We start from the raw sequence: 72089 nt of genomic DNA, 5'->3' as shown, positions 1-72089 counted from the left end.
AAATAATTTTAGATGACTTTATTCAATTCCGTGTAGAAATTGAAAATAGGATTTAGTAAGGCCCTGAATAGATACCCTTTCGTCCAGTAAGGCGCAAACTAGGGAAATTTGTCAGGACCTGTCTAATTTCGTCACACTTGAAATATCAGGTGATGATGTGGAAAATTAGAGAGATTTTAACTAAATCGCCTTGTCAGGCCCTGAGTAAAAAATCAAAATGTGTGAATTGGTGCATGCTGACTAGATGCATGCTAGTCAGGGCCTGATTCAATTATTTACGATATTACTTACGATATTTTTTATTCCTAATGCACAAAAGTGTCGATTTCAGATAGCAGACGACAGGGAGTAAAAGTCATTCACTTGTTCGACTTGTATGAAAATGGCGGCCGTTTTCTCCCATGGGCAAGAAAAACGCATGGGATTTTCTGATTTTCTTGCCCATAGGAGAACACGACCGCCATTTTCATACGGTGGAAGAAATGAATGACTTTCCTCCCTGTCGTCTGCTATCAGAAAACGCCATTTTTGTGCATGTGGGATAAAAATAATTGAATTACTTCCTTTAAATTTCTGACTTTCAACATTGCCCAAAACGACTTGGGCACTCCGCAGTTTGACCGCTAACACACTGGTCTAAATCTTGACACAATTGTGTCAAGACTGGCCAGTCACTAAACTGAGCATAAGTAACTTAAAAGTACTTTTTTAGTCATTTACTTATATATATGTCGTAGGCAAATAGAAGAATCCGTCACTTTAGCTAATCGCCTAAGTAGGCACACTGAGAAAACTGGATATTAAAACTCTTAATATACTAGATATTAAGAAAATATGCTAATGCATATCATCCAGATGTTATGGTTTAATATCTCAGATGTTAAAAAGTATAATCTGTGAATGTGAGGTTATGTTTGAACAAGTCTTTTTCCAATATCTTAGATATTAAATTTGAACATCTAAGAAGTTTACATAGTTCACTGTCACAGATATTGACTATTAATATCTAGATAATAAGGCTTAATATCCATTTTTCTCAGTTTACAGTTTGCCTATACCGGCGCCAAATAGACGAATGGACTTAAAAAATGATTGAATTCGTCTATTTGCCTGAATAGCTTAGGCATTTGGCTAACTGACTAGGCAGTTGTCTACTTGCCTAAAACTGTTTAGGAAAATAGGAGAAAATAACTTTTAGCAACAAATCGTGAAGAGGAAATTGAAAGAAAATAAATTTAATACTTGAAATAACAGTTTAAGATGTACATGAAATTTTTAAAACATTTATAATGTTTTAATAAAACTTGCATTGTCATACAAGCGTCTTGTAATATGATTCTCTGCTAATTAATATAAAAAATTTTGTATTTTTAATTTAAAATTTAAAAATTCTGGTCAAAATCGGAATAAAAACTTAAAAGTTGTAATTATATAATAAATTTTCATCGAGTCTAGATTTTGAACAGAAAACTGTCCAGTTACTTGCCAGTAACTGGCTAGTATCTAGAAAAACTCCCCAGTGACTGGTCAATACTGAATTGAAATTTCTACCTAGGCTGTTTGATAAAAATGAATTAATAAAATTTCTAAAAAGTGAAAGTATTGTTCACTTATTAAAAGTTCGAATCACTAAAAAGTTTGTAAATTTTTGCAATTGTTCTTTACCATAATTTAAGGAAATAAAAAATAAGGATATACTACCTGCATCTAGCGCACGTTCCTTATGGGATAAGGATGTACGGTTCGTCAGAAGGCGGGAAAAGTTGTTAGAATCTTGAGTACCACTACTTACAAGTAGTCAAGCGCTTTGAGAGGGCGTGTTGAACTGGCAAGAGAAATGAGGGAAAGGGAGTTGAAGAGAGATGGCAAGAGTGTGATTATTAAGAGGAAACGAGACTGAGAGAGAGAGAGAGAGAGAGAGAGAGAGAGAGAGAGAGAGAGAGATGCGCGCGTGTTCTCTGTGAGAGTCTGGCGCGTGCCGGCGCGTGCCCCAAGCTTCGTTCTCATTCCATTGGCGTACCTTTACCTTTCATCATCATTAACCGAAAAGAAAGAATTTATGATTTTCTTAATAAAAATAATCATAATCCTCTTGGAATATCTAATTTTATCCACAGGTATTTAGTTCCCATTTTTCAAAGTGAAGCGGAGAAGATTGTTGTATATTTTGATTCAGCAAACACAAACTTTCTTTTCAAAAAACAACAAAAAACTTGAGCCAAAAACAAATTTTTTTTTAAACATTTGAAAAGTATAAGTAGAATAAAAATCATATATAAAAAATTTAACAAATATGATGTGATACACACTTACACGCAGAAAAAATATAAGGTAATTTTTACTGTTTAAAAAGAAAAAACAAATATAGGTACAATTTGTTTCATTTAAATAAAAATTATTTTATTGAAGAAAATATTTATTTTGTAATAGGCAAGTAATTGATTATTTAAGTCAAACAAATTCTTTTCATTGTAACAACTACATATATGAGAAAAATTTATTTCGGAAATATATAATAATATATATAATATAATAAATAAAAGTAAATTGCAGAGATGTGCAGAAATTCCAGTCAATGTACACGGAGAAAAAAGGATAATAAAATTTACACTGACAAGTGTTAAACTTGAAAAAATTGACAATCCTCTGTTTAACACTTAACATGAGGAGTGTCATCTTTTTCATGTTTTACACTCCTCGGTAGAAATTTGTCGTAGTATCTTTAATGGCACTGGGCAGTTCTACTGAAAAATTTCGAGGCACTTTACAGTTAAACTGGTTAAAAACTATAAAGTGATGTCACGCAAATTTCTTCAAGTTTCTGTCCAGTCAAATTTTACATGACCCACTTTTACTGTTTGTATATCTATTGTTCGGTATAATAAATTATCTGTAAAATTATTTTTAAATAACTACATAATCAAAACAAATTTTTAAACATTACTGATTCCTGTACACGTGTAATTTTCTACATTAAACAACATTCACTTTTTTCCCTTGAATTAAGCACAACACAGAAACAAATATTATTATTTTATCACACTACAAACTTATAAGTAAACCCCATGAAGTAGTATAAGGAGACCGAACGACCATGCAAATTTTGTATTGAAAGTGGGACAGATTTTGGTACCCGAATAGTGGGTGAAAAATACCGAAAGGAACACCAGCGCTGCATGTGGTTAAATTGTTGACTATGAGAAGCACAAAACATAACCTATATTATTTGTTTATATTTCACTAATTCATGTGTGTTATATATGTTTTCATGTGTTCCTCATATTTTTTATATATTATATCAAAGTAAAATAATTATAGTGTTATTTTCAGTGTTATAATTCTATCAATTGTGAATGAACTGTGTTTTCCATTTTTCCCATGCGCAGCGCTAGTGTTCCTTTCGGTATTTTTCACCTACTAAGCGGGTACCGAAATCTGACCCATTTATAATGTATTTCGTTCGGTCTCCTTATGGCCAGTAGTCTTTTACTAGCCAGTAGGCTAGTGCCATAAATTGTAGATAGTTCTGTTATACAGATCGGAGAGCTATACATACCCAGATAACAATCATGCGTCGCACTTCGGGCACAGGACATGCGAGTCACGCGGTGCGTGCATAATGAGACGCATTTAGCTGTCACTTGTTCTGATTTTGGTGCACTTTAGGCACATGACGTGTGAGTCACACCGTGCTTGCTCAATGAGACACATTTTGCTGTCGCTCGTGCTAATTTTGTAGCACGCGTGAGGGCATAAACGTAATACTTCGAAATGAGGGGTTGATAGTAAAAGTGATAATTGGGAGCAAAAGTGGGATAAGTGACTTGGGAGGAAATACGGGCTAAAATGATGTAATTTATAGATAAATTAATTATAATTAATGATCAAAAAATATTTAAAAAAGTAAAGAGAAACTTTAATATTTTGCAAGTCATTTGTATAATAAACTTATTGATAAATATTTTAATTGTTTTAAACCATTTTTGCTACCAAGTCAGTTATCCCACTTTTTCTCCCAATGTTTTTTTAAACCATTTTCACTATCAGTCCCTCAAATAATCTTATATTACATATAATCAATCAAATTTATGTATTTATGAAAATTACTTTAATGATAACTTGTAGAAATTTTTAAAATTAAAGTATTTAATAATTTACAATTTAAAATTTAATATATAATTTATATTTTATTAATTTATATAATTTCCATATGATTCATTCATGCCAACTAATTTTAAAAAATTATAATTTCTTGCAGGAATGATTTTAAAGATATTAGGATCATCGAACAAAAAGAATTTTTTAAATATTTTTTATATTTATTATAAAATAAGCATCTCCCAAGCAAAAATTGACAATTTACTGCCCAGTACTGGCGGAGTACTGGCCGCCATTGTTGAACCAGTACTGGCATTTGATCGAAATGATAACGCTTTTCAGTACTGGTTTGATATTACTAGCGCAGTACTGGCGCACTACTGGTTCAGTACTGCTTTAGTTCCCGTGTAGAAAAATTTTTTGGCGCTGGCCTAAATCAGACCAGACCATCTATTTTCCAATATAGTGGAAAATTTATTTAAATTCAATGTTAATATAATAAAAAAAATTAATTTATATTTACAAACATATAATAATCCCCAACTTTTAACTTTTAATCAAATTAATGTTTACAACGCAGAATAAACGCAAACCTTTAACAAAATAAAATTTGACACTGCGAGGAATCGAACCCACGACCTACGGACTTCTAGCCTAACACTCTAACCACTACCCTATCGAGGCTATAAGACAATAAATTTTAATTTCCGACACTTTTTACACTTACAGTTAATAAAGAGCGTTTAACTGTGTAATTTAGTTAAATTATTATTTAATTGAACTAAATTCAGAAAAATCAAATTAGTAAATTACCTAATAAATTTCCATAAATTACCTCTAAAATATCAATAAATTACCATAAATTACCGACGTTAAATTTTTTAGGTCTAATTTGTGTTTTACATATTTTAATAAATTATCGCCAAAATGTTTATAAATTATCGCATAAATTTCCATAAATTACTGCAAAAAATTTTCATAAATTACCATAAATTACCAACGTTAAATTTTGTAGTTAAAAATTTATCGTCAAAATTTTTATAAATTATCTCATAAATTTCCATAAATTACCGCGAAAATTTCCATAAATTACCGATGTTAATTTTTTTAGTTCTCGTTTGTATTTTACATAGTTTTACAAACTATCGTCAAAATGTTTATAGATTACCGCAAAATTTCCATAAATGACAGAAATCCAAAATTTTAATGATAATTTTTGCTTTACATATATTTACGAATTATTGCGAAAATTTCTATAAATTTCCACAAATTACAGCAAAAATTTCCATAAATGGCTAAAATAAAAATTTTTAATTTTAACTTATGTGGAACATATTTTTATGAATTATTGCAAAAATTTCCATAAATTACTGTATAAATTTCCATTAATCAGTTCCTAACTGACTATTGTCAGTTTACCGTGTTAGCAATACTGGCACAGTACTGGCATAGTACTGGGATACCAGTCTTAAAGGGCAGTACTGGCGTAGTACAGAAATTTTAGTGAAGCCAGTACTGAACCAGTACTGTCAAGCCAACTGCTGGCATGCCAGTACTGGTGCAATACTGCGCCAGTTGTGAATACTGGCATTTGACAGAAATTTTTGCTTGGACTAAAGTATATGAAGTCGTAAAAACTGTCAAATTTTCATCTATTAGAAAATATTAAAGAAAACACATAATTTACTATAAAAACGTAAAAAATTATTAGAATTTATTATGAATGAATTATTTTATTATTATAAATTAATAGAAACAATTATTAATAAGAAATTTTAAATAAAAAATTATTTTAAAGTTCACCTGGCAAATAACCTATTTTTTGAAAATTTCATTCGCTAAATGTGAGAAAGAGAAATCATTTAATTGAACAAAACCTTATGAAATATATAGAAACTTTTAATAACTTTTAGTTTTTCTTATTACTTTCTTCCTTTTCTCTTCACAAATGTTAAAAAATAAGCAATTAAAACTGGCACTTTGCTTATTTTCACGATTTTGATTTCGATGATCCTAATATTTTTAAACTCATTCCTGCAAAAAATTATAATTTTTTAAAATTAGTCGTCAACGACTTTAGTCGAAATAGAATGGAATGACTCATATACTCTCTAAATCTGAATATGTGAAAATTCACATATTTGTACGTTATAAGTCGTCTTCTTGATCAATAAGTGCATATACACTTATAATAAGTGAAATTTCACTCAGAATAAGTGAAAAATTCACTTATTTATAAGTGTATAATTTATTGATCGAGAGGACGACTTATAACGTACAATAAGTGAAATTTCACATATTCAGATTTAGAGAGTATATAATATTTATTATAGATTTTAATTTATAATTTAATTTAAATAATAATAAATTACTAAATGTTTTGAAATTACTATAAAAAAAATGTTTACTTAAGGAAAATAAAATTTTACTGTAGAACGTTATTTTTATTTATTTATCTAAAGTTGAAAATAAAGGCAGAAAAATATTTGACTTTATAATTTTTTAATATTCGCGGTCTCATCGATGCGCAGGGTGCGCAGCCAATTTTCCCAATATGGCTGAAAATGTACTTCTTGCTGTCCGTCTCGAGCGTCTCGAGTCACATGACGTCCAGTTTTATCGTTTGGTGAATATCGTGATTGTTTGTTATTTATAAAAAGTGCGTGTGCGAATCACAGTTTTGTTTCTTTTATGTTTTATAAATATGTGTGCTTGTTTAAACTCGTTTTTTAATTAAAAAATTAAAAAATATAATGGTCATATCGAATAAGGGCATTTAAAGTTGATTTATTTCAGATAGAAAGGCTCTTAGACGCAGTCCAAGTTGTTAATTTATTATATCCCTGGTTAAAAAACCGGACAGATTTCGGACTAATCCGAAATTTGTCCGAAACAATGCGGTTTATGGTCAGGTTTTTGTCACCCGAAATTAATCCGGAAAAATCCGAACTCTATACGGTTTGTGAACAACTAGTGAAACTGGAGTTGGTCCGATGAAGTCCGAAATTAATCAGTTAATTTTAACTAGTGAATCCGGAATTAGTCCGAAACAGTCAAAAATTAGTCCAGACAATTTAGTGAATGTTAATAAAAAAATAATTATACAAGTTACACATATTAATTATTATTACTTTATGCTACATTTAACATATTTTTCGATATACATATCGCAATTTTATTTACATTAACTTAAAATTTCTAACGCTTCGGATTATTTTGTATTTATTTTAGATGAGTTTTTTGACGGACATAATTTCGTATTGTTGCATAATAATTACGGACTTAATTCATATAGACATTTAAGGTTACTCCAGACTGATTTAGGATTCACAATTTCACTTGGATTGATGTTAGATTAACGCGGATCATTTTCGTACAATTATCGGACTAATCCACACTAATGTACCAGGATTTAATCCGGATTAGTCCGAAATTTTTATCAGGGATATAATATGATTCGGGTGGCCATCTATTACCGGATTCTTAGCATACATATTTCGGGATGTTTCGTATTTGTTTCGGAATATGATTTTACCACACTAATTCCGAATTAAAGCGGACTAATGTCGGATTCTTTGTGTACAGATTTCGGATTATTTCGTATTTGTTTCGAATTATACCTTTTAGTTGGATTAAATCCGGATTGTTGCAGACAATTTTCGGATTTTTAGCATACAGATTTCGGATTTTTTCGTACTTGTTTCGGAATAGGATTTTGCCACACTTAATTTCAAATTGTTGCAGACTAATACCGGATTTCTTGCTTACAGAGTTCGGATTGCTCCGGATATTTTGCGGATTAAGTTTTTTAACTAGATTAAACTCGGACTGTTGCGGACTGATTCCGTATTCTTTACATATTGATATCGGATAATTCCGTACTTATTTCAGAAGAATTCATCACCTGTCAAAAATTTGGATTGTTGTGGACTAATTACGGACTGAATTCGTATACATTTAGGATTACTCCCGACTATTTTCGGATTCAGGTTTTCGTTCGGATTGACTATCAGACTAGCGCGGATCAATTTTGGACCTTTTTCGTACAATTTTCGGTCTAATCAGTACTAATCTGTCCGTATTTCATCCGGAATTAGTCCGAAATTTTTACCAAGGATTATACAGTTGACTTTTGTTGAATTCGTGTTGAAAAGTTTACATTTATTACGAATTATGATCTCAGCTAATGTTTATTATAAGTGGGTCAAATTTTCTCAAAAAAATCAAAGTTGGTCATGGGTCTTTCAATTTTTGTGAAACTTGGTATAAAGGTAGTGTTTTATGACAGAAGATTTTAGGAAAAAAAGATTTTTCAAAATTTTCAAAATTGTGGATTTTACCGGGCATGAAACATTAAAGCACATTTTTTTTGAAAAACGAATAACTTTTATCCATTTAGTTAGATTTTGTTTATATTTTAGGTAATAATAGTTGATTATCTAACAATTTAAAGTGCAATATTAAAGAAAAAAATCCAAAATTTGCCCGGAAAAAAGTCAAAAAAATTTTTGATTTCATTTTTTCGGGCATAAGCACCCCTTCGATTTTTTTGTAACTATAATATTTGGATTCGTTATCTTCTCCAGAATTTTTTGCAAAAAAAAATCCCTGGAGACTTTAAAACTAACCGAAATATCGAATTTTTTGTCTCGAGGTGCACATATATCGATCTCGCGTAAACACGCCTGAGATGTGCACCAAACGTTCTTAAGCGTGAATTTTCGCATTCTTATATTTTTTGTTAATTTTGAGTAAAAAAGGAAGGTTTAAAAATCAAGTTTTGCAATTACAAATTTGTTTTTAAACAATTTTGAATCTCAAAATGTGTATGTAATATATAAGGGGCAAATTTTCTCAAGTGTACCAATGTCAAAATTGCAAGTTGTTAGATCGGGCTAATATTTTCACAGTATTTAGAGCTATGAATCAGTACTTAAAACCACCAAGTAATTATGAAATTTTATAAAAAAAATGTAGGGGGAGGGGGTTTAAGATTTTGGATAAGTATAAACAGTGAGTTTTATAAAAAATCGTAGCTTTTATATAATAAAGAAAAAGAATTGTGACCTATATGTTTTTGGTAGGTTTTTTTCTGCTCTATCAAATAGTAAGAATTTTTTTTAAAAATTCAAAATTTAACCCTTCTTTTAAAAATTAAAAATTTTTTTTAACTATACTTCCCGGCTTAATATTTTTTGACATTTTCTAAAGTACATTTTTTTAATTTTTACATTTTTGATGTAAGAAGAGATGATTATTTTTTATCTAAATAACTTTTTATTATTTTAATATCAATATCAAGCGTGATACACGCATAAGGTGTTGAATATTTTATTTAAACAATCGTTGCAAATAACTGAAATATATTTTTTTAAAGTAGAATTATATAAACATTTGATTTAAAAAAAACTAACACTTTATTTTTATAAATATTTATTTGTAAAACGTCAATTTAATCAAAATACTTCATATTGTAAAATATTTCAATTTTTATTAATTAATTAATTAATAATTCAAAAAAAAAACTTCATTTTTTTTATTTTATAAATTGAAAGTACACATCATAAGCTTTCTTCTGGTACAAGAAAAAAAAGGGCTTTTTTAGAAAAAAATCAAAAAAATTTTTAATTTTCAAAAAAGGGTTAAATTTAGAATTTTTTAAAAAAATTCTCACCATTTGATAGAGCAGAAAAAACATATAGGTCACAATTTTTTTTCTTTATGATATAAAAGCTACGATTTTTTATAAATTTTTTATAAAAAAATATTTATTAATATTTTATATTTTTTTTATTTTTTATAAATTTTTTATAATTTTTTATAAAATCTTCAACCCCCTCCCCCTACATTTTTTTAATAAAATTTCATAATTACTTGGTGGTTTTAAGTACTGATTCATAGTTCTAAATACTGTGAAAATATTAGCCCGATCTAACAACTTGCAATTTTGACATTGGTACACTTGAGAAAATTTGCCCCTTATACAGTACGAAAACCTACCACGTCAGTCATATCCCATGAGTGGGAGTGAGACAGACTTATGCGATTCCCATACTTTCCTATGACTGACGGATAGCTTTTCTTACTGTATATTACATACACATTTTGAGATTCAAATTTGTTTAAAAACAAATTTGTAATTGCAAAACTTAATTTTTAAACCTTCCTTTTTTACTAAAAATTAACAAAAAAGTATAAGAATGCGAAAATTCACGCTTAAGAACGTTTGGTGCACATCTCAGGCGTGTTTACGCGAGATCGAAATCTGTGCACCTCGAGACAAAAAATTCGATATTTCGGTTAGTTTTAAAGTCTCCAGGGATTTTTTTTTGCAAAAAATTCTGGAGAAGATAACGAATCCAAATATTATAGTTACAAAAAAATAAAAGGGGTGCTTATGCCCGAAAAAATGATATTAAATTTTTTTTGAGTTTTTTTCCGGGCAAATTTTGGATTTTTTTTCTTTAATATTGCACTTTGAATTGTTAGATAATCAACTATTATAACCTAAAATATAAACAAAATCTAACTAAATAAATAAAAGTTATTCGTTTTTCAAAAAAATGTGCTTTAATGTTTCATGCCCGGTAAAATCCACAATTTTGAAAAATCTTTTTTTCCTAAAATCTTCTGTGATAAAACACTACTTTTATACCAAGTTTCACAAAAATTGAAAGACCCATGACCAACTTTGATTTTTTTGAGAAAATTTGACCCAGGTTATTATAGGAGATTATGTATGTTCAAGACTAAAGAGAAAAAAGGTTCATTATTAATGCCATGTTTATATTATTGAAATAAAAAATTTTAAAGAAACATTTTTAAATTTAACCTTAGTATTTTGTATTTAATTTTTTACAATATATTTATCATAAATCTTTTATTATTAAATTAAAATTTTAATATTAAATAATTGTTTAAATTTGTTATTTAATTGCCAACAGTAAAATAAAAAAACAAAATTTAAAAAATAAAAACTGTAAACTATAAAACCAAAATATTTCGAAAATGCCAATACACAACTGTACAGAACTTCTATACAGTAATAATCAAATTCAACTTTACATTTTCTTTAACAATGTTATGCAGTAGCTGTCTAGCAATTAGACAGTTGAACTAGAATAAACGTCCGTGAGAAAAACTGTACAGTAACTTGAGTAAATCTAGCCATGCCACGACAAATTTCTACTAGGGATCAGGGTAATTTTAACCCTAGAAGGAGTAACTGGGGTGTCTGGACACCCCAAGCAAAATTCAAAGTATTCCCATGGCTTAACCAATAATTTTTTTACGCTCAAAACCGATTGATAATTTAGTTTGAACCTCTATCTTTTGACACCTGTATGTGCCGCCAAAAGTTTTGCTCTAGGAAGAGCTCTATCTCCTGTTAAAATACGTCTGGGGTGTCTGGACATCCCAGTTACTCCCTAACGTTAGAAAAATTGTCAAGATAAGTAAATTCAATTTTTTTTTAAAAATCGTTTTTAATCAGTTAAAATTATCTGATAAAGTATAAATTGATAGGATATGCATGAAAAAGTTGTATTTTATAAAAAAGAAACATTTTTATACAAAAATTCTATTTTTATGAAAAATAGACATTCTGTATTTGTAACAACTTATGAAATTTGAGCTACGATTTATTAAAAATTTCTGTGCTCTCTCTACAGTCAGAAATTAAATTCTAATACAGAAAAATGTAGTATATGGTGGATATCACGTCAAAAGTCCACCCAAAAAAAAAATGTCCAATTATTCCCAAATTTTTTTTATGATATGCCCTATAGGTTGGTAATTTGACGGATAAATTTTTATGAATTTTATAAAAAATTGTCCGAGGGGGAGGGGGTAGAAGTTCTGAACTTTAGCGTGACACGCTCCACTTTGATTATTTCTTATAATTAGAGGAAAATTTTTTTAAAATAATTAGGATATGGGTTTTTTAGATTTTTTCATGGGCTTTTGAATGGCACAGTCTATTTTCAAAAATTTTTTTATTTAGACACGAATTTTGAAAAAATAAAAATAAATTTTCACTTTACGCATCTTTGGATCCATTTTTTCTTTTTCCTTTTATTTTTAAAAGAAAGCTGAGCTTTTTTCTGATGAAATACTTGTTTTCCAAAAAACTGGTTTTTTTTTGTTTTCAAGAAATGAATTTTTGAATATTGCGCATCACGACGTCGCGCCGCAATTTAATTTATAAAACATTACATTAAACTATTTTCTGCATTTTACAGGGTTGAGACTGACATTAGAATAATATAATGCCTGTATTATAGTTTTTTTTATTTTTTTTAATTAAAAGAAAAATTTAATTTTTTAAAATTTTTAACAAAATTTAAAAAAAAAATTTTTTTAGAATTTTATTTCTAATTTAATGTTTACATTTTTTTTATTTTCATTTCTTCCCATTTTCTTTAGTTTTTGATGTTGAAAAATTTTCTCCAATTTTTAAATATTTCAAAATACTGATTTCGTTACATTTTCAAAACTGGTATTTTATTTTTTCTTTTTGTTGGCTTTTTTACTTTAGCTGTTCTCGATTTTGTCTCTGTACTTTTTGTTTTAGTGCCCTTATTTTTCTAATCTTTTACTCGACAGGATATTCCTACAAATGACGAAAAATTGTTTCTTAAAATAACTTCGTTGGCTTTAAATTATGTGGAGTTTCCAGCATCAAAAGATTCAAAAAGTATGGGCACTAAAACAAAAAATGCAGAGACAAAGTTGAGAACAGCTAAAGTAAAAAAAAGCCAACAAAAAAATAAAATACAGGCATTAAATTAAAAATAAAATTGAAAAAAAATTTTGTTAAAAATTTAAAAAAATTAAATATTTTTTTTCATTTAAAAAAATAAAAAAAATTATAATGCAGGCATTATAAATATTTTTTTTCATTTAAAAAAATAAAAAAAAACTATAATGCAGGCATTATATTGTTCTAATGTCAGTCTCAACCCTGTAAAATGCAGAAAATAGTTCAATGGAACGTTTTATAAATTAAATTGCGGCGCGACGACGTGATGGGCTATATTCAAAAATTCATTTCTCGAAAACAAAAAAAACGGTTTTTTGGAAAACAAGTATTTCATCAGAAAAAAGCTCAGCTTCTATTTAAAAATAAAAGGAAAAAGAAAAAATGGACCCAAAGATGCGAAAAATGAAAATTTATTTTTATTTTTTCAAAATTTGTGTCAAAATAAAAAAATTTTTGAAAATAGACTGTGCCATTCGAAAGCCCATGAAAAAATCTAAAAAACCCATATCCTAATTTTTTTAAAAAATTTTTCCTCTAATTATAAGAAATAATCGAATTGGAGCGTGTCACGCTAAAGTTCAGAACTTCTACCCCCTCCCCCTCGGACAATTTTTTATAAAATTCAAAAATATTTATCCGACAAGTTACTAACCTATAGGGCATATCATAAAAAAAATTTGGGAATAATTGGACAACATTTTTTTTTGGGTGGACTTTTGACGTGATATCCACCATATGACAGTCAAATTTAAATGATAAATTCTATATTGTTAATAATATTTTAACATATATTAGAGGTATTAAGAATTGTTAATTAAAACTTTGATTAAATATTTATTTACAGAATCATTTCATAAGTTATTAATTTTAATGTTAATATATTCAGATATATTAAGTTTTTAAAATTTTTAATTTATAACATCATTTTTAGTAAATATTATTTGTTTAAGTCCATTTTATAGTTCATTTTTATGATTTTCACTATTCGTCAATTGTCTTTAATTTCTTTCACTTCAGATGTTCAAATAATTATGTTTTTTGAAAGTAATACAAAAACTAATTTTATCCCCTAAAAGTGTATCTATTTAACTTTAAAAACCTAAATTAGTTTTTAAATTAGTCAAATTTTTAAGAAACTACAACGTTTTTGTGAAAAAAGTCAATTTTGCAATTTTTTGGTGTTTTTTTTTTTGGTTTTTATGGTTTTTTTCAAACATTTTTTAATTTATCAAAATATGAATAATAGTATTGTATTCCTTCCTGAAAAACCAATCAATTCATTATAAGAAATTTTTTTTACGTTAAATATAAACCTCATAAAACAAGTTTAAAGCGTGGGGTGTCGGGACACCCCAGTTACTCCTTAGAGGGTGAGTAAATTAACGTACTCCTTCTAGGGTTAATTATCCTTTTTTCTCCGTGTATAGTTTGTATACTGTGAGCCAAATTTTGATATAGCGATTCTGTAATAATATAGAATTTAGTAAATTGCAAAATTAGGAAAAATCTGCAACTTTCCAGGTGCATTCAGTAAAAAGTTGGTAAATAACAACAATAATTTATTTAAAAATTCTTTAAATAATAATTAAATTTTTATTCTTTATCTGTAGTCAAATAGAGTTAAGTATACTGGTGTATTCCACGTCAGTTCAACACAAAAAATTTTATTAGGTTTTGGGATTCGGTTGAAATTGGATAGATTATATACTCTGGTGGTAATAAATAAAATCCCCAAGCGATTTTAAAAAATTTCAAAAATTGGCGGACATATTGGATTTTTAATTTTTTTGTACTTTTTTTTGAAAAATATATATCTCTGCTTGTTCTTAACGGATTTTAGTTTATGACCCCTTAAATTGTTCGTATTGAAATATACTTTTATTTAAAAAATTAAAATTAAGAAAATTATTTAAATTTTTTGTTTAAAAAATTAATTTAATTTTTTGAAAGGCCATAGAAAAAATATGCTACCTTCAATTTTGATCATTTTTTTACCATTTGTAGCCATAAATGTGTTGAACTTGTCCTAAAATTTTCATCGTGGGACAGCCAGTAGTTTTTGAGAAAAAAAAACGTAAATCCTCGCATAGCGCTGTAGCGCTCAGTTTTAATGCCGCACGATTGTAAATGGAATTTTAATGACAGTACGAGTTTTTATTAAACCTAGAACTAAAATATGATTTTTTTATAGACTTACGAAAAACTGGGGTGGTTTGGTACCCCAGATTTGAAACAATTGTAAAAGGTTACCTTTTTTGTAATTTTTTTAATTTGTCAACAATGTGGCTAATTTAAAAAAATTAAACGGATTTTAAAAGGTAAATAGAGACAATTTTATTTTGATTAAGGCGACTTGAAAATTTAAATATTATTTACAATATATACAAATGTTAAATGATTTTAAAATAGAATCAAAATCATTTATTCCAAAGGAGGTTTCTATTTTTTACGGGGGAGTTTCCGAGGTCTTACAGTTTTTCTCTATTTACCTTTTAAAATCCGTTTAATTTTTTTAAATTAGCCACATTGTTGACAAATTAAAAAAATTACAAAAAAGGTAACCTTTTACAATTGTTTCAAATCTGGGGTACCAAACCACCCCAGTTTTTCGTTAGTCTATAAAAAAATCATATTTTAGTTCTAGGGTTAATAAAAACTCGTACTTTCATTAAAATTCCATTTACAATCGTGCGGCATTAAAACTGAGCGCTACAGCGCTATGCGAGGATTTACGTTTTATTTTTTTTTCTCAAAAACTACTGGCTGTCCCACGATGAAAATTTCAGGACAAGTTCAACACATTTATGGCTACAAATGGTAAAAAAATTATCAAAATTGAAGGTAGCATATTTTTTCTATGGCTTTTCAAAAAATTAAATTAATTTTTGAAACAAAAAATTTAAATAATTTTTTTAATTTTAATTTTTTAAATAAAAGTATATTTCAATACGAACAATTTAAGAGGTCATAAACTAAAATCCGTTAAGAACAAGCAGAGATATATATTTTTCAAAAAAAAGTACAAAAAAATTAAAAATCCAATATGTCCGCCAATTTTTGAAATTTTTTAAAATCGCTTGGGGATTTTATTTATTACCACCAGAGGATATAATCTACCCAATTTCAACCGAATCCCAAAACCTAATAAAATTTTTTGTGTTGAACTGACGTGGAATACACCTACTATTGAAAATCCCCATATGGGAAATCACATGGGAAACCACATGGGATCCTATGTCAAAAACCATGTAAAACCCTACTTTCATGACGGAAACCACGTCGTTTACCATGTGGTTTCCCATGTCAAACCATATGGGAAATTGAGACAGGATTTTAGTTAGGAATAATCATAGGAGATTTGAACAGATTGTCTATGCATAAAACCATATCAAATCCCACATGAAATCCTGCATGTTTTTCCCAGCAGTTAAATCCTAAACCAAATCCCATGTGAAAAACAGTATCATTTATTTATAATTATTTTCCCAAGTCAAATTATTTCCCCAAGTGAAATCCTTTTTCCTTTTTTTTATATTTTCCCATGTCAAATCCTAAACCAAATCCCATGTGAAAAACATTATCCGCCTTATTGAATAGCCCTACATGGGAATCCACTTGAAATTGTACAAGGGATTTCACATAGGATTTTATATGGGAATTGACATAGGATTTCATGCAAGATTTTACCTAGGATTTAATATGAGATATCACATAGTATTTTATTAAAGATCCAATGAAGAAATTTTCAAAGGATTAAAAATTATTTAATAAAAAATTAAATAATAAATAGTATTAGTGTTACAAGTCATCAAAAAAGTAAAAAAATCGATAATTTGAAACACGTCCTCTGTGCTACAGGTTCTCAGCTCTTATATACTTCCAGAATCGTCTCAACAGCGAGAGAAATCATTTTCGCCACCTGGTGGTGAAAGTACAGGAGCGACAGTAATCTTTAACATTACTAAGGAAACTATGTGGATAACCACGTAGGATTCCATGTGGTTTTCTATGTGGGAATTTACATGGGATTTTACTTAGGAATTTACGTAGAAATAAATTCCCAAATTAATTCCTAAGTAAAATTCCATGTAAATCCCCACATAGGAAACCACATGGAATTCTACGTGGTATTCCACATAGTTTCCTTAGTAATGTTAAAGATTACTGTCCCTCCTATACTTTCACTGCCAGGTGGCGAAAGTGACTTCTCTCGCTGTTGAGACGATTCTGCAAGTATATAAGAGCTGAGAACCTGTAGCACAGAGGACGTGTTTCAAATTATCGATTTTTTTTACTTTTTTGATACTTGTAAGACTGATAGGGGAGAGTCTCCAGTTGTGAGACGGGTTTTACTTTTGACCCGTAAATTGTAAACGGGTAAACGAAATTGTAAATAAAATACACCGTTCGAAAGGTAACAGAAATACGCAACTTTTATTAAAAGAAAAAAAGTTTCGATGATCTCAAAAAAATTTACGATACATTTTCCGAGCACATCGCTTTTAAAAAAAAAATGTCTCCAGTTGTGAGACACTCATTAAAAATTGCTAAAATTGGATAAGTTTGACATAAAACGTTATGCGTAGTAGAAATAATTAAATATATTAATAATATATATTATTATATACTAAATAATAATATTTATTCGCCAAAATATGACTATCAAATAAACACAATTTAATAGCTTCAACAAGAGCATTAAAATTGATTTCTTCTGAATCAATTGGCTTTTTTCCACTTGACATGCCCAAAAATACTAGAAAAAAAATCAAAACAACATTTAAATAGTATGCCTGCAAAGTCGTATTTTTTATGCTGCCCAGATGGGTGTTGACACCGTCTCACAACTGGTGATATGCTTTGTCTCACACCCAGAAATTGGCGCTATTTTGAAAAAGGAAAATTAAATTATTTTCAACCGTAGATTAGCACAATGCAATATTGCATCACAAAATATAAGGAAAACACTAAAAGAAAATGCATTACATTTACCTTTTCCAATTAATTTACTTGGAAAAAAAGTACTTTGCATTTTTTGAAAAAACGCTTTTTAGTCGATTATCACACACAGTGTTGGTATTTAACAAAAACAGTTTGTATATCCGCTTCGGCGTAAACGAAAAAGTTGGCTCATATAAAAAGAAATGTTTTTATATAAACCAATCGGCTTTTTAATATTGCATGTTAAAAAAAATTGACTGTCTTACAACTGGAGGTGTCTCACAACTGGAGACTCTCCTCTACTATTTATTATTTATTTTTTTATTAAATAATTTTTAATCCTTCGAAAATTTCTTCATTGGAGCTTTAATAAAATACTATGTGATATCTTATATTAAATCCTAGGTGAAATCTTGCATGAAATCCTATGTCAATTCCCATATAAAATCCTATATGAAATCCCTTGTAAAATTCCAAGTGGATTCTCATGTAGGGATATTCAATAAGGCGGATAATGTTTTTCACATGGGATTTGGTTTAGGATTTGACATGGGGAAATTTAAAAAAAAAGGAAAAAGGATTTCACTTGGGGTTTTTCAATAGGGTAAATTGCAAAATTAGGAAAAAACTGCAGCTTTCTAGGTGCATTCCGTAAAAAATTAGTAAATAACAACAATAATTTGTTTAAAAATGGTTTAAATAACAATCAATTTCTTATTCTTTATCTGTAGTCATATAAAGTTTAGTAAATTGCAAAATTAGGAAAAGACTGCAGCTTTCTAGGTGCACTCAGTAAAAAGTTAGTAAATAACAACAATAATTTGTTTAAAAATTGTTTAAATAGTAATTAAATTTTTATCTGCAATATAGAGTAGTACCGACAGAAGTGGGCCACAATTTGGTTTTCATGCTTTAGAATATTCAGAAATTAACATTTTTAAACATTCATTGCATTTATTTGTAGAGAAAGGGGTTACCTAACTTTAGGCAAACACACATTTTAAAATTTTTGATTTTAAAATATTGTTTAACATCTTTATGCAAAAAAAGAGAAATTTGCGATATCATGATTTTGTAGACAGAAGTGAGCCACCTAAGTTTTTCATCTAAAATAAGTAACAGGATCAAGCACTATGATTGTTTATGTTAAATAATTAATTTTTTGATAAATAGTAGGTATTGTAAGACCAAACACAAGCAGTGCGTTTCGAAATTTTATTAATTTTTATTTGATTTTATAGTATAAAGTAATATTTTGTCGTAGACAATGAGTTCATAGTCAGTCGGTTTAGCCTTTCTTAGTGTCATGATTGCTAAAAAATAGATATTAATTCATAGAACCACTTTATTAGTTTATTCAAAATCACTAAATGTCGAAACGGAACGTCAATGCAGTGGTCCACTTCTGTCCACAAGCATAATTTGACGAGAAATAACGTGGCCATAACACCTAACGACAATATAAAACAGTCTCTTTAAATTTTTTAAGGTTAGGTCTGATACTATAATAAAGGCTACTTACCCGATTGAATTCGATGAATAATAAACTTATGTAAACAACGATAACTTTTACGATGAGAAAAAAAGTAGATAATTTTGGGCACTAATTGCTAGAGAACACAATTGTACGTCGCACACTTCAATGACCAACTGAAAATCGACCTTTTGTTGATAAAAAATGAAGAAAAATTTCGGTTGACAGGTATGTCACTTGTAAAACCAAAAACGGCGGGTGGCCCACTTCTGTCAATGCTACTCTACATAATTATTTGGAAAAACTTTGATAAATTTAAATCGTTTTCGGAAAACAAAAAAAAAGCGTTTGGTCACCCCGGTTGACCACATCGGAGAAATAGTTTTTCCTTCCATTATCTTCCAAAAATCAAAAAAAATTTCTTTATTAATTTTATTTATTTTTATAGGTTTGTGATATTTCTAGATTCCAATCATTATATAGGTACTAATATATAAAAGTCTAATGCACATTTACTGTAATTGCTTATTATTTAATTTTTAAATATTATAAACAATTTTTTTCTACTTCACTTACTATATCTATTGTTAGTCTCCATCTTTAATACAAGTTCATTAAGAAGAGAAATATTTTATGTATAATAACTATTTAATTATATTATTTACAATTATGTTATTAAATTATTTATAATTATTATTTTACAGCTATAAATAACAATACGGTATTTATTACGGCAATATTCTCAGCCAGCACTGGTCCAGTGCTGCGCCGCGCCAGCGCTAGACAGCGTTATCATTTCAGCGTCATGCCAGTGCTGTCTGTCAGCGTATCTGCCAGTACTGACAGTGATGGAGCAGTACTGGTGACTATACTTTTTATGTAATTTTTTCTAGAAAATGTATAACGAAAGAGAGAAAAATATTTATAGTATTTAAAGATTGTTTGGAGTAAAGAGTACGCCAGTGAAGGATATATTATATATACATGTATACTATTGGTGGAAGATGTAGGGAAATGAAGAATGTAGAGTGTATACATATATGGGGCAAAATTCCTCAACTGTCCAGGTCAAAAAATGAATTTTCTCCAAACTTTGCTAAAATGTTACTATTATTAGTAGAAGTGTAAATATAAATTTTTTTTGAATTTGATAAAATATTTTTTGAGTTATGGTAAGCTTTCGATTGGGATAGGTTAGAAAAAAATAAAAAACATCGATTTTGAGATATATTGAAATTAAGAATTTGACCTTGAATTTCAAGTTCAAATTGAAAGAAAACAACTTTTTTTTCATCACCAGCTTATAGCTCGTGAAAACCCCTTTAAAAATCACTATTCATACTTTAAATTTGATTAATTTTTCATACCTCAGGCACAAAATAGGCGCTTTTAGATAGCAGCCGACAGGAACTAAAAGCCATTCATTTGTCCACTTGAATGAAAATGGCAACCTTTTTTTCCCATGGGCAAAAAAACAGCTAGTCCCATGCGTTATTTGTGCTCATGGGAAAAAAGGCCGCCATTTTCATACAAGTCGAACAAGTGAATGACTTTTACTCCCTGTCGTCTGCTATCTGATATCGCCACTTTTATGCCTTTGGAATGAAAAATATCGTAAGTAACACGGGACTTAAAAGCTGCCAATTTATTTACGATGATTTCGTAAATAAATGGCTGCCTTTACGTACCTTGTTGCTTAATATACTATTACTTATCAATATATTAAATTGAAAAAAAGATATTTTTAAAAAAATCAAAATTTTGAAATTCCATAACTCAAAAAATATTTTATCAAATTCAAAAAAAATTTATATTTACACTTCTACTAATAATAGTAACATTTTAGCAAAGTTTAGAGAAAATTCATTTTTTGACCTGGACATTTGAGGAATTTTGCTTCATATATGGGCGAGTGAGTGTTCCGCTTCTTCAGGAGCGGTGCGTGCCTGTATATATAGGGTTGAGAATCCACGCGACTCTCTATTTGTAAGAAATAATAAAATAGAAAGGGGAAAAAATAAAGAAAGACGAGCGGCAAAAAACAACAACTCCACAGCAGTATCATTCGAAGAAATAATATATCTTTTAATCTTTCCACTTTCACAAAATGACAAATATAATAGTAGGTATTAAAATTGCTAACTTTTTCTCCTTTTTTCTCTTCTCTCTTCCTATCCCTCTCTCTTTTCTGCTTCCAGTTAATATAATTTTTTTCTGCACGCGAATATATACATTAATAAATATGCCTCTTGGGCCAAATTCGGATTCAAGTATGAAGATGAATGGAGAACACCGTAAAAAAAATTCATTGAAAAACAAATATAAGATATACGTATAAATAATTTGTCTTTTTCTCTCTTTACGCCCGTAGGGTTTTGCTTTACAGATAAAAATTATTTAAAAGTCTCGATTCTTTCGTTTCTTAGAAATATTAAATTCGTAACTCAAGAATTATACATAAGAAAATTAAATTTTAATAATAACTATATGTGTACGTCCACATGAAAAGGGCCTATTTTGTCGGTTCTAGTTTCCAAAATAATTGCAATTTAGTAATTTTAGAGCAAAATCTTAATTTTTTTTATTTTTTATTATCAATCTACATGTTTTGACAAGTCGAATGATGTGGTTTTCATTAATTTATCGATAATTTAACTGTTTGATTTCATTGGTTCTTTAGAAAAAACATAAGTGCCCGTTTTGTCGGTCATTTGCAAAAGTAATCCGTATTTTAAAAATGAAGATGGGGAAAAATTTAAAAACTTCAAGGTGCCCTAGACTGTAAACAATTCTTATCTGAATAACTTCCCAGAAGAACCATAGAGATATTGATGTTAGAGTTTTTGTTTTTGTAGTCGTAGAAGTGAAAATTTCAATATTTTGTCAAATTATTCATAATAGAGACTGTTGAAAAATTTTAAATAAGTTTAATTTCTATTCTTTTTCTTCAAATGACACAATAAAATAATTGTTTATTTTATATGATACATTATCAGTCAACTGGTTGATTTACAATACATCTACGAAGAATTTTTATCAGTTTTTCCATCCCTTAAAACAGTAGTATACTTGAAATAACTTGTTTCTTAAACCTCGCTTAACTACAGTGGTGTTTACATTTACCCCAAATTTTAGGAAAATTTCAAAATCTCGGAGTAAATGTAAACAGTCAGTTTTAGGCGATTCAGGTGCATCAATATTTTTTTGAACCTCATAAAATTTTTCTAGGGAACTCTAGTAACAAGTTCATGCAAAAAAAATCCGTCCGTTTTACCTTTTAACAAAAAAAAACTAATTGAGTGATAAGCGTTAAATCCTTCCATAGTTTAATTGTTAGCGGCTCGAGCGTAGCGAGAGCAGCAATCACTCGAGAAAAATCATTCTTTCACCACGAGTTGTGCACTACGTTTTCTCCAACGCCTTGCGAGGAAAGGTTTCTTCGTGAGTTTCGTATAATTTTAATTTAACGTGTGCTTATGTTTAATATAATAAAAGACGAATGTTTTGAGTGGGGAAGAAGTTAGATACAAAATAAATCTCGGTCAAAGAACAAGAAAAAAGAATAAATTCATGATTTACTTTCGCCACGCTAAAAATTACTTTCGCCACGCTGAATTTACTTTCGCCACGCTCTTCAGAGCAGTTGAGAAAAGTTCTACTTTCGCCACACTTTTCTACCAAGAAAAGTACTCCTTTCAGAGCAAGTGTTGGAGAAAAATATTTTTTTATAATAATTTCCACATATATCAAAATTAAAAATGAAAAATTTCTTCATGTGAAAGGAAGACATTTCAGCACACTAGTTCAGTGTCAACTGAAATAAATTAAAATTTGCTATTTCGAGAAAGTCAAAAGAATCAAGATAAAGAAAAAGTCAATGAACTGAATGTAAGTAACACAGTTTTATCATAGAGGGAGCAAGTTGTGTTATTGTTGTGTCATTATAGACAAGAGTCTAAACGTCTGAGAAGAGGAAAAAAGGTTCTGTTTAGAGTGAAAATATCTTTCCTTTCTATTAATAATGGAATGATTTGTTTTAATATGGATCATTTCAGATATTCGTCGTTTTATAAAATTTGGTTCAGTGTCCAAAATTTTGGCATTTTCCCAATCGAAGTCATGTCATGATTACAATTAATTCGATGGCGGTAAACTACAGAGTTATCATTTACATTTTTATGTTCATTTATGCGAGTTAACAATGACCGTTTTGTTTCACCTATATTTGTTGCAGGACAATCTTTACAGTCAAACTTGAATATAACATTTGTTCTGTCCCATTTTTTAGATGCATCTTTACCAACTCTAATTATAGAATTAAAGTTTTTATTAATAAGTGGAATCGCAGTAAAATGAAACTCTTTGAGAATATTTGACAACTTAAAGAAACATTTTTCATTGAACGGTTAACAAACCTTCGGGATTTGACTGTAAATACTAATTTTATTTCGATTATTGTTATTATTATTATTAACCTGAGAAAATTTTATATGGTTTGTACGAATTTTTATATGTTTATCAATAAAATCCAAAGGATAGTTATTATTTTTTAAGTTGGATCTTATCTTCTTTAAGTTATCAAAATGAAACTCTTTGTTGGACAATGAAATCACTCTATCAACCAGATTGTATATAATATTCTTTTTTTGTTGGATTGGATGATCTGAAAAATAATTAATGAGTCTATCCGATGAAGTCGGCTTTTGATACCAATTTGTTCCAATTTTGTTGTTTTTTCTAGTAAGTTTTAAATCAAGAAAATTAATTGAGTTATCCTTTTCTTTCTCAATTGTAAATTGTAATTTTTGATTGTAGGCATTAAAAGTATTAATGACTAAGTTGACATGTTCTTTTTTTACAGCTAATATTGTGTCATCAACATATCTAAAATAAAAAAGGGGAACACAATTGTGCTCCTCCTTTAATTTTGTTAAACAATCAGTTTCCAGATCATCCATGACAATGTCTGAAACGAAGGCTGAAATTGGTGAACCCATCGGTGTACCATAAATTTGTCGATAGAATTTTTCACCAAGAGAAAAATAGGTGTTGTTAAATACAAATTTAGTACAGTCGATAAAATCTGAGAAAGGAATCTTACATTTCTGTCTTATAGAATGAATACGTCGATCTAAACTCTGAATTACCAGTTCACAAGAAACGTTTGTAAACATAGAACTTACGTCGAGAGAAATAAAAGTATAGTTATCGTCCATAACAAGATTGCTCAGTTTATTTTTAGGTTCTAAACTATTATTAATATGTGAACGAGGTAGAGTAATACAATTTTTTAATGAATTATACAATATTTTTGCAAGAAAATGTGTTGGACTGTTTATTAGAGATATAATTGGACGAAGTGGAACATTTTCTTTGTGTATTTTTGGAAGTCCATATGCCTTCGCTAATACAGTGTCAGTCAGGGTCAATTGATTGGGATGGTAGTTTTTGTCGAGAAATTCATTTTCATTCAGATATTTTAAAATGCTTGATGTTTCTTTGATTAGTTTTTTAAGCGGATACTTTTTTATAAGTTCGTATGTTGACACGTCAGAAAACATATCCAACATTTTTTTATTGTATTCAGACTTTTTTATGAGTACAGTCACGTTGCCTTTATCGGCTGGAGTGAAAAAAACATTAGGATTACTCTTTAAAAAACTTTTTGTGCTTTGTAATTTTTTAGCAAATGACCTATCTTGGTTTTTAGAAAGATTTTTATTATTTAAATTATTTAACAGGACATCAGAAAATTTTCCCCTTAAATTATTCTTTGAGTTTTCATTAATGTCAAGTATAGATAAAGACTCCACAATCTGGTTGATAGAGTGATTTCATTGTCCAACAAAGAGTTTCATTTTGATAACTTAAAGAAGATAGATCCAACTTAAAAAATAATAACTATCCTTTGGATTTTATTGATAAACATATAAAAATTCGTACAAACCATATAAAATTTTCTCAGGTTAATAATAATAATAACAATAATCGAAATAAAATTTGTATTTACAGTCAAATCCCGAAGGTTTGTTAACCGTTCAATGAAAAATGTTTCTTTAAGTTGTCAAATATTCTCAAAGAGTTTCATTTTACTGCGATTCCACTTATTAATAAAAACTTTAATTCTATAATTAGAGTTGGTAAAGATGCATCTAAAAAATGGGACAGAACAAATGTTGTATACAAGTTTGACTGTAAAGATTGTCCTGCAACAAATATAGGTGAAACAAAACGGTCATTGTTAACTCGCATAAATGAACATAAAAATGTAAATGATAACTCTGTAGTTTACCGCCATCGAATTAATTGTAATCATGACATGACTTCGATTGGGAAAGTGCCAAAATTTTGGATAATGAACCAAATTTTATAAAACGACGAATATCTGAAATGATCCATATTAAAACAAATCATTCCACTATTAATAGAAAGGAAAGATATTTTCACTCTAAACAGAACCTTTTTTCCTCTTCTCAGACGTTTAGACTCTTGTCTATAATGACACAACAATAACACAACTTGCTCCCTCTATGATAAAACTGTGTTACTTACATTCAGTTCATTGACTTTTTCTTTATCTTGATTCTTTTTACTTTCTCGAAATAGCAAATTTTAATTTATTTCAGTTGACACTGAACTAGTGTGCTGAAATGTCTTCCTTTCACATGAAGAAATTTTTCATTTTTAATTTTGATATATGTGGAAATTGTTATAAAAAAATATTTTTTCTCAATGAAATCTTTTTTATATTGACGAGTTAGAACGCGATTTTTATGTTTTAACGAATCTGGTAGGATATTCTTTAAACATATTTTCAGTATTGTGTATAGTGTTGTTTTAAACCTTTATAAATATTAAAGTGTTTTTCTGTTTAAATAAATTTAGCCTGATGAGGTTGGCAAACCTTAGCCAACGAAACGTCGCAATTTTGACGATACACTGAATTTTTTAATTCTTCACCTTCCCATGATTATTTATTTTACTACTAAAAAAACTAATGTTTGGTTCTAATATTTTGTAATCATCTACATCTATATCTTATTATTTAGTCATTATTACACCTACTAATATTAAGTAATTTGAATTCAAAAATGCTAGAAATGTATAATACATAATTTTTAAACTTTATCATATTTAGTAATTTTCAAAATAATTTTAAACATTAATTAATTATTAATAATTAATATTAATTATATTAATTATAAAATAATTATCAATATTAGAAAGATTAATTAATTATCATTTAATAATAATATTATAAAAATAATTTTAATTATTAATAATTATTATATTAACTCATTAACGTCCAACTCATGAAAATTCTTTGGTCATTTTTAAGCTACGTAATTATAAATAAAACGGTTGACAATTTATAGGTACCAGAGGTACATTTTCTAAAGGTTTTGGATGTGCTCCTTTCGATTCCGGTGTCAAAAATAAATTTTGTCAAAACCAAAATTAAATATGGCGGTATTAATGTCAAAAAACACAAAAAAATTCATTTTTTCAAATTTGACATTTTATTTCACCTCGAAAAAGTGTAAGAATAAAAATTCTATTTTTAACCATCGGTGCATAAAAATTATACATTTTCGAGAAAAGTAAAGTAGAATTTAAAATTTTAAGATGGCTGATCAATATAGCGTTAAATCTAAAGTAAAATTTGAAAATTTTGGGGAATATTCTTCAAATTGCCCAAAAGTCAATGGATTCGCCTGAATTTTGTTACTCGGGGGTTTTCGGTGTCGGTGATTACGAATATGAACTTTATTTTTAAAAATTAAAAATGGTGTATCCAATATGGCGGACGAGTTTTACAAAAATTCATCGCAATCACTTGAAACTTGTCACTCGGGGGTTTTTGGGGTCGCTGATTACGAATATAAAGTCAGATTTTCCAAATTTAAAATGGCGAATCCAATATGGCGGACTTATTTTTAAAATTGATCAAATTTACTTAAAACTTGTTACTCGGCGGTTTTTGGGGTCGCTGATTACGAATCCGATGATAGTTTTGACAAAATTTTAATTCTGCAATTGCCATTGATGGACCACGGAAAAGGTAAGTCCATTACTAAAAAGAAGGTCCCTAGTTTTAGCATCCCAGTAAGAAATAAAAGGACTAACCAACGTCTATTGGACGTCTAAGGAGTTAAGAACAGATTGTCTAAATCGTCCATTGTAACTTTCATTTCTTGATGTTGAGCACCAACAAGAATTTATAGATCTCTATTTAGATTTCACATAGATAGATATTTTAGACGTCGAATAGACGTCCATTAGATCTTTTATTACTGACTGGGATACTACTAAATGTAAACATATTGAGGGGCCATTCACATATTACATGATATATTTAGGGGAGGGAAGGGGGTAAGCAAAGTATCATACTTTAACAAATTTTCTATACTAAACTATATAGAAAAAGTATCTCACAGGGGGAGAGGGTCTAAAATACCTAAAATATCTATCATGTAATATGTCAATGACCATTCTGTGGGTAGTGACAATACTGAGTTAATGAGTGATGACAGTGACAAGCGTTCTCGTGTAAATACGGATCCCAATACGATGAGAGTTCGTGCGGGAGCCTCTCTTGGTAGTGACGTGCGTAACGTAGCGGGGGCGAGTGGAGGTGCTAGATCTAATCCATCCGTCGGTCGCGGTCCGGGTAAGAGTGGTGCTGGATCAAGAGAACGTCGGGCCCCCAGTCAACAATCGCGTTCCGGCGCCAGCAACCCTTTATTCAGCAACGCATCAAGTTCTCGAGAGAGAATAATGAACCTAGAAATGGAAGCAGCGAGAAGAAGATATGAAATCCGAATGCGAATTTTGAAGGAACAAGAAAAAATCGAACTAGAAATGATAGACAAGGAACTGGCCGCCAAAATAAATAATAATGATGAGGATGATGATAGATCGATTATAAAGACGACAGAACACCGCAACGATGAACATAAAAATTCAGCAGTAAACGTGCCTAGTTCGGATAAAGCCGCACAAGGTCTAATTAAAAGGATGACCGTGGGAAAGAACCTACCAATCTTTGATGGTGACGTGCTAGAGTGGCCCCAATTCAAGCGTGCATTCGAAGAAAGTACGAGAAGAATTGGATATAGTGTACAAGAAAATATGATGCGGCTGCAAGAATCTCTTAAAGGAGAGGCAAAGGACGCGGTGGCCTCGCTGATGGTGACGGCGAACGATACGACCCCAATCATGGATTTATTACAACTGCGCTTTGGAAATCCGCAAGTGGTCGCCGATCGAATAGTTGGAAAACTACAATCTCTTCCCAGAACCTACGGAATAGGAACCGAATTCGTGACGTTTGCTACGACCGTGAAGAACGTGGTGGCCGCACTCAAAGCAACAAACCACATTGGGTATCTCCATAGTCCGGAGCTAATGAAGGAAGTCACGCAGCGGATGTCCACAAGTATGATATATAACTTTAACAGATACTCCCATAAACACGGAAGTCCAAGCGAACCCGTTCTGGTGACACTTTCAAAATTCCTGTTTTTTGAAGCCGAAATAGCGTGCAAGGTGGGAACATTAAACTCAACATCGACGAAGCAGCAACAACAAGACAACAAATCAGGAACTGATAAAGACCAATGATTTAGGAAAAGGCAACAGTCAAAATACGGAAACGCTCAAGGAGTTCACGCTACTGTTTTGGAAGGCGGTGACGAAGAGCCGGAATCAAAGAAATCGAGGAAAAACAATGATTGCAGGTACTGCAATTCAGGATCACATCGTGCGGGAAACTGCGAAGAGCTCAAGAAATTATCGCTTACCGAACGATGGGATTGGGCACGACGTTCTCGTATTTGTTTTCGATGCTTGAATGATAGCGATCATCGTCAAAACAAGTGTCTAGAAAAGAAGTGCGGGGTGGAGAATTGTTCGGGAACTCATCATACGCTGCTACGTGGATCGCGTACACGTAATCCAGGGAGACGAGAGAGTCAAAGGAAGAAACAGAACGAGCTGAATGACAACAGGCTGCTGAGAGAGTCCTACTAAAAATATTAACGGTGCGATTACACGGAAATGGTAAAAGCGTAATAAAATACGCGCTTATGGACGATGGATCCACCGTTACGCTTATAGACTCCAAGTTAGCCAACAATATTGGAGCAAAAGGACAAGTGGAACTGATTGAAATTATTTGTGTTGGTGACGTAGGACTCGTAGACTCTTTCAGTAGAAAAGTAGATCTAAAAATTAGTGCAATAGATGAAACCTCTATACACCATTTATCAGGGGTACGCACGATAAGGAATCTGACGCTGCCCACTTAATCGCTCAAGTCACAGGAAATAAAAAGGTACCCCCACCTGGTTGAGTTCTCCGTTGACCCGTACAACGATGTTCGTCCGAGATTGTTAATTGGACAGGACAACTGGGATTTAATCGTGACAACACAAATACACTCCATAGACCGCAAATTACCGGCGCTATCGCTGACAAAATTAGGATGATGATATATTTATGATATAAATAAGTTGAATGACAAATATTCTCAATTTCTAAAATCTCAATAACACTTTCATCACATCCAATAGTTTACTTTTCTCGGTCATTCACTTCTCTCCTATCTCAAGGTCCTAAATCTGCTTTTAAATGTATTCATTCGCATCTTAAATTGTATTTTGTCTTTTGAATGTATTGCGATGCCTCTGTTTTCGTCGATTAAATGAGTTAGTTGACGACGTGACATTCGTCCGTCCACACGTGCATTCAAACACGATTCTGATCGGTACGAAATTAATTAATTATATTATTATTGATTGTTTAATGTTTTTTAATTATATATTAAAATGTATTAACAAATAATTTTTTCTAAATAAATTATAGTCTCTGATGAGGACAATTGTTATCGTCGAAACGTTAAAAAGAATTTTCTCTTTTTATTTGACTCGGAAAGAATGATTTCTTCTCACATATATAAATTTCGACCGAGTGATAAATTCTACTTCATATATAAAATTAGGATGAGTTGTGCATGGAAGGGTTCCCTCGAGAACAACTAAAAACCTTACGCTTATGATAAAGAACGCAGACGGAGAAGGGTACAAGGAAGACTCGGATAGCGCCTTGTATAAACTAGTAAGAACTGCATATAACCTGGATGGACTCGGAATAACTAGCTTCAACAGAAGAAATAAATCAGAGAAGAGAGCTGAAGCGATATATACTGAAGAACACCGCCAAACGAGTTGGAAGTAATTAGGAAGTCGGGCTACTATGGGCATCAGATAACGTGGAAATGCCAAATAATCGAGAGCAGGCGCTACAGCGGCTCTGCTCGCTGGAAATGAAAATGGATAATAATACCGAATACGCTGCGAAGTATTGTAAACAAATACAAAATTTAATAGAATTGAAATACTGCTTCAAGAACGATGAGAACGAAACATCGCATCGAGCCTGGCACCTACCGCATTTTGGGTCAGTGAACATAAACAAACCGGACAAAATTAGACCTGTATTCGACGCATCAGCAGCCCAGTCAAAAAAGTTATATAGAGTGATTCTATAGAATGACTCTATGGAGCATTTTATAGAGGATTCTATAGAATTGCTATAGAATTTCTATAGAGGATTCTATAGAATTGCTATAGAATTTCTATAGAGCATTCTACAAAATGTTCTATAGAGAATTCTATAGAATTTTCTGTAGAATTTAACCAGAAATTAGAATTTCTGCATGAATTCTATAAAATTTTTAGAGAAATTGCATATGTATAAAATTTTACAGTAATTTTATTGAAAAATTTAAAGCATTTTAATTTTTAACTGGACAGAAAAGTTTATATATGATTTTTAATCGTTGATTCAACAACTTTCTAAAGAAAAGTAATTTTAATACGATGAAGAAGTGTCGTCGTAAAGTTTTTCCCTTTTTTATTAATTTTAATTATTTTCTTCTGAATATTTTAAAATTCTATTTCGAACTTTTTTCTTGAAAGATTAAAGTACGACATTTTTTTAAATTACCATTTTAATTACTTCATTAATTATTTAAGTTTTACATTAATTTTTATTATAATTAAAGATAGTCCTTTACAAAAACACCTTCTTGATAGAAATTATATTTATTAGCGAAAACATGTTTAATTAGAAATACAACTTTATAATAACAGTTCAACAAATAAATGGGGATTGGAATTGATAGAAAAAAGGAGGGAGCGAGAGAAATGTTGTATAAAATAACAATATAATGTAAATAATAATCAGAAAAGTGAAAAAAATGGTTGCCAATGGTAACAAAAGAAATTACTTAGTAACTTTTCACTATTTTCTTTCAAACGAGTTTGGATATACTGTAGCGTAACCTTGAATTTTAGTAAACTTTCCTTCTATTAATTTGACTGGAATAACAGTTAATGCGTATGTTTCGCGGATAGGTACTGTTTAGAGAATGTCACTTATTTTCAATCGAAGGAAAGAAAGAAAATTAATACACACAAAATACACAAAAATTGTTAGTTTATTATTAATTATTAGAGATATAACATCACTGATCGTAGATTTTAGGATAACACATATAGGTAGATGATAACACAGTGGTGATAATGATAACTTTACGAGAGAGCGATAACTTTTTGCGAATGATAACCGTTTAGAAAGAGTGATAACTATTAAGAGTCCCTTGCAAGGATAACTCAAAAACTCAGAAGGGCTTGCAAGGAAGAAACTTATCAATTGTGAGAGACTCTTTGAGAAATGATAACACTCTGGAAGTTCTGTTAAGGGTCCCTTGCAGGGAGAACACAACTTATAAGGGCCTGCAAGAGAGAGACTTTCACATTAAGACTCATCCAGAATGTTATCCACTTTTTTATGAGGAGGTTTTTACTTGAGTTTGATACTATGCAAAGCGACAAAACTTTAAAAGAAAACTCTCTTAGATTTTACTATGCGTTTTTAGAATTAATACTTTTGCGAGGTCTCGACGAAATTGTAGGCAAAAGCGAACTGAACTACCCGTTTTAAGAAAAAAGGGCCTTATCCTTTACTTCAAGTACCGATCTTAGAAAAAGAGGGGAGAAAAGCAATGTTTTTCTATATTTTCCATTGCATGTTTTTGGAAAAGTCCTTTTAGTTAAAAATGAGATTCGCCAGCCAGGGTCGAGCGCAGGCCATGTCATAAAAAAATGGTGGACTCGGCTCTGGCTAGCACATGTTTGGTAGCGTTGCAGGCATTCCTTAGACCACCTTATCCAGAAGCTGTCTAACATTTGGCGAAGAAGCTGCCACCGTGAAAGCCTTGCTGTTTTGATATCTTCGAGATTAGGCTCAGGAATTGTCATTAGCGGTCCGCCAATGAGAAAATGTCCAGGTGTAAGTGCACTGAAGTCCTCTGCATCTTCCGTGAGTGCAGAAAGTGGTCTCGAATTTAATACTGCTTCGGTCTGAAACAAAAAGGTGTTCATCTCCTCGTAGGTGAGAAGATGGTCGCCGATAACTCTCCGTAAATGGTGCTTCACAGATTTCACTCCAGCTTCCCACAATCCTCCAAAGTGAGGTGCAGCTGGTGGATTGAAGGACCATTGAGTGCCGTCCTTTGCGAGTAGAGATGACATTGTTCCAAGCTCCTTTGATGCAGACGAGAATAAGTTGCGAAGTTCCTTATCCGTACCAGTCAGAGTTGTTCCACAGTCACTTCTCAAAGTTGAGCAGATTCCTCTCCGTGCAGTAAATCGCTTATAGGCAGCGATAAAGGCATCTGAACTGTAATCCGTTACAAGTTCTAAATGTATCGCAGCCGTGGATTCACAAATGAATAAAGCGATGTATGCTTTATACGTTCGAGCAGCTCGCCCCTTCCAAGTTTTGAGTAGTAACGGCCCAGCGTAATCCACACCAGAGTGTAAAAATAATCGAGATGGAGTTACCCGTTCCGTTGGTAGTTGACCCATGAGTTGACATCCACGAACCTTTCGTTGTCTTGCACATTTAACACATTTCCAAATGAAAGAACTGATTGGAACACGTCCTCCGAGAATCCAAAATTCATTTCTTGTGTACGACAAAGTCAGTTGAGTACCGCCATGCAAGGTGCGTTGGTGAGCATCAGAGATAATCAGCTGAGTGAGTGGAGATTCTCGAGGTAAAATGATAGGGTGTTTCGAGTTGAATGGTAAAAATGATGCATTCAATCTTCCTCCAACCCTCATAAGATTCTGGGAATCAATAAATGGTGTCAGTCGAGCGAGTGGGTGAGTTGTTGAAAGAGATTCTCCTTTTGAAAGCACTTTTCTTTCCTTCTGGAACAGCTGTTGTTGAGTAATCAGTGCTAATGAGTGTTTAGCATCAGCCAATTCTTGAGTGGTAATTGGTGTTTTCACAATGTTGTTTGCTTTCTTCCTCAGGATGAGTGAATATCTCTTCCAAAGAGCAGTGATTCTCACAAGCTTGTTTAAATCTGAAAATCAAGTCAACAACGTGCACATCTTGTCAGTTGGTGCTGTGTTGTTGAGGTGTACGGCAGCTGGCCGTTCTTCCAGGTTGTCTTGTTCTGTAGGTAGTTCTGAAGTTTTGGGCCACGATTCAACAGATTCTTGAAGCCAATCTGGACCAGTCCACCAATGTTTGTTTTGAGCAAGTTCTGCTGGGCTGATACCTCGAGTAGCGAGATCAGCTGGATTTTCCTTTCCAGGTATAAAATACCATTTTGCAGTTGGAATCAATTCCTGAATAAAGCAGACTCGATTATGCACAAACTCCTTCCAACGAGATGGGTTGATCCAAGTATAAGTTATTGCTGAATCTGTCCATAGATGAATCGCCACTTTTTCTAGATGTAAGACTTGTTGAACATGATGCACGAGTTTTGATCCAATGACAGCAGCAGATAATTCCAAGCGAGGAATTGTTAGTCGTTTGATGGGAGCGACCTTCGTTTTGGCGCAAACAAGAGATGTTTCTACCTTTCCATCAAGATCAACAGAGCGAAGATACACAGCAGCAGACAAAGCGAGTTGAGATGCATCACAAAATACATGCAATTCCAAGGAAGCATGTGGTGTGATCTTGATCCATCGCGGAAAAGGCAATTCATTGATGTCCTTTAGTTGATCCATAAATGCATTCCATTTTACAGTGAGATGCTGAGGTAATTGTTCATCCCATCCAAGTTTGAGTGCCCAAAGATCTTGAATTAGAATTTTTCCAGTAATCACAACGGGAGCTAATAATCCAAGGGGATCATAAAGTTTAAAGATTGTTGATAGAGTTGTCCTCTTTGTCACTTTAGAATCATTTGGTAGAGTTGAGATGAAATGGAACGTATCTGTTGAAGGATTCCATTTCATGCCTAACGTGTGAACCAACATTGCAGAACCTTGATCAATTGTTCTCGACTCAGCTGCTGTTTGCTTTTCAGCTGGTAACTTTTGCAAGATGATCGGTTCATTACTTGTCCACTTTTGAAGGGGAAATCCACCTGCTTCACACAAATCATTCACTTGTTGAACAACTTCTTGAGCTTCTGGAATTGAATGAGCTCCTCCAAAAGTATCATCAACATATCTTCCGTTAGTCAAAGTTGGTACAGCCGACGGAAATCTGGAACCTTCATCCTCGATCAGCTTTTGAACAGTGCGCAGGGCGAGAAACGGAGCACATGCCAATCCATATGTCACAGTCGTCAACTGATAATCAACAATGTTGTTTTTATAATCCAACCAAAGAATTCTTTGCAACTTCTGATCATCAGGATGAACCTTGATTTGTCGATACATTTTTTCTATGTCACTGGTGAACACATATCGGAACTGTCGAAACCAGAGAAGAACATCAAGAATGTCAATTTGTAATTTTGCTCCTATGTGAAGGAGATCGTTGAGGGAGACGCCTGTCGATGTTTTAAACGATCCATTAAACACTGCTCGTAGTCTAGTTGTGGTGCTGCTTTCCTTGATGATTCCATGATGAGAAAGGTAAAAGGCACCTTCAAGTGAATCTTTTCCAGAGTTTGACACAGGTTCCATATGTTTCAAGTCTTCATAGATCTGAAGGAATTCACAGTAGGCTTCCTTCAATTTAGGATCACTTTTCATTCGAGAGACTAATTTAAAAAGCATTCGGACAGCACTGCTCCTTGAATTTCCCAAAAGTGATGTTGATTTTTTGAGAGGATAACGTACGATGTAGTGACCATGTGTATCTCGTGTATGTGTTGTTTTAAAATGATCTTCACATTCTTGATCTTCTTGTGAGAGAACAGATGAATTGGATACAGGTACATCGTCCAATTTCCAGAAATTTTGAAGCAGATCATACAACTCCTCGTCAAGGGACACGTGATAACTTTCCGAAGTTATCATTCCTGGTGATAAATTTGATGGCCCAAACAGAATCCAACCAAAGCTTGTTGCTTGAGCCGTCGGAGACGATGAAGATCCACGACGAATTCCGTCTTCCAAAATTAATCCATAATAATCAGCTCCAATGATTATATCAATTTCGCTGGGTGAAGTGATATCAGGATCAGCAAGTTGAAGATCGTTGAGATGAGTCCATTGAGCGTTGTTCAGTTTTTTCGATGCAAATCGAGAAGTTAATTTCGGTAAAATATATGTCACCATTTGTAACTTCGTCGATGACTTGAAGTGGGGACGTAAGTTGATTGACACGAGACCTCGAGTTCGACCAGCTTTGACAGCACCGATGCCCCTTAACGGAACAGATGTATTTTGACGTTAAAGTTTCAAAGTTTGCACCAGTTTTTCCGAAATAAATGAAATTTGTGATCCTGGATCAACTAATGCTCTGACTTTGAGTTGTTCTCCTTTGTCAGATGACGCAATTAGTTGAATAGTTGCCAATATAGTTTTGGACGGTGAAGATCCTTGATTTACAGAAGCACAATTCACTTGAGCACTTGAATCAGAAGAGGGCGATTCATTATTTTCCTGGGCAGGTTTGTCTGAATTTTCTTTTGTGGCTCGATGTATGGTTGTGTGATGTTTTTTAGCACATTTCATACATCGTCTTGTAGATCGGCAGTCAGCAACACGATGTGATCCGAGACAATTGAAACAGAGTTTATTCTTTTTCACTAATTCAGTTCGATCTTGAACTGTTTTTCCTGCATATTCCGGACACTTAGATATATAATGTTCTCCTGAACAAATTGAGCACTGATTCTGTTGATCCTCTGATGCTAGATTAACTCTTGCTGGTTGAGAACTCGATGAATTTGAAGGTTTACGAGATTTTTCCACAGCTTTCAAAGTCAAAAGTCTGGTGAGCAAAAATTCAACGAGTTTTTTCCACGTAGGAGGATCTTGAGAAGAGCCCAAATGCAGCTCCCAGGCTTTGATTGAATCACAATTAAGTTTTTGCACAGTTACAAACACAAAGAAATCATCCTGTTTATCCACTGGTCGGCCGAGAGTTTCTAGCGAGCGATGAATTTGCGTGACAGAAGTGTATAAAACTTCCATTTCTACCGATGATTCCTTTGTCATTCGTTTGAGTGTGACGAAGGAGTGCAAAGCTGAGTTGACTAATAATCGTTTATTTTCATAAAATGCAACTAAAGAATCCCATGCCTTTTAAAAATTGTCGTTAGTAAGAGTTGTATTTTTTAACAAGTGAGCCGCAGTTCCTTTAAGACATTGTTTCAAATAATGCAATTTCCAAACAGGTGACAAAGATAAGTTTGATAATACCATAGAATCAAACAGATCTTTAAACGGTAGCCATTCCGAAGGAGAACCGTCAAAGCTCGGTAAATTTAGATACGGTAGACGAGGACCGGAATGATTACTTGAGGGAAAAAATGACACTTGTGAAACTGATTGAACGGAGGGGGAACGTGTATCCTTTTTTAACCGATCCAACATAGAGTCCATAGTTTCCAAAGCCTCGAGATATGCTTCTTGTGTGGCATTGAAAAGTTTTTCAGAAAAATAAGGGCGTTGAAGAATATAGTCCTTATCGCGAGAGTTTAATTGACGAAAAGCAATTTTAATTGCATCATTTTTCAACTTAAATTTGTTCCATTCCTCTTGAAGAGCGGTTTTCCGCGTTTCAATTCGATGTGATGACACATTAGATACACCAATACACGTTAAATTATTCACAGCACTTGATATAAAATCCATATGCGATGTTTGATCGCCAATATGATTTTTTATATGAGAAACCCTCATTTTGAGTAATGATGAAAACTAATATCACTTGAACTGTTATCCAAAATATGACTTTATATCCGGCTCGAAGGACCAAAAAATGTTTAGAGAATGTCACTTATTTTCAATCGAAGGAAAGAAAGAAAATTAATACACACAAAATACACAAAAATTGTTAGTTTATTATTAATTATTAGAGATATAACATCACTGATCGTAGATTTTAGGATAACACATATAGGTAGATGATAACACAGTGGTGATAATGATAACTTTACGAGAGAGCGATAACTTTTAGCGAATGATAACCGTTTAGAAAGAGTGATAACTATTAAGAGTCCCTTGCAACGATAACTCAAAAACTCAGAAGGGCTTGCAAGGAAGAAACTTATCAATTGTGAGAGACTCTTTGAGAAATGATAACACTCTGGAAGTTCTGTTAAGGGTCCCTTGCAGGGAGAACACAACTTATAAGGGCCTGCAAGAGAGAGACTTTCACATTAAGACTCATCCAGAATGTTATCCACTTTTTTATGAGGAGGTTTTTACTTGAGTTTGATACTATGCAAAGCGACAAAACTTTAAAAGAAAACTCTCTTAGATTTTACTATGCGTTTTTAGAATTAATACTTTTGCGAGGTCTCGACGAAATTGTAGGCAAAAGCGAACTGAACTACCCGTTTTAAGAAAAAAGAGCCTTATCCTTTACTTCAAGTACCGATCTTAGAAAAAGAGGGGAGAAAAGCAATGTTTTTCTATATTTTCCATTGCATGTTTTTGGAAAAGTCCTTTTATTTAAAAATGAGATTCGCCAGCCAGGGTGGAGCGCAGGCCATGTCATAAAAAAGGGTGGACTCGGCTCTGGCTAGCACATGTTAGCACACGTTTTGCAGTTTTTTTTTACCTGTTTTTTTCTATACTTTTCATAAAAAAGTGAAAGTTCGAAGATTCAAAAAACCGTGAGAAAATACGTTTTTACTTAAATTTTGAACTCATCTTTAAACAGGTACAATGCAATTATTAAATTTTATTCCTGTTTCTTTGTGAATTATTGTATTCCATTCAGCAATAATTTTTTTGACGAAAATTTTACCATTTATTTTAATAAAAAATCTAATTGAGCCAAAGCAAGTTTGATTATTCCAATAAATATTCTTATTGTTTCGTTTTTTTTTGTCGTTGATATAAAGATGATGTGAAAATAACTTTTCCGATTTGAACTCTAGCGTAAATCAAAGCATTTAGAATTTCTACGCTTAAATGTTCTATTCCTTCGTTTTCTAAAGCTGATAAATGTTCTTCTTCGAGTTTAATATTTATTGGTCGTCCAAGGCCAATCGCATCTTTCATTTCATGACAGTTAGGTTCAGATTTTTTGAAATAAGTTTTTAGTACTTTTGAAGCGTGAATTAATTTCATTGTATTAAATAATTCGACTTCAATTTTAATAGGACCGTGAGCCATTTTGATTAAATATCCATTTTCATCCTCAAATGGGAAAGCTGACCAGGCCCACAATGGACCCCAAATTCTTCCTGCTGGAGCTAAATGCGTTAGCATATGTACATAATAAACACAATTATTGAGACCGTACAATTTTGAAAAATCAGAGACAAATAAGTATAAAAGTGTTTCAGCCAAATTAATTTACATACAATGGATTCTTTCTTGTAATAATATATGCATTGTATGCACTAGCAGTAAGAAGTGTTGGTAATATTTTTCTTTTAAAATCCCCTGTAAAATTACAGGAAAATATAAAAGCAACATTGCTCTCTTCTCAGAAGCTTTCCAAAACTTTGATTTTGAAAGTGGACGCGGTGTTCTAGTGTTGTCGTCAGATGGAAAGATTTTGCTTATTTCTTTTTCGATGTCGTTTCTCATTTTCTTTTTAATATAAAAGTCTTCATTTTTGTTAATTGTACAAAACCAAAGGGTTAATAGCAGTCTAAATACTCCTATAGCAACTATATGCATATAGTCTGGGACAAGACTCGTTGCCAAATTAAAAAATGGAATTTTTCTAATGACGGTTGGTCCCTTTACACCTTTTGAGTGCTTCAAACCATTTTCTTTTGCCTTTTTTCCATTTTCGATTATGTTGTCGTGAGTACGAAAAGGAGCGTCTGTAGCCAAAGGTGGAAATACATGATTTCTGCCTTTTCCTTTCTAAGCAGTTTGACCAGGATTCTCACAAGCAGGACACCCATTTTCTCCATTGTGGTTTATCAAATTCAAAACTTCAGCTTTAGCTGGTGCGTCCGCAGTTGCTACTGGGGCAAAAACTTTACTTTTTATTAAAACATTCGATTCTTCATGCCGCCATTCAACTCCGTTGATAAAATATCGTTCATTTGTTCTACAAATGGTTTTAAAAAAGTATTCATGTTAGGTTTCTTTCCGTCATTCGTTTTTGTGTAGAATAAACCGCAAGTGAATTGAAACTGTCTTCGATATTTGGGATGAATATTTACAATTTGAACCTGAATTGCATATAAACTAAACCTATCACTTTTTGCAGTTGGAATACCATCTGTAAACCAAACTAAAACGATATCATATTTACCCACATTCAATTTCTTATATTCACTGCCAGAGTTTATATCATAAACACTAGAACCAAAAGGACGCGCGTTGCGCGCCCACTTCTGGTCCTTTCCCACAACAAAAACCTTAATATAACCTTATATTAAATCTTAATTAAATAAAAACATATGTTTATATTTTAAAAATTATTTCTCTGTTAATAAGATTGTTTAAAAGTTTTTTAATTTTTTAAATGTAAGTTTGACAAATTGAATTTTCTAAAAAAAATTACACGTTAATGCCTATAAAAAATTCTCATTCTGGAGAAAATCACCTTTAAAATAAGGATAACATCATTAAAAAGCATTCAGTATTTTAGAAGTTAATAAAATTTTTGTAAAACATTGAAAATTATCATTTTTTAAAAATGTCTAAATAAAATATTAATCAAATGACTTCTAAAAGATCTTGATCAATTCAAAATTTAAACATCTTTTAAAACTTAAAAGATACAAAAATTTTAGTTTCCGTACATGATACATTTTAAAATGTTTTTCATTCTCCTGAAAATGGGTATGGTCTCTAAATTTTAACTGGTAGTGTATATTATATTTTTATTAGAGTTTTTCTTATATTTAATATTGAAATAATATATATATATATATATATATATATATATATATATATATATATATATATATATACTACAAAACTAATTGTGTTCGTAATATGGAAATTACAAAGTAAAAACGCTACAGATATTTTCCATCAGTTTATTATATTTTTACTTATATTATGGCCAAAATAAATGAAACCGGACACTTGAAAAATTATGGCAAAACTCCAAGGATTCATTTAAAGAAAGAAAAATCAGTAACCTTCTATATTATAGAAATTGTGTAGATTTTTCTGCCAAAATACAGGCGAAAATTTTTTTATCACGTCAAGTTTTTGAAAAAAATGGGGTTGAAACCCCTAAAAACAGCGTTTTTGGCACTTTTTAAAAAATTGTGGGGCAAAATCCTGACGTGATAAAAATTTCGCTATTATCAGAAATTAAAGCTTAATTCATGCCCTTTCAAATGAGCCCTCAGCCGATTAATATCCTTCAACCCTTAAAGCAGGGGGTGTGTTTTTGTCCAGGGGTGCAAAAACTTTAAAATACATATACAAAAAAAATTATTTAAGGGTTTTTTAGGGGTAGCCGTGTACTTAAACCTATAGCTTCAAAATTTTTCTCAATTCACAACCCCTAAAAAATCCCTTAAATAATTTTTTTTGTATATGTATTTTAAAGTTTTTGCACCCCTGGACAAAAACACACCCCCTGCTTTAAGGGTTGAAGGATATTAATCGGCTGAGGGCTCATTTGAAAGGGCATGAATTAAGCTTTAATTTCTGATAATAGCGAAATTTTTATCACGTCAGGATTTTCTTCCACAATTTTTCAAAAAGTGCCAAAAACGCTGTTTTAGGGGTTTCAACCCCATTTTTTTCAAAAACTTGACGTGATGGAGCATTTTGGACTTTAGATTCGTGTCCAGGGCAAAATTTGCCTTCGGAAACGCTTTGTCGCTTTCATTATCCCAAAATGATGCAGGCCTGTGTACTTAGAGTTTTGCACATCAATACATGGTAATTTAACTTTCCCAAAATATTCAGAACATTCTTGAATTTGCAATTGTTTATAAGAATTGTTAATAACAATTTTAGATTTTAATTTTTTAACAATCTTTTTATTTTATCATTAAAGTAGGTATAGACATTAAGCTTTATTTAAAAGAAATTACTTTATTATCAATATTTGTTTCAAAGTAATAATAACATGAAAATAAAATGATCCAGAACTTCAACACCAAATTACTTTATTAATAAAATTTTTTTTGAAATTGTTTCACTTATTTTGATCTCTGATAAATGATTTATTACCATTTATTAAATCAATTTTAATTAATTGTACACTATCTGCGAAAATTGTGTAAATACTACATGTTAGTGCTACACAGGAAATGAAAAGTGTTGTTTTAACCTGAATTTGTGTTAAAATAACACGCAACAAATTTTACCCTCGTAGGGTAAAAATGTAGGGGAAACTGGGGCGAAAAGTTAAATTTTGCATAAATGATTTTTTTTAGACAATATAATCCGCTTAGATGCAAATATTTACATATCAATATTGTAGGGCAACTTGTCCCCTACAACTTTCAATAAAAAAGTTTCTGATATTTTCTCATACAATACATGTTTTGTCCTTTCTTGAAAATTTTGTTTTTTTTTACTTTTCGCCCCATGCTGGGGCGAAATGTTGAATTCTATTTCTAGCCTACTAAAACTATTTTCTGATAGGTGTTAAATAGTAGATAAGCTCGAAATGACATACTTTCCGTGCAGGTAGGACAAAAAATTATTTTATATCATTAAAAAGTAGTATTTTACACAATTTTTAAAAACTTACCTCCTTATCCTTATTTTTAATCACAAAAATTTTTTTCGTCTTATTTTTTTTAATTTTGAAAAGAGAAAAAAACATGTTCTTCACTTTGGACTTTTATTTTTCTGTATTATATACTGCAAAAATGTGTTAATAAACTGTAACTACACTGTAAAAAAAGGGAGTTAAATTTTAACTCCCCAGGGGATTCTATAAAAGTCGCACCCATTGGGGAGTTAATGCCAGGGGAGTTAAATAAAGAGAGTTAAAACTTTACACCCAAATGCTAACTCCCCAAGGAAAAAATAACTCGCGCGGGTTTTGAATGAAGGGAGTTAGAAATTAACTTTCTTTTGGAGTTGATTTTTAACTCGAAAAATTTCACTCCCAACTCCCGAGTCCGTTAACTCCCTTAATTTTTTACAGTGTATATATATACTTACTTCAAGTATAAAATAGACTACCAATGCTAAAAAATAAAAAACTGGTAGTCTAAAATAGACTACCAGTAACGCTCCTGTATATAATTTGCTTGAATCTCACTCGCACTCATGCTTACTACTAATTCATAGTTTCTCTCTCTCTCTCTCTCCTCTCTCTATCTCTGCTCACTGGTCACTCAATAGACTGCCTACTGGTTAAAAGAAACCCTTCAAACAATAGACCAGGTACTCGAGCAGACCTTTCGTTTCTCTTTAAATTATATATATATATATATATATATATATATATATATATATATATATTTCAAATATCTTACTGTCTCCTTCTTTCTAGATACTAAATACCATTATCGGTCTCTGTTTATAACGCAGAAAATCTAACGCTATTGCTTTCTTCCTCTTTCGAAAGTAAATAACATTAGAATGTCTCTCTTTACCTAATTTGCATATCTACTGATTTCATATAAGGATAATTATCCTGTCTATTTTTACATTCTTCCTGGTACTGGTCAATGAGTGTTGAAAGATTTTTCATTTCAAAAGCATCTTTTATAATTGAACGGATACTATATTCTAAAAACATTTCATTTGTGTTTTTAGATTGGCATGTATGACAATTAGAAATGATCAAGTCCCATGTACCCAAATATTCAAAGCAATTGTTGAAAAATTTATGTTTCAGAACTAGTTTTGAACATTTTGGAAGAATTGTATTTAAATGTTTATTTAAAAAATACTTCGTTTTTGGCAAATTCGATGAATCGGGTAGAAGAGCTGATAAGAGTTTTAGTAATTTCTCTAAAGATGCTTTAGTATGGGCGTTGGATAATTAATAATCTAAAATTTTTTAAATAGCTGCACCGCAAGTTACGTCTGAATTTTCATAAAGCGGGGTTGATAGCCAATGTGTGTCATTATTTTCATTGTCTTTATCAATTAAATCTTCACTATTCAATAACAATTCGTCATCAGATTCAGAAGAACTGGAAAACTTATTCCTTTGAAAATTTTCGTACAGGCTATTCTATAAATATAAAAACGAATAATTACTAAAAAATAGATATAATATATTGAAATTAGTTATTTATATTTTAATTTGGTTTAAAAGTCAAGTCATTTATATTTAAATTAATAGAAAAACAAAATAAATTACGAAATTTTTTGAAAATATTACAATAACTTTAAAAAGAAATGATAAAAATGTATTGATAACCTACATCTTCGTTATAATTAAGTGTGAAGGACACTTCAGTGCCGGATTCTTCATTGTCAGTAAAATATTCATCTTGAACAGAAGAGTTGTCATCACACACATCTTCGTTATCAAGCTGCATAGAGGACATCTCAGTATTTGGTTTATTTTTTCGCGAACTTCTGGAAGATGAACTTTTTAAGGAGTAAACATCGTTATTAGAAAATGTAGACTTCTTCTAATTTAAAACAGATGAAATTTTATCACATGCACTATCTGATGAGTCGAAATTATTGAAAGAAATTTTAGATTTCTCTTTTCGCAAGCTTCTGGAAGGTAAACTTTGTAAAGAGTAAACATCGTCATCAGAAGATGTAGACTTCTTGTAATTCGAGACAGATGAAATTTTATCACATGAACTATCTGAGGAGTCCAAATTAGCGGAAGAAATTTTAGATTTCTCTGATTTTAAAGAAATCGAACATTCAGAAATCGAATGATTTAATAAGGAAGGAACGTCATCCGTATTAATAGATTTGTAATCAGGAGTAAGTACATTTTCGACAAATCAACCATCTGATGGTTGACTGTCAACGTGATTTTGACTGCATGATAACTCAGAATTAAATGAATTTTCTGATTCTAATTTTCGACTTTTATAACCTTTTCCAATACTTCTTACATTTAGGTTGTTACATCGCCGTTTCATTCTATAATGGATATATATATATATATATATATATATATATATATATATATATATATATATATATATATATATATATATATATCATAAATTTTTAAAGCTTTAAGTTTTTTTTAATAAATTAATTTTTTCATTAATTAAAAAATATAAATAAACAATTTTTATTTAAGAATAAGTGAAATTAGGGGAGAGTCTCCCCTAATTTCGATGTTTCGATGAACTCAAAAAATTTTACGATACATTTTCCGAGCACATCGCTTTTTCAAAAAAAAAATGTCTCCAGTTGTGAGACACTCATTAAAAATTGCTAAAATTGAATAAGTTTGACATAAACGTTATGTTTAGTAGAAATAATTAAATATATTAATAATATATATTATTATATACTATAAAATAATATTTATTCGCCAAAATATGACAATCAAATAAACACAATTAAATAGCTTCAACAAGAGCATTAAAATTGATTTCTTCTGAATTAATTGACTTTTTTACACTTGACATGCCCAAAAATACTAGAAAAAAAAAAAACAACCTTAAAATAGTATGCCTGCAAAGTCGTATTTTTTATGCTGCCCAGATGGGTGTTGACACCGTCTCACAACTGGTGATATGCTGTGTCTCACACCCAGAAATTGGCGCTATTTTGAAAAAGGAAAATTAAATTATTTTCAACCGTAGATTGGAACAATGCAATATTGCATCACAAAATATAAGGAAAACACTAAAAGAAAATGCATTACATTTACCTTTTCCAATTAATTAACTTGGAAAAAAAGTACTTTGCATTTATTGAAAAAACGCTTTTTAGTCGATTTTCACACGCAGTGTTGGTATTTAACAAAAACAGTTTATATATCCACTTCGGCGTACACGAAAAATTTGGCTCATATAAAAAGAAATGTTTTTATATAAACCAATCAGCTTTTTAATATTGCATGTTAAAAAAAATTGACTGTCTCACAACTGGAGGTGTCTCACAACTGGAGACTCTCCCCTACACTTTAAAGAATTGTCAATAATTTTTTTATTAAATATTTCAAAATAAATTTTTTGAACTATCTTGTGATAGAATGTTTTACTATACAAAGAAAACAATGATTCTTACTTGTGAGTATATACAGTTACTCATTTGTAGTTAAATAGAAATTCTCTATTTAAAAATGTTATATACAATTACTAATTCTTAAATAAATAAAATTTTCATATTTAAAATTTATTATTTTTCAATCTCGAATCATCAATTATTCATTTTGTAAATAAATATATTTTTGACAATATTTTTAAATTTTCGACACGATGACAGTAAAATTTATTTTCTTAATTGCATTTGTTTTGTTGCTATGAAAATAGTTAAAAAGGTTACATTAGAAGTGATAAGAAGTGATTGAATGAACAATAAATAAATGTCAACAAAAATGGCAGATTCTTCATTAAAACGACAATTGCTTATAGATGGGAATGATAAGTTTCTCTACATAATTTATGAAACATCAGTGATAGTAGATCCAAAAGTAAAAAAAATAAAAGAGGGAGATATTGTTAGCTTTGGTTGGCCAGAAGAAGCAAAGGTCCCGATAACCTACAAAGGGTTCTTGAAGAAGTAAGAATTCTTGAAAAATATTTAAATAATTTCAAAAATTTTAAAGAATACTGTGTCTAAAAATTCAATTTAAATTAAAATAAGTCTTTTTCAAACAAATTTTAAAGTATATTGAAGTATTTATTTTGCTAAATTATTGGTTATTACTATTATTCAAAGTTTATAATTATATATTTTTATTTTATAGTAATAGAATTTATCTGAAATCTAGGATATTGTATTATTGGGTATTAAAGATGATTCACGTTCAGTTATTAACTTCACCTGGACCGAGTAGTGCATCTGAAAGTCACTTGAATCATAGCAAAGAAAGCAAAAATAATCCAATACTCGTGGATTCTTTATCCGATGAAGAAACTAAAGAGGTTGAAACATTTCTAAATCATTTTTATTATTTACAATTATAATCGCTGAGCACAAAATTAAAAAATTATATTTAGATAATCTTGTTTACAAAATTATATATATATATATATTAAAAACTCTTGTTTTGGTGATAAATTAGTTTTCAAAAGGCATAAATTACTTATTTTTAAATAAGAAATAATTTTCTTAGAGCTCAAATGACAATAACAATTCAAAAAGCAAGAATGCTAATAATTATTATCCAAAAGGGGATGATAGGGAAGAAGAAAAAACACAGCTTGATAAAATGAACAATGTTGAAGTGGAAAATGATGGAAACGATTCAGATATTGGTGGTGACAAAAGTAATAATGACGGTCATGAAGATAGTTCAACACTTATGTATTCCACAAATATTTCTGGCTTTGTAAGATCCAATATTCATAATGAACAAATCAAAAATTTAGATTTATATTGTTTTCAAATTTGTTTTAATATTTAATTAAATTTTTTTATTTTACATTTTCAAAAAGTAATAAATCGAAAAAATTAAGATTAAATATAATAATATTTCCAAACTTGTGAATTGTTTTCCGATTGCAACATTTTCGTTGAAGAAGATTTATACCAAAAATTGAAAAAGGAATCAAATAATCCTACCGGGTACGCTAGATCTCTGTTAAGCTTAATTTTTACTCCAGAAGCACTTATGAAATGTTCGTTGCAAGGAAAAGGAAAATCAGGAAAACCTGGACTTAATTCAAGAGCAGTGAATGTTTTATTGCGTAAAATCATTTAAACATTTCCATTTTATTTACTTTTAACAGCTCTTTAAAATATCATTTCCTTTTTTTGTAAACTGTAAATATCGAAAACAAAATATTTTATTAAATTTCTTGGGATTTAACTTTCAGAGTTTACTACAAAATAATATTTACATGTTGTTTTAAAATTACTTAATATTTATTGAAGCTGTTCGTAAACGGATTAAAATCATTAATTGCCCATTGCAATGATTAAAAATTTGTATTCCTCATTAAATTACGAGTTTTCCAATAAATAAAATTTCTATTTAGAAGATGTTTTTTAAAAATTTTTTTTCTATTAGCGAACTTATAATAAAAAAATCTGATAAAGTATAATTAAAATTTTAAGTAAAAATGTAAACAGTAAAAAAATTCTTCAAGTAAGAAAAGGTTTAAATAAGATATTTATAAATATTTACAGAAGAGATAAAGAATTAAAATTTGTTGTAAAGAAAAAAATTTTACACTCGAAGATAACAGCAATACTCGTTTATTGTTATAATAATCTGGTCACTATTAGAATTCTTTTGAAGAGCGCGAATGTAATTTTACCACCTTACTTTAGAAAATTTTTGAAACAACGCTTAAATATCATACATAAACTTTTCTGTCCAGTTAAAAATTAAAATGCTTTAAATTTTCCAATAAAATTACTGTAAAATTCTATATATATGCAATTTTTCTGAAATATTTTATAGAATTCGTGCAGAAATTCTAATTTCTACTTAAATTCTACAGAAAATTCTATAGAATATTCTATAGAATGCTCTATAGAAATTCTATAGCAATTCTATAGAATATTCTATAGAATTCTCTATAGAATCCTCTATAGAATGCTCTATAGAGTCATTCTATAGAATCACTCTATAGAACTTTTTTGACTGGGAGAATATCGGGGAACATTACTAAATGCTAATTTGCTTTTAGGACGAGACATGGTGAGCTCGTTATTGGGTGTACTCTTTCGCTTCAGACAAAGAGCGATTGCCTTTAAAGGAGATATACGAGAAATGTTTCTGCAAGTAAAAATTCGAGACCAAGATTAGTGGGCCCAGCAATTCCTGTGGCGAGGAATGGACAGATAAAAGGAACCGGAAACATACGTGATGTCATCAATGATCTTCCGATCTACGAGTTCTCCCTGCTCGGCCAATTACGTCATGAACAAAAATGCGACAGAGTTTAAAACTCAATACCCTGATGCCGTCAAGGCCATCGACAAGAAACACTACGTCGATGATTATCTCGACAGTGTTGACACCAGAGAAGAAGGAGAACAGAGAATAAAGGAGGTGATGACTATACACAAACGCGGGGGATTCGAAATAAGAGGTTGGAGCAGTAACAGTCCGGAATTACTACAACGATTACCAGTAGAATCGAAATGCCGAAAACCCATTAATCTCACTGTAGACAAGGACAACACAGAAAGGACATTAGGAATTCGATGAAAATAATCGGTGAACGAGATATCATTCAACAAAAACTTTAAGAGGATATCCGAAGACACAATTAACGGAACAATGAACCATGAAGGGAAATGCTAAGAATCATCATGAGCATCTACGATCCGCTAGGAATACTACTACCACTCACAGTAAGAAGCAGGATCTTAATGCAAGAAGTCTGTCGAAGCCGCGTAAAATGGGACGAAAAATTAGTAGGCAGCGAAAAAAAGGGATGGATCGAATGCACGAAAGATCTGAAAGAAGTGGAACAATACACAATTCCACGAGCTCATTTCCCCAAAAGTCAACTGCCCGAAACTATAGAACTCCATTTCTATTGCGATGCTAGCGAAAGGGCATTCTCAGCAGTGGCTTATTTTCGAGGGATCAGAAACGATGGGAATATTCAAGTATCATTCGTAGCGGGAAAAGCAAGAATCGCTCCCCTGAAGCCTATGTCAATACCGTGAATGGAGCTCCAAGGAGCACTCATAGCGTGCAGGCTGCGGAAAACGATCATTCAAGAGCACGAGATCAATATTAAACGAACAGTCATGTGGACTGATTCACGAACAGTACTTTTATGGATCAGGACTGATCCGCGAAAATATCAGACATTCGATTCTCCAATCGTTTAGGCGAAATTGATAAATTATCCGATCGGGAAGAATGGATGTGGGTTCCATCCAATCAAAATCCGGCAGACAACGCTACTCGGAACAGCGGGAACGTCAAGTGCCTGATGGATAGATGGCTACACGGACCGGAATTCTTGCGAAGGGACGAACACCAGTGGCCAATCCAGCCGATTGTAGGTACCGAGAGACTACCGAGAAAGGAATTCAAGAAAAGTTTCGTTGTATTGACCGTTACAAAGGCAACAACGGTCCTACCAGATATAACCAGGATATCGAAGTTTATGTGTCTGATCCGCACAACCGCCCTAATATTATTATCGGTTAATCGATGCAAGGGAAAGAAGGAGATTGGCGATGGCACTACGCCGATGCTACTCGAGGAAGCCGAAAGACTGTGGATCATAAGACTCCAAAACGAAGATTTTGCTAAAGAAATAAAGGCAATAAAGGATGGAAACCAAATACCGAAGAATAGCAAGATCCATCGACTAACTCCGATGCTCGACGATGATGGGATATTAAGGGTTGTTCTGGGTTCAAGAAAATTTTCTAATATTTTTAATTTTACAAATTTTATTTTATTTTTATATAAAGCATCACAAATAACTAAAGAAAATTAGATATTTTTGTTAACATTAACAGTAAAAGAACATATATTAAATGATTATTATTATTAGACGTGAAGACACCCGCACTAATCAAATTCTTCGTCAATATTGCCAAATTATCTTATTTTTCCTTCCTCGATCCCAGGTGTGTTTTCCCTCTCCTCTTGCTTCTATTGTTAGTCCCCGCCGTTAAGTCTGGCGCCTTATTGTTAGTCGCCGACGTTGAGTCTGAAGCCTCGACCCTCTCAGCAGGGCTCCGGCGTTTATCACTCAAAGTGAGCTGTAGGTAATAACAAGTGGGAACATTTTATCAATAAAATTCTTTATCTTTTTGTTGGAAACGGAACAGGATAAAAAGAGAGGATACAGCCAAATCAGTCTGATTTTCATCCTGATTTTCAGGCATTATATTTCAGCACAACTGAATATTTTATTCAGTTGTCAGATTTTCAAAACATTACAGCCCAGTTGATAAACCTTTTTTTATCAACTGTCAGAGACACAGATTAGATTCAGCCTAGACGAAAAACCATTGTTTTCCGAACTGTCAGAGAACGTGTCAGTTTCTTATCGTAAACTAGACAACAACTTCACAAAAACTATAAACTAAACTTTTAAATAGTGAAAACCAAGAACTAAACAAAACCAAACGGTAACAGAAACACATCCCAACACCAAATTCAAACTAATAAAGTAGAAGATTAAAACTAAATTTTTATCTCCATCGAGAATAACCTTTCTCCGTACGAAGTCGTAGACTTTGTACCTACTGATTTTTGGTAAGCTTTATTAGCTTACTTACTGGTCGTATTAGAGACGTTTTCGCCAATTGTACTTTTACTACTTTAATACGCTTGTCCTTCCCTGGAAGAACTTCTGAAATCACCCCTTTCTTCCATGTATTTCTAGGAGAGTTGTGATCCGCTATTATTACTACGTCTCCTACACTCAAATTTTCGGTTTCATTGGTCCACTTTTTATGCGGAAGTAGGGTTAAGAGATATTCTCTCAGCCATCTTATCCAAAACGAGTTGGAAAATGCTTGTGCAATCCGCCATTGTTTATGCGTGCAATCCTGAAGAGCGTCAAAACGACTGAATGTAAAGTCACCTGTTGAGGATCCCAGTAAAAAATGGTTTGGTGTCAAAGCTTCTTGATCCCTAGGATCTATTGACACATGCGTGAGTGGACGCGAATTAACCATGTGTTCGGCCTCTGCAAGTAATGTTATTAATACTTCTTCTTTTGGAACTTGGTCTCGCAAGGTCACTTTTAGAGCAGTTTTTACTGATCTAATTAGGCTTTCCCACACGCCCCCCATGTGTGGGGCATCTGGAGGTATGAAAACCCATTTTATTTCTAGATTTACCATAAACTCTTCTTGTGCCCGAAAATCTAACTCTTTCTGAGCGCTTAATAGTTCGTTGTTCATCCCGATAAAGTTTCTCCCGTTATCAGAGTACATGACCTTTGGTTGCCCTCTTCGGGCAATAAGACGTCGCAGAGCCATTATCGCAGAGTCTTTATTCGCGATATGTGGTAGCTCTATATGTATGGCCCTTGTCGTCAGGCAAGTGAAAAGGGCTCCCCAGCGTTTCTCTCCCCTACGGCCTATCTTAACAATCATCGGACCGAAGTAATCTACTCCGCAGTGCGTAAAAGGACGTTGTCGATAAGCTACCCTACCTTTAGGTAAATCCTCCATCATTGGCACTACTGGTTTTTTTCTAGTCAGTATACAGAACTAACACTTTGCCGATATAGAACGTAATGATTTTCTGGCGTTTACAACCCAAAATTTCTGTCTGATTTCGTTGAGGACTGTATTATCACTCCCATGATTAGCTTTCTCGTGATATTCTTGTAATATTAACCGTGTAATCTGGTGTGCTCCATCAATTACAATAGGTTGTCCTTCGAAGTCTAGTTTTCTAGGGACGTTAACACGACCGCGAACTCTCAAGAGACCGTCTTTTCCGATTGACGGAGTTAAAGACCTAATTTTACTTCTATTATCTACGGATTCTTGACGAGACAGAGCTAGAATTTTTGACTTGTAACAGTCATTTTGAATTTCACCTAATAGAAATATCATTGCCTTTCGAAGATACTCAGCCGTCATCTTTGGTTCGACCCTATATCTCATTTTATTAATTGCTACTAAAATCCACGCCGTACTTCGCAGTAATCTATTAAATTTTGAGAAGCGTTTTGGGTCAGGTAGGTTTGGTTTAGCTAATTTGGTAACCAACACGGAATGTACCTTTTTTAGTTCCGTTGGCAGATCTGTCGGGTGATTATTTGTTTTCAGACAGTCCTGACTCGGCCAATGATCCTTTTCCCTACCTAAAAATTCTGGGCCATTAAACCATCGGTGGTTTTTGTAAAGGGAACCGATCTTCGGTTTCGTTGCGTGGTCTGCGGGATTACATTCTGAAGGAACCCAGCACCATTCCGTAGGATCAGACAAATCTAATATTTCAGCCAATCGGTGGGAAACGAATGTCTGGTAGTCCCTAGGATCTGTTTTAACCCAAAGTAGTACAATACGCGAATCAGACCACAAGTAACGCTCGTTTACCTTTATTTTTTGCTCATTTGCTATCAACTTTCCTAACCGAGAAGCTAATAGGGCTCCTTGCAGTTCGAGGCGTGGGACAGAAAGTGTCTTTAATGGAGCTACTCGACTTTTACTACCGATTAGTGTTACCTTAATTGAGCCGTCGACGAATTTCAACCTCAAGTAAGCTACCGCTGAGAAAGCCTTTGGGCTCGCGTCACAGAATATATGTAGTTGGGAATCTGATACTTCTAGTTCGGACTGTGTGTAACATCTAGGAATCCTACAGATTTTAATGTCAGACAAATCTTTGACTTACCCTTTCCACGTAACGTATTCGTCATCTCTTAACTGACAGTCCCATCCGATTCCGCTTACCCAGACTTCTTGCATCAAGATTTTGGAGCGGATCAGGAATGGAGCCAAGAAACCCAGGGGGTCAAAAACAGACATGATTGTTCGTAGGAATTCTCGCTTTGTTGGTTTCTTGTCTCCACTTAGGGTTTCTTTAGGGATTTTACTTAAATCAATTTTAAACCTAAACGAGTCAGAGAGTGTCCAAGTATAAACCGAGGGCTTTTTCCTGCCCTATGTTCTCATTTTTGAATTGAATTAAATGCAAATCGTTCGATTGATTTATATGTGAATTTAGTATATCGCGTTCGTTTGATGTCCAGGCGTGCATCTCAAAACCACCGGCATGATTAATTTCCGTAATTTCTTTTATCGTTTGTATTGCTTTTTCTTTCGTGTCTACGCTCATTAAACAGTCGTCAACGGGACTTTTACCTGTAGTATTCGACTTCGTATGTGTCGGTCTAGAATCGGAGATTTTTACTGCCGTTAGTACATTTTTTGTTGTTTTTCCTGCACTTCCCGAGGACCCTGCTACACACGCCATTTCTGCTTCTCTATACAAAAATTCTGAAAGCTTAACTAACCTTGGCTCATTACTCGGATTGATATTTACAAATCTGTTATATTCGTAAATCAGTGCTGGTGGCATTTTTGATATTATTTCTTTAAGCAAATCAGGGTTGTAGAGATGCCCGGTTTGATCTAAACACTGTATAGCCGATACACTGTTTCGTACTTTAGTGGCAAAACTAACGATATCCGTTTTAGCTGTATACATTCGCGGGAGCGCTTTGATTTCTGTGACGATCCTATCAGTAATTTTATCCGCATTACCGAAGCGTAGTTCGAGAGTTTTTATTATTGTTTCCGCAGAACAGGCTGTAACCATCAAGGAATCCACTGATTCCTTTGCCTCCCCATTTAGAGCTTCATATAGTCGGGCTATATTTTCTGCATCCGAGTAACCCCCGAGTACAGTAGATGTCTGAAAGGCTCTTTTAAATCGAAGCCACTCCAGGCAATCTCCTGAGAACGCGTATACGCTAATCTACTAATAATGTGTTGAGGGTTATACCCAGGATAAGGTTCTTTTAATTCCCTGACGGCCGAGACTAGAGCGTTTTTCAGTTCTTCGGCAGAGACATTTCCCGAGATGTCACCCTCACCCTCTTTTGATTTAACACTACTTAATTTAGTTCCGACAGGAGAAGGCGGGGGATAGTAGTGAGGGCGGTTATTCCATACATCTCTCTCCCAACGACAGATACTTGATTTCGATATACCTCCCAAGTTATTATAGGAGGAAGAGGTCTTTAACTGAGCTATCACGGAGTTGGCGTGTAGCTTCTAATCGATCGTTAATTAGATCGAGCTCTATTTTCTCTCTTTTGGCTAGCATCACACGTTTAACATGAGCTTTTTGTTCGGCTGCTTCTAAAGTCAAACGTCTCTTTCTCGACACAAATGATCTTATAGAATTAGAAGAAGGAATTGACTCACCATACCCCCGTTCTTCGAGATCCCTCGGTTTCTCGGTGGTGTGCTCTGAGATCTTCCTGGTCCTGACGTTCAGAGTTGTTCTCTGGTTCAGGCCGGCCGGACACCGATCTTGCAGGTCTCAGCTGAATTCTTATGGAATCTTCTTGTCGCACAGCGCCAGTTGTGGGTGGTCCTAATCCTCCAGGGATCACCAATTCACGTGGTCCTGCTACAGGTAAATAGTCTCTTACGTGTTTATCCAAGGACATGTGCACGTCAGGCGGATCCTTTCGAGCAGATTCGACCATTTCTTTATGCTGGTTTTTCTTTGAGCGTCCGCGTTTTCTTTCCTTTTGATCCATTAGAGAATCTCCGGCGTTTATCACTCAAAGAGGATACAGCCAAATCAGTCTGATTTTTATCCTGATTTTCAGGCATTATATTTCAGCACAACTGAATATTTTATTCAGTTGTCAGATTTTCAAAACATTACAGCCCAGTTGATAAACCTTTTTTTATCAACTGTCAGAGACACAGATTAGATACAGCCCAGACGAAAAACCATTGTTTTCCGAACTGTCAGAGAACGTGTCAGTTTCTTATCGTAAACTAGACAATAACTTTACAAAAACTATAAACTAAACTGCTAAATAGTGAAAAACAAGAACCAAACAAAACCAAAACGGCAACAGAAACACATCCTAACACCAAATTCAAACTAATAAAGATAATAGGAATAGAGAGTAGGACACGGATCCCCCGAGACGGTCATCAACGAGGTCAAACAGAAGTATTGGATTGTGAAATTGAGACCAACAGTTACATCAGTGTCGGCACAGTGCCAATAATGTCAAGTTCAGCGTGCGACACCTTCGATTCCACAAATGGGCGATCTACCTCCAGCGAGATTGGGTTATCATCAAAGACCGTTCACATTCTGCGGAATCGACTATTTCGGTCCCATGATGGTAACCGTTGGAAGACGTAGAGAGAAAAGGTGGGGAGTTCTAGTCATGTGTCTGACTACACGAGCTATCCACATTGAACTAGCATCATCGTTAAATTCGAGTTCTGCTATCATGAGCTTGAGGAGAATGATGGGACGTCGCGGCAAACCGGTAAAGATACACGCGGATAACGGTACCAACCTAGTTGGAATGAACACAGAACTGCGAGATGCACTTCTTGAGATTGATTATGACCATGTGGCATATGAGATGCTAAATCGGGGTATAAAATGGCGATTCATACCGCCCTCCACGCCCCATATGGGAGGGAGCTGGGAAAGGCTTGTAAGGAGTATCAAAACGGCACTGGCGGCAACACTAAAGGAGAGAGCACCTCGAGAGGAAGTGTTAATGACGCTTCTTGTAGAAGCGGAACACGTGATCAATAGCCGACCACTTACCCAAGTGTCAGTGGATCATAGGGATGCAGAAGCACTAACGCCAAATCACTTCCTCATCGGATCGTCATCGGGAGTATCTTCACCAGGCCAATTCACAGACGGAGACTTGTGTTCGCGTAAAGGCTGGAGACAATCACAACGTTTAGCCGATATGTTTTGGTCAAGGTGGGTGAAGGAATACCTCCCAACACTAGTCGTAAGAAAATGCTGGACACAGGAAACAAGACCTCTATTGGAAGGAGACGTGGTACTTGTTGCTGATTCAACTCTTCCTCGTAACACATGGCCGAGGGGAATAATAACGAAAACCTATCCAGGAAAGGATGCACGAATCAGAGTAGCGGACGTACGGATTAGAAACAAAACCTTCAAACGGTCAGCGGCAAAGTTAGTCGTCCTGGTCCCAAACGATCAGTAAGAATAGGACGACAGCCCTATTCGGAAGGGAGGATGTTGGCAAGCTAAGGCCCTCAAGAACATATAAGTGCGACACGTTTAAACTAAGAAGGCATAATTGAAACCTACTGTACAGCAAACCTGGCTGCGAGCTGTCTTGTGAGTTATATATTAAAAACAAGTTACTGAGGACACAAACAAATGGTAATACTTGGCTCTGTTTAATATCGAACTGTAGATCAGAAATCGGTGGTGTTGCACATTACCCCACAACACCCTAATGCTTATAATACATTATGAATTATTTATTTAAAAGTGAATATTAATTTTTAATAATCATTGTAATTCGGGATTATTGTGTGTACAACTATTAAAATAGTTTTCACTTTGTCCTTATAAGTAACAGAATATACGGCACTGGCATTGATATATAGTAGATTAGCCCGAGTTCTCATCGAGACTCAGTGGTCGTGAGGTTTAAATAGGTGCGTTAAAGGCTACCGGTATGCATCAGGGGCAGAAGGGGACGTGAGTTCGATCCCACATGCTAGCGAATATTTTTCATTCTAAGCGTTATATAGAATAATATAATTACTACTTAATCTGTATAAGTGTGTGTTGTGAATAAAAGCTGTAAACATGTTCGTAAATAATATAAAATGGTCTGTTATAAAAATAATTTAAAAGAATATTCGAATTAACGCAAAATTGTCTTTTTTACTAAAATTATTTTTTAATATTATTATTTCAAATGATATTTATTATTAATAATATATATTATTTATATGACAAAAATAATATTAATAATAACTATTAAAGAAATTATTGTTGAATTACTGACTGAACGTGAGAACAGTGTTGCCAGATGGCAGAGAATAAGAATCTTTAGACTTCCAAAATTTATCTTTAAAAATCTTCAGATTTTTAAACCAAAATTTCTTCAAAATTTCTGCAAATTAAAAATTTTTTTGTAAATTTCAAATTAGAATTTTTCATCGAATTTTAGACAGTAATCCGATTTAAGCTAAAATTCACAAGAATAATTTGTAACATATATGGTTAAAGAAGGTTATGTTTGCGCGGGATATTTAAAATTACCTTAATATAAAAAGGTGAAAACATAATTTATTTATATAAATTAAATATGATAAGTATTGTAAATGTAAATTTAAAAAATATAAATTAAGAAATATTCATGCTTACTTTTTTTAGAGTGTAATAGTTATTAAAACATTTTTGAAATAATAAAAATTATTTAGTTACAAAAAAAAGAAAAATCATATTAGAGTTCTGAATTTATTCAACATTTCGCTTTTTAAAAATAAATTCTTTTAAGAAATACATAATGTTTCTAATAATTTTTGTTTTCGTAGTCTTAAATATTATGAGACTTTAATATGTAGAATCATTAATCTTCTTTTAACAATAACATTTATCGTATTCTTAAATTTTAATATCACAAATACACAGTTATTAATTTCAGGTACTGTAAATAACTATAATTTAAAAAATTAATTTTTTTAAGAAATACATAACGTTTCTAATAATTTTTGTTTTCGTAGTCTTAAATATTATGAGACTTTAATATGTAGAATCTTTAATCTTTTTTTAACAATCACATTTATCGTATTCTTAAATTTTAATATCACAAATACACAGTTATTAATTTCAGGTACTGTAAATTACCATAAATCATGAAAATTGCATTAAGTAAAGTAACTTCTTAAGAAATAAAAATAATACTTAAAAATTAACTAATTTTTGCTATAATAATACTAAACTGAGAAATCTTTTTTAAATATCAATCACAATATCAAATCATAATTGCAAATAAATTATTTTCAGTACATATTTGAATTGTGCTTTTTAACTCTTTAATGGCCAGTGGTACACATACGTACCACCTACTTCAAAAAATCATAACTTTCCTAAAACTTAACGGATCAAATCCGCTAAGGTCTCATTTTGAAGGGGTGAACGAAAGTAATTAATACATATGCTTCTCATTTTCCAAAAAACTACCCTTTCTGAAATACACCCCTTTAAAAAACGCGAAAAATGACAAAAATTGTAAAAAAGGTATAAATTTAAGAAAAAAAATTTTTTTTCGGCTTACGCAGTAACAAATGTTTAAAAATATTGTAATCTTTGTAAAAAAAATTAATAACAAAAATTTTCCTCGGGGTAAAAACAAAATTAATGAAAACTACCCCCAAAAAACAAAACAATTTAAAAATCTACCGAATTCGCCTAAAATTTATTACTCAGGGGTTTTCGAGGTCGCTGATTACGAATCTGATGTCAGTTTTCAAAAATTCAAAATGGCGGATCCAATATGGCGGCCAATAAATTAAAAATTCATCATATTTGCCTGAAACTTGTTACTCGGGGGTTTTCGGGGTCGCTGATTACGAATATGATGTCAGTTTTCAAAAATTCAAAATGGTGGATCCAATATGGCGGACAATAAATTAAAAATTCATCATATTTGCCGGAAACTTGTTACTCGGGGGTCTCCAATGAATCCCGGTGTTAAAACGCGTAAATCATTTGGATCCATTGACATTGGTGTCAGTGGCCTTGAATTTAAAATACTTTCAATTTCACATAAATAAGAATTTAATTCCTCGTATGTAAGAAGTGTCTCACCAATAGTTCGTCGCAAGTGGTGCTTAAGAGACTTCACCGCTGCCTCCCAAATCTCACCGAAATGTGGAGTCCTTGGAGGGGAGAAATGCCATTCGATATTTTGATCATTCATTGCGTGACTAATAACTCGATTGTGTTCGCTCGAATTTAACAAATTATAAATTTCATTCAATTCATTCTTTGCGCCCACAAAGTTCGTTCCGTTATCAGAATATAATCTTTTACTTTTACCTCGACGTGCGAAGAATCGACGCAAAAAAGCCAAAAACAATTCTGTAGACAAATCCCCCACCAACTCTATGTGAACTGCCTTCGTACTAAGGCACACGAATACTGCTGCGTATACTTTTATTTTATTTCTGTTTCGAAAACGCTTTTCTTTTACAAAAAAGGGGCCGCAGTAATCAACTCCAACATTTTCAAACGGCCTTGAAGCTGTTACACGCACACTCGGCAAGTCACCCATAACATACGAAGATTCCTTTGGTTTTATTCTAAAACATTTTATACATTTATTAATAATTTTTTTTACAGTCAATCTACCGTCAATAGGCCAAAACGACATTCTCAACGCGTAGAGAGTTCCACTGATGCCTGGATGCAGGTTCTTCTCGTGAGTATCACGGGTAATTAAATCAGTCAACGGATGATTTTTCGGCAACAAAATCGGATGCTGCTGTTTAGATGATATTTCAGCGTTTTTTATTCTTCCTCCTACCTTCAATAAATTATCTTCCATAATCGGGTTGAGTTTCAGCAATTTTGATCGGCTCGATAAGTTTGTTCCTTTTTTTAGTGATTGAACTTCATCAGAAAATTCTTCTCTTTGAGCTAGGAAAAGAAGTCTCGTGAATGCTGCTTGAATCTCGCTTGTTGTCAACAATTCCGGAAATTCAGCTGGACCACGCATCCTTGATCTAAAACGCAAACAATAAGCTACGACATGAATTAACTTTTTTAGAGAAGAAAAACGATTCCAAAGATTGAATTTTTCCTTAAGAGATCCAGTCAATGTTACAGTCTTTTTTTGTTCCGGCAACTCCACAATGGTACTTCGAAAAACAGGCCAATGATCCTCTGATTCCCGAAGCCAACTTGGACCAAACATCCATGATTCATTGGTGACGAAATCTCGAGGCAGTTGTCCACGAGACACATAATCAGCGGGATTTTCTTCTGAAATTACGTGTCCCCATGAGGTCGTTGAGGTCAAGGTTTGAATCTCAGCGATTCTATTTGCTACAAAGGTTCCAAATCTGTGTGGTGACGAGTGTATCCAATTTAATGTTATCATCGAGTCTGTCCAAAGTCGCACTTGTTCCTCTTCGATCTTCAATGCATCTAGTACTATTTTCACCAGCTTTGCAAGCAAGAGTGCTGCACAGAGTTCGAGTCTTATCAAAGTTACAGTTTTCACAGGGGCTACTCTGGATTTTGCGCATAATAATGTAACTTTGTATTTTTCTCCATTCGAAGCTCTGATGTAGATGCATGCACCATAAGCTTTCTCGCTTGCATCCGCGAAACCATGCAATTGAACGACTTTCATTGATTCTTCTCTAAATGACCTTGATATTCTCCAATTATTTATGATTGACAGTTGACTCCTAAATTGTTCGAATAATTTCAAGATATGTAGTGGAACTGGATCGTCCCAAGATGACTTTTCTTTCCACAAATCCTGCATGAGTATTTTTGCAAATACTACAACTGGAGCGATCAACCCACAAGGATCGTACAACTTTGCAATCTGTGATAGCATGATTTTTTTCGTCGTAACAATTTGTTTGTCATCATCTTTTAACATTAAATAATAACAAATCATGCCCGGAATCCCACACAATTCCCAACGTCTTTGAAACCTGAGAGTCCAATTCAAGCAATGTATTCCCATTTTGTGGATCCTGTGTTATCTCTAAGCTATTTGATCGCCATTTGCAGAGATTCAGTCCAGCTCGCCTAGTCAATTCAGTGAGTTCATCCTTCAATCCCTTGCATTCTTCGTCTGTTTCAGCTCCGGTGATCAAGTCGTCAACGTAGAAATCATTCTCCAGAACCTCGGCAGCCCTTGGATACCGATTCCTCTCATCCTCCGCCAGTTGCTTGAGACAACGTATTGCTAGGAATGGTGCGGCAGAAGTCCCATAAGTGATGGTTTTGAGTTGGTAGTTTTAACAGGCATACTTTCATCATCTCGCCAGAGTATTTTTTTGGACTTGCGATCTTCTGGATGTATAAGGAATTGCCTATACATCTTCTCGATGTCCGCTGTTAAGGCAATCGGATATTGACGAAATCGTATCAGCAATGTAAATACTCCCACTTGAATGGTAGGCCCTATCATCAATGCTTCGTTAAGTGAAATGCCTGTTTTTGTTGCGCATGATCCGTCGAATACCACTCTCAAAATCATACCCAAAATCGTATTTTTTAGAACGGCGTGATGAGGAAAATAATAACCTTCAGTTGGCTTGCTGGTCGATGGCTCCATGTGATCTAATTTTTCGTATTGTTGCATAAATTTCTTATAATCTTCCTTCAATTCTGGATTTTTTGACAACTTTCTTTCCATAATAAAAAACCTACGTTGTGCAATTTCATAAGAATTTTCAAGATTGTCCTTCTTTTCATTAAATCTCTTCAATCTTCCAAAATTCCTCAAGCTGTGATGATAAAGAATTCTTGACAAGATTACATTTTAATTTTTGTTGATCTGGACCACTAAATAATTTTCCTGTAACTATCCAGCCTATTTTCGAATTTTGTAAAGAAGTATTTGGGACAGTGAGTGCTATTTTACCACTTTCTAAAATTTCATAAAATAGTTCTGCCCCTACAAGTGCATCAATAGCAGCCGGCCTATGAAACTCAGGGTCAGCGAGCATAATGTGAGAAGGAATATTTAATTTTCTTTTTTCAAATGGCATTGATGGAACTCGACTTGTTATTGTTGGCAATACGAGAAAAGAAGTTGTCGCGGAATAACTACCGATCTTTGATTCTAATTTTGCTTCAACCCAACTGCTACCGTTGACTTCATTACCGTTTAATACTTCTATCGCAGATTTTAATTGTCTTTTTAAATTTAATTTTTTTACAAATTCTTCTGTCATAATATTTGGTTGAGACCCGTTGTCTAGAATGATTCTACAATTCACGCGTTTACCATATCTATCAAGTATATATACAACAGCTGTGGATAACAAAACATTCGATGAGTCAACCACGTGCAAATTCTTTCCCTGACCTACACCACAATTCTCAATTTCTGTATTCGAATTTACTACGCTCTTTGGTTCCATATGCAACAATGTGTGATGACGTCTTCCGCATGTGCTACAATTTCTGGATTTACAATTACCAATCAGGTGATTCCCTTTTAAACAATTAAAACATAGACCCTTTTGTTTCACAAAATGAAACCTTTCACCAGTGGCCTTTTTTACAAATTCCGGACATTTTTGTATAAAATGATTTTCAGAACAAAGAATGCAAGTAGTATTTATTTGATTATTTAAAAAAGATTTACTAATTATTTTTTTATCAGAAGTTAATTGATTTTTGTTTACTTTAATATTTTTATTTTGGTCACTGGTAACAGGATTCATTGATTCCAGAACTTGACATTTATCTTGCAGAAATTGAGTCAAATCTTTAAATAATGGCATTTCAGACCCCTTAATTGACCGTTCCCACTCTCTCCTAGTGTCCTTATCTAATTTGGAAGAAATGAGGCAAAGCAAGGGAGTATCCCAAGATCCCACTGGCTGACCTAAAACCTTTAAAGCTCGGATATATCTCAAAATTGTATTGAGTAAGTTACGTATACACGAAGGCGATTCTTTAGTTGGACCAATTAATTCAAATAATGATGTCATATGACTTTATATTATTATCTGTTTATTATTGTATCGATCTTCTAATAATTTCCATGCCTCGTCATAACTATCCTCGGAAATTTCAATATTTTCAACAACCCGAGCTGCATTTTCTTTTAAATAAGATTTCAAATATCGAAATTTTTGTACTTTAGGTGAGTTTGATAATTCTCTCAAGTGAGCAATTTCCGATTCTTGCCGAGTTCTAATTTCGGATTCCAGTTCGGCTACTTTATCACGATATTGCTGTAATTCGTTATTCTCCACGGACAAGGCGCGATCATGAGTAAAAGTGGGAGATCGTTCTTTTAACAATTTAGTTGCAACAGCTACATATTTAAAATAATTGTTCTCAAATTCTGTTCTCTCATCATCGCGATTCGGTCCAGGAGCCAATAATTCTAACGTTAATTGTGCTTTATCATACTCCCCCCACATTGATTCTATTTTTGACAAGCGAATTTGAATTTCCTCGACAGTAATTTCATTGTCAACAAAACATTTTTCTAACAATGATTTAAATTTTGTTAATTTAGATTTGCAATTTGTTCTATTTTGTCGAGCTTCATCAAGTTCGCTTCTCTCCATAATATTTCACAATTTATAATAATTCGAATAAGTCAAATAAAATTATAATTTGCGCGATTTAGATGTTTACAAGTTTAATTATTTATTTTTGAACAATAGATACTTATAGAATAAACAGCTTACGTATTGATGAGTCACTGTGTAGACAATCGACTTACAAAATTCGCAACGCTTTCCAATGAATGTACAATGGCCTAGTATCGATGGGTTCGAATTTTCAGACGATCAGAATGATGATTTTCCTATTTCTCTCGAAGATAAGACCTCAGCAGCAACCTCCAGATGCAGTCAAATTCCAAATATATACGTCCGAATAGGACTCTCAAATAAATTAGTTCGATTTTGTTCACTTTCACAAAGAACACCTTTTTTCACAGTCAATTTCAATTCTTTAAAATATTAAAGAACTGAACCAATTTGAGCACTCGACACTTTTTAACTTAGTTTATGTGAATGATCCGGCTCGAAGGACCAAATGTTCAACGCAAAATTAGTTTTATAATAATAGTTTATTGCGCGGCTGAGAATAAATAAAAATGAACACAAATTATTTAACACTTAACAAACTCTTTATTTAATAGGTCTTTAAAAAAATACACAGTTCTCAATAAAAGCACTCCAATAATAATTTATAATAAAATTGAGAAAAATGAAGAAAATAACTCAAATAAATAATACAAAATTAAATACAATAATTGATGTTAGTCATTCACCCGAGTGTCGAGTACTGAATTTAATTACAAAATAAACGTTTCTAGAAACATGTCGTTTCCTTCGTCAATATTCGTTTATCTTCGAAATCATACGATCATACATATTGATTGGATTTTCTAGTAAAATATGAGTTGCAGTAGCACCTGGTTTGTCATCGCAGTCCTTGTTCAAATGTTCCGAAGTAAAGTACAGTTTGAGTGCAGAATATTGTTCCCTGACCCGTTCAACAGCGATCCCCAAAGACAGCCACCGTGTTTGGCAAGGATGAAGCATTTTGTGAGGTTTTAAATCCAGAAATTTGTGGAATTTCCTGAATTCAGATAACCTTTTGAAACTTCTGTGCATGTACGTGTAAACTTGACGAATCAAAGCTTCAACCTCATTGGGAAGTTGTTTACAAGCGCTAGATGCACACAATGCAAAAGAGTGGCATATACATTTCAAAATGAACAATGTAGGAACATCTTTTTTGAGTAAAACGGAAACAGAATGGTGTTTTCCCATCATCACTGATGCACCATCTGCACCAAATCCCAATAAGTTTTTTTTATAAGGTATATTGTTTTTGTTGAAAAATCCGACTATTTCAGAATAGAGACTATTAGAATCTGCTTGAGGTACTTCTTTTAAAGTTAAAAAATTGTCCTGTGCTTTCTTTTTCACAAAAAATTCAAATTTTGTATTTTTTTCATAATTTATTTAATATTAATATTAATATTTTGAAATGATTATTCTATCATAAAAAAGAAGCAATTGGCATATGAAAGTGTAAATTTCACCGATTCTATGTTACCGATTCTATGGGATAAATTTAATTTTGCTTCCTCATGAGGAAGCTTTGCATTGGTGATGATATTCAATTTTTCAAAAGAAGGTTATATGGACTCATTTTTATCTAGAACATATGTATATTCAATTATGAGCAAATGTCCAGATGCATGTGTGTGTATGTGTGTGTGTATGTCACAAAAATTGTGTAAAAATTATCTCAGACAAATTTTGATGGATTGTCCTGAAATTTTGCAGGTTTATTGCAGTCATTAATACCTAAAATCTGACACAAGGATTTTCAAAAATGTCTACAAAATTTTTTTTTATAGGGGAGAGGGCCCCAAGGTGGTCAGGACCCTAAGGTGGTCACCCTTAGAAAATTTTTGTATATTAGTTAGTATCTTCAAATGTTTTTTGTTATTGTTATTATTTAAGAAGACAAAGATTTTAGTAAAGTTTTGAGGTAAATAGTCGTATGAGTCTCTTTGTAACGTGAACGTCGTAAAATTTCTGTTTTTAAATGATCGAGAAATTTTTTTTCAGGGTGTTAAAATCATCGAAATTAACCATTTTAAATTAGTAAAAATCGTTATAATTATCTTTATATATCGTACAATAATATTCCAAATGAATATAATTAATATTGTGCTTTAAAAAATTTTTTCATTAACGTTTAAAAACTTGTGTCTTGGCCCTAAGGTGGACACTTTTTTGGCCACAAGGTGGTCACTTTTGATTTTTTATGAAAATGTGTTTATACGCCATATTTATCAACATTTATCACTGTGAATGTTAATTTTATCAATTTTTAAGTTTTATGATGAATAATAATGAAATAGAATTATTTTCAAAATTTTACCTATCTAATACATACACAAAAAGAATCATTTTTGACGAAAGGACAAAGTGCAAAAAAAATATGTAATATGTTTCTGTGATCCTGAAAAACAATTAATTATTCTCAAAATTACATTCCTGACAAGAAAACGAATCGATTGATATATTGAGGAAGCTAAATGGTCATGAAATGAACAACTTGTTATACATATGTTTAGATAGAGTTTGCTAAAATTTTGTACGTAAATTACGTCACGAGTTTTTTATTAAAGGAGCATAGTGCTTTTTCCTAATTCTGAGGTGTAAAATTGTCTATTTTTAACCTAGGGAATAAAATATGGTCTTTTCTGTTACAGAAAGTACACTGAAGTTTCACTTATTTTAACCCCCCGAGTCGAACTTTTAGACCTGCCTTAAAACTGAGGATTTTTAAGGATGTAATAGGATGAAAACAGGGTTTATTTGCATTGCAAGTTAACTCTGATTACCTCCTGCAAACCCCTGGTTAGCGACAAATTTAGATCGTAAAAGGGGGAAAGCAGATGTTCCTAGAACCTTATTAAATACTGCTTGACCCTTACTTACAGAATTCTTTCCTCTCCCAAAACCCTGGAAAAACTGCTCATAGCATATTTGAGATCATTTTTAACTAATTTTTATAATAAGTTCAATTATTAATAAATGACATTATTATTTAATGATTTAATAACTTTTTTTAATTTAATCGTGACCAATAGCGAATTCATAAATAATGTTAGTATATATGTGGGGATTCCCTCACAGCACAGGATATCCCGCGATTATCCCATTTCCATCTCGTGATATTCCTAGGATATATCAGGGATATCCCATGAGATATCTCACGGGACGGAAATTTGGATATCTCAAGGACATCTACTGGATATCCCTGGGATATCCACGGGATATGCAAAGTTTTTTTTCGTGGGTCATCCCGTGTGGAATATCCCGCGTGGGATATGTCAGCGCATGCGCAGGAAACGAAATGCAATCGTTCCAAGTGTCAAGTCCAACGCACAACTGCTTTGCGAACGTCGTTCGCGAATGTAAAGCATGAGTTAGAAAAGGACACAAATATATCTCTGTCCTTTTCTAACCCACGCATTGCGTTCGCGAACGACATTCGCGAAGTAGTTGTGCTTAGGCCTTCAAAGAGTGTGTGTCAAAGGGCTGTGAAATTATATTTAACGCATTTAAATTAGAAAAAGTTTGTTTAGATATTTGTTGCATTAAATTAACGAAAGTGGAAAATAAATATATTTATAAACTCAGCTTAAAGTGTACGATTTTTTAGTTACTTTTTTTGGTAGATAATATATTAAATGTTTCAAATATTTATTCCAACTACATTCTAAACAAATAATGCATGAATTACTAGATTAATTACTGAAAATATAGAATATTTTTCCCTTTAAACAAGAAAGAAATAAAATTTTATATGTATGTACTCATATAATCTTACACGCGCAGGCGTCGACCTTCCCAGCTGTTGAGTGTCATGGCGACCATGGCGTCGCGTCATTAGATCAAAAGCGTGTGTTTTGCAGTGTGTGATTATAAGTGTTGCTGTTTAATATATTTAACTTTCACATTTTTTTAGTTTCTTGTAAATATCTTTAACCAATAAATATTTATCAGTAATAGACAAAATGAATTGACCAAAATTAGTTTAAACCCACACACAATAAATGCTTTGCGTTAAAAGGACATTTTATTGAATTCAACTAATGTTTATTAAATCACAAACAAATAACTTTGATATTAGTCAAATAATCTTTTATTTTTGAAATAATTTTTTTCTCATTTTAGTTATAATATTTAATAATGGTTTTTCAACTCTTTAAAGCTCTAATTATTTTTCAACATATTACTAATTCTCACGTGGCATATCCCGTGTGGAGAATATTAGGATATCCCGCGCGAGTCTCCCATGGGATGGAAATTTGGATATCCCAGGGATATCTCTGAGATGTCACAAATATCCCAGGGATCTCCCTGGGATATCTCAATATCCCGCGAGATACCTCTAGAATATCCCTGGGATATCCTTTTGCTCAGAGGGTTAATACATATCTCTTTATATATAAATACAAAATTTTTAAAAAATTAAATATTTGTTAATTAAATTGTTTAACGGTGTATTACAATCATTAAATTACATACTGATACCTATACTATACAGAAAAATCGGAATAATCGCAAACCTACGAAATAAATAAAATTTAACGCACGCGAGACTTGAACCTACGGACTACGAAACTAACGCCCTAACCACTACTTAACTCTACGGAACCTAACCTAACTGAACACAGACGCTTTATTCTCAGTGACTTGTTGAGTTTCTTTTGATAATTCAATAAAGCATTTATTGATACTAATACACTACAGCAAATTAATAAATAGTTTAATAATAATATTAACAATATTAATAATATAATAATAACCCATAAATATTCATAAATTAATATTTTTATTATTTAAAAAAAAATGTCAAAACATTTCCGTTAAAAATAATATTTATAAATTAATAAATAGTTTTCAATTATGCCTTCCAAGATTGAAAAGTACTGTACATGTTTTGGTAACCTATTCGCAGTTTGAAGTTAGTTGTTGTTTGCCTTTTTGTTTCTTAACTTTTTTATAATTTTTCTTTTCAAATACTTTCAATTTTAAAATTAATGTATTGAAAATCTTCGAATTGTTGCAAAGAATTTTATAAAAAAATTTGATAATAATAGAATTCCTTCAAAGAATTTTTTTATTTAGAAAAATAACAAAATTCTCGCGAAGAATTTTATTAATATTTTTAAAAATCCTAATTAAATTCTTTTAAAGAATTCCTTTGAATTTTTCTTAAACAAATAGAGTTTCATTAATAATAATTGCAAATTTCGAAAGCAATTGAATGTTATGAAGAAGAATTTTATTAAAATTGTATTGATAATTTTATTATTTATAAAAATAATTGAAATGTTTCGAAGAATTTATTAAATTACATTTAAAATTATTTAATTCTTGCAAAGAATTTTAGTATTTATAAAAATAGTTGAATTGTTTCGAAGAATTTATTAAAGTTTTAGAAAATAATTGCAATTTATGAAAATATTTAAAAATATTTGAATTCATCCAAGGAATTCAATTAAAATTGGTTTGAAAATAATTAAAGTCCTGCAAAGAATTTTACTATTTATAAAATGAATGGAATTCTTGCGAAGAATTTTACTATTTATAAAAATAATTGAATTTTTCCGAAGGATTTATTAAAATTTTACAAAATAATTGAATTCTTTCGTGAAATTTTCAAAATAAAAAATTTTTTAATTTCCATAACAATAATAAGTTGAATATCTCGTTCCGCGCGTAACATTTGCTGTTATAAGAATGTAGTAGAAGCAATACAGTACAGGGTATAAGGTTCAATTAGTACTTAAGAAGGAGTTGTCAGAGTTAAATAGAACTTACGCAGGAGGAAAAAGAACACCAAGGGTTTCTTAGGTGCAGGTTAGGGTTAAATTATACTTACCAGGAGGTAAGCAGGTTTAAACGTTCGACTCGGTCCGGTCCACATAAATTGACAGGCAATGTCGCACTTATTTTAACTCTGAGACGTAGTATTTGAGTTGATTTTATTGGTGGATTCTTTAACATCAATAAATGGGAATACACGGAGAACCTTTTAGGTTAAAATAAGTGAGACTGGAAATTATTAAAATAAGTGCGACTTCAAATAACTGAGCCTTTAAATAAGTGAAGCTTCAGTGTGAAACTACTAATTTAAACCCCAGGAAGCAATTTAACTTCTTTCAACATCGTCGCTTGGAGGGAAGACTGCCGTTTCACGCGTGCCGTAAAAAAGTGCCTTTCCGGGTGAAAGGTGAAGAAAATGCCTTTTCAGGTGAAATTTTTCCTCTTTTTCTTAGGTTAGCAATACAATGACGAGAAATAAATTATATTGTTTATTTGATTTGCTTTTTTATTAAATGAAATAATTTTCATCAAATCAAATAAACAATTGGATTTACTGAGCGTCATTGTATTGTCAACCTAAGAAAAAGAAAAATAATATTTTGCATCGCTGAAAAGGCATTTTCTTAATCTTTTACCCGAAAAGGTACTTTTTTCACGGCACGCGTGAAACGACATCTTCTTCGTTGTTAGCCTGAAATGGCAGTCTTTCCCCCAAGCGACGACATAGGGATTAAAACTACCCCCATCTAGCACAGAAAGAACAATCTTTATTTTAACTTCAGAGAGTAAATATTTGGAACTTTTAGTTATAGAAAGAAGAAATTAAAATAATAATAAAAAAATAATATTTTCAACCCAAGGGAACAAAATTACCTTTTTAAACCCTAGAAGTAAATAAACATTAATAACATAATATATTTTTGAAGTCTAGAAAGAAAGTAGAAAAATATAAAGCAAAATTTTCAATCCTAGTAAGGAGCAGAATGATTATTTATACTATTAAGATTCAAGTGTTGCAAATGGATCAATTTTCTCCAAGGGAGTAAAACGCCTTACTATAACCCAATATGAGAATAAAAAAAGCTCAAAAGTAAATTTTTATTAGGGCCCCTTAAGATAAGTGAAGACACTGCCTGTGACGTTTTTCCATAGTAAAGTGACCACTGAATAACATAACCTTAATAGAATTTTCGACGTCTTCATTATGACGCACTTAATGCAAATAAATAAATTATGAGAAAGAGGAATTTTACGGTTATTATAATAATGAGTGATTTTATGTGATTGGAAAGATGTGATTAGATAAATCAAACCTAAAACCGTATATTTTACAAGAAGTCACAAACGGACATTTCTCTTTTTTTAAAAATAAATGCCTGTCCGCAGAACTTTCATTTAAATTTGTAATTTTTTAATTCCCAATAGTATGCTGAAACAGGGGGCTTTGACCATCCTGGTAACCACCTGCGCGCTCCTCATTCGCCACTAAGATTAAGTGCTTTTCGTTTCCTTTTAAGGTGCGTCAGCCTCTAATAGTCGTGCGTATTTTTTTTCTTTCGTTCGTGATGAATAAAATGTTATTTAACCCTTTTTTTCTTTTAATTTTTACTATATTTTTTACTATAACTGTATTTTTAAAATTTTACTTTGGCAATGTAAAATAATTTGGGTTATTTTTTTAACTAAAATTTTCAAATGTAATTAAATTTTTAAAAAACTTGAAACATTTCATTAATAAAAAAGCTCGTATTATTTTAAAAAAGGGACTGAATACTTTCTATAAAATTGATTAATTTTTCCTTGATAAAATATAAAATACTGAAAGACTGACTTTATAGGATAAGTTCACTAGCTTCTGCAGCATTCCAGACAAGATATCTTTTGCATAGAAAAAAAATGTTTATAGCAAAGGAATTAAATTTAAAGTTTATTAAACTAACTGTTTGTATTCTTAAGAAATTTTTACAAAAATTAATAGCCCATAAAATTATATCATTTAATTAAATTTAAATCATTAAAAAAAACTATCAAAAGCGTCTAATTCTGCTCGCTGTGTCAATTGCTGTGCATCAGTTTTTGCGGCAAAAATAACATGCATTTAGATGTCATTTTTCCCGCAGCAATTGAAGCATATTCATTTCATATGCACACGGAAAGAAAAGGTCTGGAAGAGATATCCATAAAAATATTGTTGAGCAGAATATTGTTGTGTTATCCAATTCAATGGAAGAGACAACTTTCAGAATGGAAGCACATTCCATATTCAATGCATGAGGGAGCCATATTATATTGTTGAATCAAATATGGATGTGACATCCATAGCCATGGTTGGGCTTACAATTCATGCTATGGATTTTCACATATGGCTGCCTCTTCCATATAAACTTTGGTTGGGAGATCCATAGTTAGTTCAAAATTTCGATACATGTTGCGCGCAATTCATTATCATGGCATCCATTTAAAAATGGACGTCTCAATTTGTCCTTCGCGTCGGTCTCCTGTCGAGTCTATATAATCGCGTTGTGAGTTTATTGTGTATAAATAGTGTTATAATTGTTTATTATTTATTATCGTTATTGTCTATTAGTGTTTATGTAAATTCATTTTCATGAAATATGTGTATAGTATATAAGGAATATTATATGCTCAAATATTGTAGTTGCGTGTATAGTGTAGTGGATAGCGTTAGTGTTTAGTATGCGTTAGGTCTAGGGTTCGTGTCTCCCCCATCGGTTAATAATTTATTTCGTAAATATGCGGTTCTTCAATAAGTGGTGTGTATTAATTAACA

At 32.0% G+C, this 72089-nt stretch overlaps 5 protein-coding genes across 5 annotated transcripts; 1 reads left to right on the top strand and 4 right to left on the bottom strand.

The window, feature by feature from the left end:
* Positions 1–29073: 29073 nt before the first annotated feature.
* Positions 29074–35878, bottom strand: LOC122506340. The gene is made up of 3 exons (XM_043618454.1): positions 33776–35878; positions 32526–33676; positions 29074–29500 (listed from the first exon to the last, which is right to left on the bottom strand). The coding sequence occupies exons 1-3, from the start codon at positions 35876–35878 to the stop codon at positions 29074–29076; spliced, it is 3681 nt and encodes a 1226-aa protein (XP_043474389.1).
* Positions 35879–35992: 114 nt separating this feature from the next.
* Positions 35993–36763, bottom strand: LOC122506339. The gene has a single exon (XM_043618453.1). The coding sequence runs from the start codon at positions 36761–36763 to the stop codon at positions 35993–35995; it is 771 nt and encodes a 256-aa protein (XP_043474388.1).
* A 15156-nt stretch (positions 36764–51919) lies between these two features.
* LOC122506337 lies at positions 51920–53188 on the bottom strand. Its single transcript, XM_043618452.1, has 2 exons — positions 53055–53188; positions 51920–53009 (listed from the first exon to the last, which is right to left on the bottom strand). The coding sequence occupies exons 1-2, from the start codon at positions 53186–53188 to the stop codon at positions 51920–51922; spliced, it is 1224 nt and encodes a 407-aa protein (XP_043474387.1).
* Positions 53189–55455: 2267 nt separating this feature from the next.
* LOC122506336 lies at positions 55456–56397 on the top strand. Its single transcript, XM_043618451.1, has one exon. It carries the CDS (start codon positions 55456–55458, stop codon positions 56395–56397), a length of 942 nt encoding a protein of 313 aa, XP_043474386.1.
* Positions 56398–58857: 2460 nt separating this feature from the next.
* LOC122506335 lies at positions 58858–61596 on the bottom strand. The gene is made up of 3 exons (XM_043618450.1): positions 61209–61596; positions 60887–61143; positions 58858–60774 (listed from the first exon to the last, which is right to left on the bottom strand). The coding sequence occupies exons 1-3, from the start codon at positions 61594–61596 to the stop codon at positions 58858–58860; spliced, it is 2562 nt and encodes an 853-aa protein (XP_043474385.1).
* Positions 61597–72089: the final 10493 nt, after the last annotated feature.

The sequence above is a fragment of the Leptopilina heterotoma genome, unplaced genomic scaffold (assembly GCF_015476425.1).
Source record: "Leptopilina heterotoma isolate Lh14 unplaced genomic scaffold, ASM1547642v1 Lhet_409, whole genome shotgun sequence".
In the NCBI taxonomy this organism is placed as follows: Eukaryota; Metazoa; Arthropoda; class Insecta; order Hymenoptera; family Figitidae; genus Leptopilina; species Leptopilina heterotoma.
The sequence above is the reverse complement of the archived record's forward strand: the minus strand, read 5'-3'. Positions and strand labels throughout refer to the sequence as shown.

Bases quoted from the DNA above. Each gene is read 5' to 3' on its own strand.
- LOC122506335 (XM_043618450.1), bottom strand. From the start codon at position 61,596: ATGGAAAGAAAGTTGTCAAAAAATCCAGAATTGAAGGAAGATTATAAG. The intron at 61,144-61,208 runs GTATGCCTGTTA...CACCATTCCTAG, and splicing joins ACTCTGGCGAGATGATGAAA to CAATACGTTGTCTCAAGCAA. The intron at 60,775-60,886 runs GTTTCAAAGACG...ATGCTATCACAG, and splicing joins TGCTTGAATTGGACTCTCAG to ATTGCAAAGTTGTACGATCC.
- LOC122506339 (XM_043618453.1), bottom strand. From the start codon at position 36,763: ATGACAAAGGAATCATCGGTAGAAATGGAAGTTTTATACACTTCTGTC.
- LOC122506337 (XM_043618452.1), bottom strand. From the start codon at position 53,188: ATGTCTGTTTTTGACCCCCTGGGTTTCTTGGCTCCATTCCTGATCCGC. The intron at 53,010-53,054 runs GTAAGTCAAAGA...TAGGATTCCTAG, and splicing joins GAATACGTTACGTGGAAAGG to ATGTTACACACAGTCCGAAC.
- LOC122506340 (XM_043618454.1), bottom strand. From the start codon at position 35,878: ATGGTGACATATATTTTACCGAAATTAACTTCTCGATTTGCATCGAAA. The intron at 33,677-33,775 runs GTACACCTCAAC...GCTCTTTGGAAG, and splicing joins TGGAAGAACGGCCAGCTGCC to AGATATTCACTCATCCTGAG. The intron at 29,501-32,525 runs GTTAGACAGCTT...ACTAATTTTTAG, and splicing joins TGGCAGCTTCTTCGCCAAAT to ATCTACTTTTCTACTGAAAG.
- LOC122506336 (XM_043618451.1), top strand. From the start codon at position 55,456: ATGGGCGATCTACCTCCAGCGAGATTGGGTTATCATCAAAGACCGTTC.